The following is a 52,368-nucleotide window of genomic DNA, read 5'->3' as shown; positions in this document are numbered from 1 at the left end:
GGCGGAGGAGGCCCGACTTCGTCCTGTAAAGGACAAGGAGCTCCTCGAGGCATACAAGAGGCCGAAGGGGTTCGAGCTCGGGTTGACTCGGACGGGGCGGGTGTCCTTCGAGTACGGGTTACGAATCGCCACGTCCCGTTTCCACGCTCGCCACCCTGGTCTCGAGGTGGAGGAGAACCCTTTCACTCCCCACCCCGAGGACCAAGGGGTGGACATGCCCGAGGAGGTCCCCTTCGATGACCGTCTGGAGGAGTCTTTGTAATGAAAAAAGGGGTCCCGTATTTTGTCAGTCTGGTCTTTGTGGGTCGGGTCCTGTATTTCGCTTTGCCATTTTTAATAAAAGGAAGGAACTTTCAACTTTGTTGTCCCCACTTTTTTTCCTAGGCGAGAGCTTCTTCCTTCGGGAGGGGGTCCTTCTTCGAAAAAGGGCTTGTTTCAGACGAAAAACTTTTTGAGGTTTCCGACGTTCCAGGTTCTTGGCAAAGGAGAACCGTTCATCGATGCGAGTCGGTAAGTACCCGGTCGGGCTACCTCGACGACCCGATAAGGTCCTTCCCATTTGGGGGCTAGCTTCCCCCTGGTTCGGGATGGGTCGCTGACCTCAACCTTTCGGAGGACCAAATCGCCTAACTTTATCGGTCGAGGTCGTACTCTCTTGTTGTAGACCCTGGCGACGGCTCTCTGGTGAGAGAGGGCTTTTAAGTGCGCGTCGGCGCGTTGCTCCTCGAGCACGTCGAGGTTGGCGCGTAGCCCGTCGTTCGAGGCTTCCTAATCGTAGCTACTCGTCCGAAGGGTGGTGACAGCTACCTCGGGCGGCAGGACAGCTTCGGTCCCGAACGTCAAGCTGTATGGGGATTCTCCGGTCGCGGTCTTGGGAGTGGTGTGGAGCGACCACAGCACACTGGGGAGCTCATCCGTCTAGGCCGATCGGGCTGCTGACACTCTTCTCTTGAGGCCGTCTAAAATGGACCGGTTGGTCACCTCCGCCAGCCCGTTTGTCTGAGGGTGGGCTACCGAACTGAACCTCAGTTGAATGCCATGTCCGGCGTAGAATTCTCGGAACCCTCTGCCGGTGAATTGAGGTCCGTTGTCGGTGATAATGGCCTTGGGCAACCCGAATCGAGTTACCAGGTTCTTCCACACGAACTTCTCCATTTGGCGTTCCGTGATCGTTGCCAGCGGCTCGGCCTCGACCCACTTTGTGAAGTAGTCTACTCCTACAATTATATACTTCCGCTGTCCAGAAGCCGGTGGGAAGGGTCCGAGAAGGTCCAGCCCCCACTGCGTGAACGGCCACGCGCAGTCGATGGGGCTAAGCGGGACTGCGGGTCGTAGGGGCGCGCGGGCGTGTTGCTTGCATGAGCTGCACCGTTGTACGTAGGCTTTCGCGTCTCGGCACATGGTAGGCCAGTAGTAGCATTGGCGGAGTATTTTGTGTGCCAAGGTTCGCCCGCCAATGTGCCTGCCGCAGACTCCCTCATGGGTCTCGGCGAGGACCGTTCGGGCTTCACCAGGCTCCAGGCATCGCAGGAGGGGGTAGGTGAAGGACCGTTTGTAAAGGCGGCCACTCTCCTCAGTGTACCACGCGTGCGTGCGACGAAGGCGCCGAGCCGCGCCTTCGTCGGGGGGAAGGGTTCCATCCCGTTTGAAGCGCAGTAGCTCTTGCACCCAGGTGATCGGCGTGCTGCCCGGGGCCGTAGTCGCTATTTCGATGGCGCGGGCAGGGAGCTCCTCGACCTCCGTCCCTACTTCAGGGGTTGGTCTCGACGCCATCTTGGCCAGCGCGTCGGCTCGCTCGTTTTCCTCCTTCGGAACACTAGACAGCGTAAAGTAATGGAACTTGGCGGCTAGGTCCCTTACCCGGTTTAGGTATTTCGCCATGGTTGCGTCCCTAGCTTCGTATCCACCGTTGAGCTGCTCGGCTACCAGTTGCGAGTCGGTGTGGACGTGTATCGCGGCCACCTGCATCTCGAGGGCCAACCTCAGTCCCGCCAAGAGCGCCTCGTGCTCCGCCCGCCTCGTTGTTGGTGGCTTTAAACCCGAAACGGAAGGAGCGTTCGAACGAGCGTCCGTCGGGGGCGAGGAGAACCAGCCCCGCGCCGGCGCCCTTCGGGTTGGCCGAGCCGTCGACGTGTAGGGTCCAAGCTTCGGGAGACTGCTCGAGATTCACACCTCCCACTTGAGTCAGCTCCGCAATGAAGTCGGCCACTGCTTGGGCCTTGATGACAGTCCTGGGCAGGTATCTTATGTCGTGTTCGCCGAGCTCCACCGCCCATTTGAGGAGCCGTCCTGCAACATCAAATTTGGTCAAGACCTGCCGGAGAGGTTGGTCGGTGATGACTTCCACCGGGTGCGTCTGGAAGTAGGGGCGCAACTTCCGAGCGGAGAGCACTAGGGCAAGCGCGAGTTTTTCTATCGGTGGGTAACGCTCCTCGGGTCCACTCAGGACGTGGCTGACATAGTAGATCGGGAGCTGCTGGCCGGAGCTTTCCTTGACCAGGACGAAGCTGACTGCATGCGGGGAGGCCGCCAAGTAGAGGCCCAGCTTCTCGCCGGGGGAGATGGAGGTGAGCCGAGGGAGGCCGGCCAGGTGCTGCTTCATCTATTTGAGGGCCTCCTCGCATTCTGATGTCCACTGAAAGTTCTTCGGGTTTTTGAGCGCCTTGAAGAATGGGAGGCAGCGGTCGCCTGACCGGGCGAGGAAGCGAGACAGAGCGACCAGTCTGTCGTTAAGCCGCTGCAAGTCTTTAACCGTCCGGGGGGACTGCATATTGATTATTTCCTGGGCCTTTTCCGGGTCGGCGTCGATTCCTCTCTGGTGTACAATGAACCCAAGGAACTTCCCGGAGGTGACGCCGAAGGCGCACTTTGTAGGGTTGAGCCGAATGTCGAACTTGCGTAGCGTGGCGAAGGCCTCGGCCAGGTCGGCTAGATGCATCCCGGCCTCTCGGCTTTTCACAATCATGTCGTCCACGTAGACCTCCATGTTCCTCCCGATCTGGGGGGCGAACATCTTGTTCACCGTTCTCTGGTATGTGGCTCCCGCATTCTTTAGCCCGAACGGCATGACTTTGTAGAAATATACCCCTTGATCGGTGAGGAAGGCCGTGTGCTCTCTGTCTCCGGGCGCCATCCTGATCTGGTTGTACCCCGAGTAGGCGTCCATAAAAGAGAGTCGCGCGTGACCGACCGTTGCGTCGACCAGCTGGTCGATCTTTGGGAGGGGGTAGCAGTCTTTAGGGCATGCATTGTTGAGACTGGTGTAGTCAACGCACATCCTCCAGCTTCCATTGTGTTTTTTCACGAGGACTACATTGGACAACCATCGAGGATATTTGGCTTCTTCTATGAAGCCTGCGGCCAAGAGCTGGTCCACCTCCTCTCGTATGGCGCGTTGTTGGTCTAGGGCCTGGTGCCGGGGCTTCTGTTTTACTGGCCGAGCGTCAGGCGGGATGTTGAGATGATGTTCCGCGACCCCCGGGTCGACACCCGTCATGTCTGATGGGGACCAGGCGAAGACGTCGGCATTTTTTCGTAGGAGGCCGACGAGCTGCTCCTGTTCCCGCTCAGGTAGCTCGGATCCGATCTTGACCGTCTGGTCTGGCCGAGCTTCCCGCAAGGGAAGATCCACCGTGGATCCCCTCGGCTCGGGATGAGGAGCCAACTTTTTCGTTTCCCGCGGGTCTTCCAGGGACGCCTCGGCTCCGCGTCTTTTGCCCAACGTAACGGAGGTGAGGTAGCTTCCCGCGACTTCCCCGACGCCAGTACTGGTTGGGAACTTGATGGTGTGGTAGTAGGTCGAGACGACGGCTCTGACCTTATTGAGGGTCGGCCGACCCAGTATGGCATTGTAGGCAGTGGGAAGGTCGACTACCAGGAAAGTGGTCATCACCGTTTTTGACCTTAGCGGCGTCCCCAGGGTCAAGGGCAAGGTGATAGCCCCCAGGGGTGACACCGAATCTCCCGTGAAACCGGTGAGCGTTGAGCACATCGGGCTTAGATTTTCCCTGGCCAAGCCTAGCTTCTGGAAGGCACCGAAGTAGAGTATGTCAGCCGAGCTCCCCGTGTCGACCATGATCCTCTTCATTTGCGCGTTGGCTACCCTGGCTGATATCACCAAGGCATCGTCGTGGTCGGGCCGCTCGGTGGCTCCGGTTGGGAAAGTAATCTCGGGCTCGGGCTCGTGTCCCGAGTCTTCGACGGGGGCGGCCCGGGCATACGCCTTCCTGCCCGACATGAAACCCCCTCCTGATGCGGGGCCCCCGGCTATCAAATCAATGTGTCGCTCGACGGTACCCTCTGGGCGAGGTGACTGCTCTTTATTCGGCCGGAGGTACTGGCCGAGATGACCTCTGAGGATGAGCTCCTCGATTTGTTTCTTCAACTCGTAGCACTGTTCAGTGTCGTGCCCGTGTTGTCGATGGAATCGGCAATACTTTGAACGGTCTGCGAGCTCCCGCGGGTTCCTCATCGGGTGAGGGTCCTTGAGCAGCCCTTTTCCCTTCTCATGCAGAAATATTTCAGTCCGAGAAGAATTCAAGGCGGGGAGAGGAGGCCTTGGGTCAGGTCTGTCCAACTTTCGCCGGGAGGCGGCGGGTGGCTGCTGTCGGGGTGGTTCTGACTTGGCCTTTTTGTGTTCCTCCCGCTTTCCCACCATCCAGGCCTCCGCGGCTATAAACTGGCCGGCACGCTGGAGCATCTCGGGGACCGCGGCGGGGGGCCGCTCCACGAGAGACCAGAAGAATCTGGTAGGCCGTAGGCCAGTAATGAATACCTGCATCAAGAGAGAGGGGTGAGCATCCGATAATCCGCGGATTTGCGATGTAAACCGGTTTACAAAATGGGAGAGGGGTTCATCCTCCTTTTGGTTGAGCTCCAGGAGCAACGCCATGGACGGCTTTGGTCGGGCGTACGCTAAGAAGTTAAACTCGAAATCTTTGGCGAGCTGGTCGAAGGAGGCGACGGTCCCTGGCTTCAGGCCACTGTACCACATGCGGGCTGACCCCCGCAAGGTTGTGGGGAACGCCCTGCACATCAGGGCGTCAGAAGTCCCGAACAACGCCATCTGGGCACGAAAGGCGGCCACATGGTCCGCCGGGTCGGTGGCACCGTCATACACGTCCAGGGCGGGGAGGCGGAAGTGTGACGGGATCGCCTGATCTTGTATCTCGGGAGTGAACGGAGACCCTTGGTGCCCATCCGCCCCGGATTCTTCCTTCGATTTACGAACTTCTTGTTGTACCTCGTCGAGCCTTTGACTGATGAGGCGTAACTGAGCCCGCAGGGCATTTGTCGAGTCGGCGGTTGGGGCCTCGGGCTCGGGACGACTAGCCATGTCTTCTGCCTCCCGGCTCCCGGGCCGAGTTGCGGGGTTTCGGGGTGAGCCCTGAAGCTCTAGGAGCGGTACGTGGGTTTGGGCAGGGGTCTCTCGTTGCTGCAAAGGTCGCATCGTAGGCGGTGGGGCTCGTTGGGAGACGATGGTCTGTACCACGCTCGTCAAAGCTCGGACCTGGTGGGCGAGGTCATGATAGGCCTCGGGTGATACTTGCGATGGGTCGGCGGGCGCCTCGCCGGGGGGTGACAAGCCTAGATCATTGAACAGTTGCCAGTAGCGTTCCGATACTGCTGTGGGGCGCTCGTCGCGGGTTTCGTTGCGCGGGGGATGCTCCCCTAAGGCGGGGAGCTCAGCATTCGAGGATCCGCCGAGGTGGGTTTGCTGATCGCCTGACATTTGGACGGGCCCTCCTTCTAGCGCCAATCTGTTACGGTAAGTAACTTTTTTAGCCGTGACCTCGGGGTTGACGCGGCTGGTTCGGGGCTCCGGATGACGGGGATCAGACGTGCTGCCCCTTTGGTCCCGGTGGTTGCTGAGGCAGGGGATCTGACTTGGAAAGTTCCGCGGCGATGATTGCGTCCAGTCGCGGTCGAGCACCTGCACACAGGTCGGGTCGGTAGCTCGGCCCGACCCCTCCGACGGTCTAGTCAGTGATCGCGGAGAGGAGTTTCTAGAGAGATCGTTTTTCCTCCTTCTCTTTTCCCCCCCCGGCCTGTTGGGGGCCAGGGGGTATTTGCCGGAGCAGGGTTGTACCTCTGATGGCGCTTGTCGATGTCGTGGACGTTGCGTGGAAGGCCGAGCTGCCGCGGGGTATGGGGGGTGTCAGTCAGCGCCTTCCCCTGCCTTGGCTGGATACGAGGGTCAGCCGAGGAGGTTGCTGGGGTACGGTCGGCGTGGGTGCGTGTCGTGTCGTTGTTAATGCTCGTGCTGGGGCAGTGTGCCGCGACAGAGTGTCCGTTGTGGAGATGATGTATTATGACAAATTTAGGGTGTTATGTCAAATCAGTTTTTACCCCTATCACCATTGATATACTTTTGAAATATTCCATATGCTATTGATATGCTTTGAAATACTTCTTATGACATTGATATGCTACAATTACTCTTTACTCGCTTGTTATAAATAAAACATATTTTGAATAAAATAACATTACAATTCTGCATTCGATGAGTAGATATCTCTAAATAACCATATCCCGCCTTATATTTTGATGTCAGGTTTGTTTTAAAATTGTCTTCTTTCATGATGGATATGTTAGTCGTTTATTAAGTTTTATACGCTCACTCCATTGCTATATAAAATTTTTAGGTTAGCTTGTCACTCACTGAAAAATTGGAATTGAGTTGAGGTTATGGAAAACTACTCAAATTTTGGGTAAATCTTATTAGTCGATATATTATTATTGTTTAAGTATATTTTACATGTAATGAAATATTCTCGATAAATTTTGAATGATGTACCATGTAAAAGCCTCAAAAGACATCTCACATTTAGAATTTTAAAATATTATGTTTAGTTTTACAATAATATATACTTATAATAAATTATTGAAGTTTTAATTATATAAGTTGTTATGCTTATGGATTTAATAGTATGATTAATTTTTTTGTTAAGTTGGCTTGGGTTTTTATAAATTTTTGAGTGATCTGGTGGATGATTATAAATTGTATAAGTTTTATAGTTTTTATAGATTGATTGATGTTTGAATATTTTCTAATGTCCTCAATGTTAATTTGGATCCTATATTAGATTTTTGATGAAATTTAATATTATTGATTTAAGATAGAGTCACATATCTTGAATGTGATAATTCGAACGAGGGTACGATAATAAATTAGATATTTATTTAAAAAAAACTCATAATTAGATTTTATCGGAAGCCATCCCTTCTTCCATAATTTATTTGGGATGCTCCAATTTATTCAAATATATATAAAAAAAGAAAAAAAAACTCCCAAGTCAGTTCATCTTATGTCAAATTAGATTTAATTTTATTAAAAAGAAAAATTAATAAAATAAGTATTTTAATCATATCTTTTTTTTATCATAAAAGTTGAAGTGATTTGAACAAACTCTATGTTATGACACTCAGTAAGTGAATTACATTACACTCGATTGCATAGAATTAGATGACAATGTACCAAAATAAATTATAAAAACATCTTAATATCATCAAAAATATAAAAAAATATTATAATAATTATTTATATCAAAATTTTCTTTGGAACTGAAAGTTGAAGATAAGTTAGATAAAGTTCACAATGATAACCTTGAAGTCAATCGTCTGACATTATGTTGGGAGAGTGACTTCGAACTCAAGATGAAAGCATATCAATTTGTCTTGAGATGTTGAGGAGTGATTGTTAATGATTTTATTGATGGAAATATGGGTGATCGATGAAGATTTAGGTGGTTGATTGAGTGGTTTTAGATTCGATAATGTCACATAAAGATCCTATAAAATATCGAGGTCGAGAATACTCGACTCGAATCCATATTATGATTGTCGAGTTAATGCATTTGTTTGTTGAGTTGACTACCTGTGGAGTTGATAGTCGTTTTGCTTCTTGCAGAGATCAATTTTATCCTCTATCACATGATATTAAACTCGTAAATTAATTACATTAGACTTGATTGCCAAATCAATACTTAGGTTATGGCAATCCATTTATAAGTGTAGCATTATATAACTCACCTTAATCTTTCAACATAATTAACAAATATGATGTACTTGATTGTAGAATTAATACTTTGATCGGGATAATCCATTTATGAGTGTAATATCATAAAGTCTAAATAACCCTCTTTAATCTTTCAACATAGTTACAAATATCAAATATAATGTACACGATAACTCTGTGATTTTTTTTAAAATATTTTTTAAGTCGAATTTGATATATTTTGGTTATGTAATAGTGTGTAATAGAATTCATTTATAAGTATAACATTATTATAAAATACATCAAACTCAGCTTAATTTTTTTGAATATAGGAGTTAAATATGATATAAATAAGGATCCCATTTATTTATTTTTATTATAGATGATTTTACAGATTTTTAAATCAAATATGATATTAGAATGGCTTTTGGTATAATAATAATAATAATATTATTATTATTATTATTAAAATTACTCCTATAAATTTGTTTATGTATTATGATATAAATATAAAAGCGTAACATGGGCCGTTATAATGGATGAACACTACCGTTACGAGCACCGGTCACCAAATTAGAAATTGATCGAACGAGAATCGACCATCGGGTCAAGGCGAAGAAAGACGCATCAACTTTTCCTCTCCTGCGCTCTCTCCGGCGACGACGAGATGGTAGACCTTCTCCTCCTCTCTTCTCTTTCCTGTGCCCAAATCTTTCTTCCTTGGCCTTCGTGTTCGGATTTCTGTGAAACGTTTTCTTCTGACCGAATCGAATCGAATGGGGCCAGATCCGGTTCATACTGCTCCAAAACCGGCAGGGCAAGACGCGGCTGGCCAAGTACTACATCCCCCTCGAGGAATCTGAGAAGCACAAGGTCGAATACGAGGTCCGGGTTGTTTTGCCCCTCTTCCCTCGTCTTCTTGATGCGTTCTTATTTTTATTTTGTGCGGACACTAAACATTTTTGTTGATCGGTAGGTTCATCGGCTGGTAGTCAACAGGGATCCCAAATACACCAATTTTGTCGAGGTAAGCGAGCAAACCTCTAATTAAACCCGCTACATATTTTTCGATGTTATTGGTAAAAGTCGATTATTGGTCGGCATCGTATTTTCTGATCACCTGGATATTGGATCTTGATCGTACCAGACTGAGCAGGTTTGACTTACTTTCAAAACATCTTGATTACTTGATCTTCGTGAACTGGATATTGGATCTTTCGATGGTTGCTTTTTTATTATATTTTAATCTATGTACAATATACCTTGATATTTATTTGGTGCATTGCGAAATATCAAAGTATTAAGTTGTCCATCATAACGAATGTTGAATACCATGTATAGAAGTAATTGTGAAATTTCCATCTTGACCATCCTCTGAAACCAAAGCATTCACAATGTAGCCAACAAGCATCTCTGTAGTGTCTTTTTTTTTTTAATCATTATTGTGACAATTGGGTATTGACATTTTACGCATATTGATAGGGATACTGCAAGCATTTTTTGTAGTGCTACATGATCTTCTACATCCTTTTTTAATGTAGTTTCAGCTTCATTGACACATCTTTTTAAACTCCTAGGTCATATTTGTCTAGCGCTGCTCTTTTGGTTAAACATCCATCTATCTTGACAATTTTCTTACTTTGTTTTTATTCTGCTATATATTTATCTTATATATACTTCTACAATATGTACCTGTTTCTGTTCTATTTAAGTCTCATTATGTTCTCACCTTCTTTAAGGTTAGTAGTAAGATATCACTATCCTTTTTCATTTGTTGCTGTTGACGAATAGATTTACTGAATAAGACAGATTCAGATTTGTGTTCGTGCTTCAGACTGTAGAAATTTTCTTTTGTGTATTTGTCTGATACTAATAGTCTATTACTACTGAATTCAAGCGTATTTCTTCATGCAGTTCCGCACGCACAAAGTTATTTACAGAAGATATGCAGGACTCTTCTTTTCAATGTGTGTTGATATCACTGATAATGAGTTAGCATACTTGGAGTGCATCCATTTATTTGTGGAGATTCTTGATCATTTCTTCAGCAATGTCTGTGAGCTTGATTTGGTATTCAACTTCCATAAGGTCAGGACCCCCTATGAGAATTTCTAGTCTTGACTGCTGTCCTAAACTGTCAGATCTGTTCATTGGGTGCAATCAATATCTTTTGCTCATTATTTGGTTTCAGGCTGTAACTGCTTCCATTGTGATGAATGCATCATCCGACTTTTTTTCTACTGAAGTTTATATCTAAAATTATTGTAGCTTGAATGCGCTTACAAAGTTACAATGTGGTGTCAGTACCTGGTTTCATGATTTTGTTTTTATTCACAGAGCTATATTCTGTTTGATGAATGCACAAAGCTTTTCATTTCCTTCTAGCTCTAAACAGTTAGGTATGAAATTTTTGGTGGGAGAGTGGGAATTCATCGAGGTTTATAATCTAATCAGGATCATCATGTGCCCCTTGGTATAAATTAATCAAGTTTTTGATGCATAAATTTTAAGGTGAGAAGAAAGGGAATATAATATCTTGAGCTCCTTAACTCATGTGAACTTTAATATGATAAATCGTCAATTTAAAATGACAATAGATGTTTGTGATGTTGAGTGCTAAGAATTGAGTGTTATAATCGTCATCATGATTCATGATATCTGTGATAAAAGATCCTTTAGACTTCAAGGGTTCTGGTTTGTATAATTTTTTTCTGTGAAAATAAACTTTATATTATCCTCAAAATGCAAACACTAGAATTGATCTGGTCATCAGAGCACAAAATTCTCCTCAACTCAGCCGGCATAACTTGCCACCATAGTTGAGATGAACCAAAAAGGTTTTGCATGGGAAGCCAACTAATGAGACACTTGTTTGCTTCCCAAAAAACATGAGAAATGCTGCAGTCCTCAAAACATGACATTATGTTCCAAATAGATATAACACAGTTTAGAATACGTCATGGAGGTTCTTTTTCTTTGTTCAATGCTGTAGCTAGAGCCATATCATCCACCTCTACTAAAAGCGTTTTGATGCCTTCTCCTTTTGCAAGGATAAGTCCTTCGAGTACCGTAACTTCTTCATGATATCCCCTGCTTCCTTTGTCAATGTATTTGCTTATTGTGATTACACAAGTACCCTCTCCTGATCTGAAAATGAAGCCAACGCCACCCTGTTATGAATCTGCATAAAAACCACCAGTTACATCTTTTTTCCAGTGCACTAGAACATGACATATTCTAGTGTTTAATCCCCTTCAGGTTCAGTCAAAAGTTTATGATTCATCACCATGCAATAAATCTTTGCCATAATAACAAATGGGCTGGTTCTAGAGTCTTTAAAACACTGATCATTATGGGCATTCCAAATCAGCCATAGGCCGTAAACAATAATGTCTCTAAGTGCCCAAGCACACTCCCTACCAAGAGATTGACCCTCACTTGTCCCAGTCCTGAAAGAAATCAAATTTCAACTCCAACTTTAGCTCTAGTAGATTCGAAACTCTTCTAGCAAATTGACATGAGATGAAGACATGGTTTGTATACTTCTAAGGATGGATAGTTTTGAAGCTAAGTTCTACTGTATAATATAGAATTATTTTCAATTTTTTTGAAAATTTTCCAAATAAGATATTATATCTACCTTTTTTGGGCAAAGAAGCCATAAATTTAAGTACTTGTTCATTTCACGTACTAGCTGACCAGCAGAACAGTACAGTATTAAGTACCTTTTTTTCCATAAAATACTTAGCCTAATTATTTGTTGATACTGTTGGTATGCCTAGCATTAGTTAATTTGAACCAGTACGGTACACTGGTTGCAGTCGTATTGGTACCATAATGATATTTAAATTCATGAAAGAAAACTAGGTATTTATTTCTTGAATTTGTTAAAAAAGATTTGAGGAAAGTAATAGTGGTTGGTCAATAGAATCAATTTTTTTTCTGGCAGTACAGACAAACCTTTACTGATCCAAGTATGAGAATATCCAAAGACAGGTCTATAACAAGCTGGTACATGGACTGGTTTGCTGAATATATTTATTTCTACATAATTCTCACTGTTATGAGATCAGATTCTGAATTCCAGCATTGCATATGATAATGATATGAGACTCAAAAGTAATGTGGGCAATCAGGAACATGGATCATGTTTCTGAGTTTGGTAGAGGGATCCATATTAATATGGAAGGCCTAATCCTCTATATAGTCTCATTTCGGAAAAGAAACATTTTCAATTATTTAGCATTATATCAGTCCATAAGCTTTGAACAAATGAAACTGTAATATCAAGAAGTAAGCTGGAAATAGACAAACTAACCAAAAAGTAGTAAATTGTTCATATGGATGCATTTTGAATTGTGCTTCGGCTGTTCCAGTTCCACAGTTTAATAATAACTGCATTTGAGAGAATTTGTTGTGCTACACAGGAAATTTCACATAATATTTTGCTACTAGTTAAGCATGACTTTGAGAAATCAGAAGTACTTCAGTTGCAATTATGTATGTGTGAGATCCATCATCGTTAAGCTTATGACATGGATCATCTGACGTATAGATACAACATTTCCAGGTATATCTCATATTGGATGAGTTTATTCTGGCTGGGGAGATTCAAGAGACGAGCAAGAGGGTGAGTCTTCATCTGTTAGATTATTATTCATTCTTTTTCGTATTGCCATGTGTTAATTGCCTTGCTTGTACTTTACAATTGTGATTTTAATGCACTGCTATTTCTGTTCGTTCTGGGAGGGGGTAAGAAAAAGCAAGCACTTCCAAAATTAATATGAAATTCATGTAAAAATCTAATGCTGGATCTATTTTATTGCTAGGATTGTATTTATCCATGAACTAATCATGTATAAACTAGTAGACAAGTACCTGTTCTTATATCTTTGTCATATTACTAATCTTCTTGTGTTGGATTTCATTATCTTGTTCGTTCTTCAACACATCTATCATGGAAATCCTTCTTTTTTTGTGCCTGCCTTGTTGATTAAAGGCAAACACTGAAGCTTAAATTTTCTAAAGTTTATTGCTGTATATATTCACTTGCTTGTATTGTAAAATTTCTTTGAGCATTTATCGTTTATTCTCGAGGATGAAGTGTTGGTAGGCATCTGGCTGGGCAGTTGCGCCTGATACACCCAATCATCCAACTAAATTTGCATCTTCTTGTGCACCTTGCAGGCAATTATTGAGAGAATGGGGGAGTTGGAAAAGCAAGAATAAGAATTTGGTTTGTGAAATCGGGGCCCCAAAGCTTCGGTTTTGTACCTTCATTAATTAGTTCATGCCAGAGGACAGTAATTTTTTTGCTAGTTTGTGCTATAAGATACTACATGCCTGTTTATCGTCACCTATTATTGGAGAATAATAGTCCCTTCGTACGGTGGACTATGATATGCCCATGCAGCAAGTACTGTAGTTGTTGCCCCTTTGGATTGATTAGTGTCAAATGTTTGAAGTGTGCCTCTTGAACCCATTTGTATTTTATCAGTCAAAATGTTGCTCCAAATGCTGATGCGTCGTTTCTTTTGCAACTTGTTGACTTATTATTATTGTATCTTCTATCGTTAACTGACCCGTGTAATCATCTCACAGCCAGACGAGGAACAGCACATACGAAGAAGGTCGATTAGCAAACCATTAAATGTAGAATTATTTTTTGACTCAAAATAATAATGATTTTGACTAATAGTTATTTTGCATTTGAAAATTTTAGAGATAGAGTAGTGGTATAGCATCTCGATTGGTTTTATAAAATTCTAATGAGTAGATTTTTATTCGTGACATTTGATATCAAAGTTTGGATCGTGATATTTGATATCAAAATCGAATTGATTTAGTATTTGGCTATGATAAGAGGGTTTAAGACCATTCAATGAAAAAAAATTCATATACTAATTAGCTCATTAGATTTGAATCATAATATTTGATATCAAAACCGATGAAAAAACTTTAGTAAAAAAAATTATCCATGGATGGAATAAAATTAATAAACTAGTTAATCCATCAGTTCCAAGTCGTGACATTAGTCACAAAGATGAAATTATGATTGGACAAAAATAAAACAAAGATAGTCTTACAAAAGAAAGTATTTATACAAATTTGCATTTAATATATCACATACTGAGACATTGTCTCACATTTATGGTCACATTCCAAAAAAACGTAAAAAAGTGAGCCCACCACCACGCCAACGACGTCCGAGTTACAGAGAGAAAAGTAGGGTTAACAACCTTGACTTAACATGCTCTCTTCAGAATGGTAAGCTTTTCTAATCCTTACATACTAAAACATGATGCATACGAAAGAAAGTGCACCAAACATGTCACAAAAGCACTTGTAAACATCGAACTCAAGATTTCTTCAACCTTCTCCGTTCTCTATGAGCTACAACTTCCGAGGATCAGTGACCAGTAGATCGATTTGGCACATTGCGAGATCCCATGCTTGCGGTTTTTAGGAGTCTGCGGAATTCATCCAGGCTGATTTTCCCATCCTTGTCGATGTCAACCTCCTCTAGTAGTGGATCAATGGAGCCCTTCAAACCCGTGTGCTGCAAATATTGAAGTAACTATTTATTAGGCTCTAATTCTTAACCATCTATTTGCACGCTGCAGCGAGAGCTCAAGATCACTCAAGGATAATATAATCTAAGAATGTCAATGTTATTGTGCAAACAAAACAGGTTATAGTTTGTTTCTGAAACAAATAAAGCACGCATTCAGAATCAGAAAATGTTCCAAAGAAATTGTACCATTCGAAGTTCCTCAGGTGTGATATATCCATCTCTGTCCACATCAAACTTATCAAAAGCAGCTTGTGAAAGCGACCGCCACTTTTCAGAGTCGAGCTCCACCAACTGATGCATATGCAAAGCAGCAGCTACAAATTCTTCAAAGTCAATAAGGCCATCTGTATTGCTGTCCATCTGCTCCAGAAGAAAAGTACTGGTTTTAGAACTTCAACTCTGAAGAAAAAGTTGTAGGTATCCTGATATATGTAAACAACTAAAACGTAAGCCTACAAAGTAACCAATAGGATTCTATCAAGAATGCGTGCAAAAGATCAATTCCTGAATGATACTAGGTTCTTTCCGATTTAGAGTGCAGAAGAATGACCCTAAGACTAACTTTCTATGTAATTGACAAGCTAAAATGGCAAGAAACCTTTAGCTTATTTTGAATACCCTCAAAGTCTCATCTTTTGATTGTCACAGGAAAAAGGCCTGATCTTAAAAGGAAGTGCAAAATTACTGCCACCAACAGTTCCAAGCCATCACTCAATTCGATTAGCAAAAGAAATGTTTAGTACTGGATAATGCATACAAAAATGGGAAAATGTTTTACCAAGAAGAAAAAAAAGCAAGAAAAAAGTTCATAAAGATTGTAACCTACCGCTTGGAGAATCTCCAAAACATGAGACTCCTTCGATTTCCAAGGAAGATCTTTAGCAAGCGCCTGCAAGTGATGATCATTGTGAATCATTGTTCTAACTGAAAAAATTATAACATCACTTATGGCATATTCATAACAAAGCCTGAATAATAATTTTATGTAGAATAATTGTTGCCGTTATTTATATTGCAACTGTTATAAAGCCTACAACTGTTATAAACACAATAAACAGAATGCAGACCCACAATATGTCAAAAACTGCAGCATGGTTTTGTATACCTATAGGACTAATATGTACCGATAGGCTTTTTACCAGCCTATAGATCAATACCGACAGGACTAAAATGTACTGATAGGCTTTTTACCAACCTATAGCTCAATACCTACACGACAGAACCAGTGACAGACCATATAGTTCAATATGTCTTTTCTCTCTTTTTTGGTTATCTTTTGGTGATATCAGGCAATACAGGTTGGTGTACCACCCGATATATCGAGTTCGACAACTCATTGAAACCAGTAACAGATCAATATTGGATCAGTACATAAAACCTTGGGTTTGATATGCAATTCAAATATGAAGTTCAATGTCCTCTAGGGCAAACTATCCGGACTGCATGACTGACCAACCTGCATGTATTTTTTGGTTTAGATCACCTTTTTAAAAATGCAGGAATCCAAGTAGGTTGAACCACTCAAAGGATCAAGTGGCAAGTTAAAAGCATCCAAGAGGGAAAAGACGAGAAAAAAAAAAAATACTGCAAAGTTACCCAACTTATATAAAAAAATTGGTCAGTTCACCTGTATGGAAGGCTCACGACAGAGTTGAAATGGGTGCCTGAGAAACTAAACAGAACATTCAGGCCAAACTTAAAGAATATTAGTTCTTTATGCTACCAGAAACTGCAAGATGAGTTAGATGAACAAACCATCCATTTCTAGACCAATGGTGGAACACGGTCCAAACATCATATTATTTGCACTAAACCCGAATGGATGGACATTTTGTTCTACATAAGACTGACTTCATTTTAAAAATAAAATGCTGTCCAGAGGTGTGTTGTCAACATAAGCATTTTCAGTTGTGAATTCTATGAGATGAAAAAAGAAAATTCAAAGACGCTTATTGTACCATTGCCTAAAGAAGTGTAAAACAGATAACTAGAACAACATCGATGAAAAACATTTCATAACAAAAGCATGTATTTGTTAGGTTGCTCAAAGGTGAAATTTCTTGGAAGAAAGCAACCATATTTGCACAATAATATATATAAACTGAAGATATTTAAAACTGAGTGTCAAGACAAACACACATGTCTCATTTCTTCAAGACTGATTGCACCACTTTTATCAACATCAATTGCATCAAACTGGTCTTTGAGATCAGCTAATTCCTCCTCATTGAGGGTCGTTGCTAATGCCTGTAAATGCAATGGCATAGTTTAGATTCCTAACGAGCCATTTACAATGTATGAGAAGGATAAGTTATTCAACATATTTCCTATAGAACGTCAAATTTGTTTACCCTGAGCGCAAATTGCTTAAACCGACTATATTTTACAAACTGTCGCATGTTAGATAACACAGAAATATCCAAAGGGATTTCCAATGCATCACCTCCTTCTCTTACCCATGAATGTGCTGAGAGAAAAAAAAAGGATCCTTTATCAGAAGGAATTCAACAAGTTAGCAGAATGGAAAGTAGAAAGAAAATGTGATTTTAAAAGCAAAACTAATTTCTTATTGATAACAACACAATAACAAGCAGTAATGTACCAACTATTTGGTTTGGCTACAAGGATCTTTTCCACTATTGAGATAATTTCTTATCCATTAACTGATAGTATAGTAAATGAAAATAAAACAACAATAGATCATCTTGTCATATGCTACCACAATCTATAATCAAACGACCTTTGGCACACATTCAAGATGGCCAAACTTGATACTTACACAAAGCCTGAGCAGCAGTTAGTCTTACACGTGGATCCTTTACCAATAACTTCTTAACAAAATCTTTGGCACTGTTGCTTATGCTTGGCCATGGCTTTCGTTGAAAATCTGGCTCAGTTTTTAACACCTGTAGACCAGCATCACATACCATGATATTGCTGCTCGTGAATTGATATAAAAACAGTAAAATAATAATAATAATACTTACACCAGGTTTATCAAATATCAATTATCTCTACAAAAACAACAGGAGTATTTTAAATGGGTTTTATAAGCAATAATTTTATATGGAAAACTGGTATATCATCATCACAGTTTTAACAGACCCATCACTGGAACCAAGCTCCATATAGAAGATCAGGACATAAAAAGGCACATCAAGAAACAAGGCAGTGAACAGAAGATCAGCAACACAGACTAAGAAATAGGAACGATGACCTTTTTACTTTCATTTCATTGAGAAAAGCCAATTGTTAACCAAAAATCTAACAAAATATGACTTTTATCACAGGAAAGATCACAAAACCACAAAGTAAACAACCTCCTTGAATATTCCATTTTCAGTTCTATTCCAAAAGGGACGCTTTCCACAAAGCAAAATGTAGGTTATAACGCCTATGCTCCAAACATCTGACTCAGGCCCAGACGTCCGTTTTAGTACCTCCGGAGCAACATAATATGCACTGCCAACAATATCTTGAAATTTCTTTCCTGCAAGTGACAACGTCAGTTAGAGCTAGTTAATCTTATCACAGTCAAGATTTGCATGAATAAGCAACACCTTAGGTACACCTGGCCTTATAAAGTCTGATAGGCCAAAATCTGTTGCCTTCAGAGGTGAGTCCTCTTTTGTAGATTTGAATAGGAAGTTCTGCAATTATTTAAATAAAAGAAAGGAAGTTCTGTAAACATATGAATGCCTATGATTTTATAACGACTGCATGGAAAAACAAACTTCAGACGTTTACACATTTGGATAGCAATACAACCACAAATATTTGAATTTTACCTCTGGCTTCATGTCTCGGTGAACCAGACCATGTAGATGACACTCAGCTGCAACTTTAAGCATCTGTCGTACTACTACTGCAGCATCTTTCTCAGTATAACGGCTGTTTTTTCTGTAAAGAAAATTTCCCCACATATGCTTGGTTTAGAACTTTAAATGACAATCTTGAAGACAGTAAGCTACTAGATCCAACTGGAAAGAACAACAACAAAGAATCATATTCTAAATTCTCATGAGGATACAAGATACCTATTTGAACTTCAAGAAAAATTTCTATAACATGAACAGATAAAAAGCTTATAGGTCTTACTTGGCCAATATCCGATCAAGCAGTTCACCACCTTCACATAATCTAATAAAGAAAATACATACAAAAGTTATCATGAACTCATTGCATAAAATAGAGAAAAGGTTAAAAAAGCAAACATATTTAGCAAGTAACCATATGCCTAGAAGTTCATAAGCCTCACATCATCTAATCATTAAAAATAAAAGCAAATATCAAAATTCGTCATGATCTCAATTCCAAAAATTTAAAGAAAACAAGAAATCCTAGCGGTTGAGGAAGTACAAAATAATCCAACAATTCTCTTTGTTAGCATTTAGATCTACAACCGAAAATTAAAAACAGAGAATCTCATCATGCTAGTGCCACAAAAACCTCCACTACATCCAAGCCACAAAAACCTACTATCAGTATCCAGTGTTATCAAGTATAATGTCGCAAGGCTTATTGAAAACTAGAAAATTATAACATCTATGACTTAGCAAACATGCTTGCTCATGCCCAATTATCTTTCAATGACATCTAGGTATATCAAGTTTTACAACATCAGTGGAAAACTTCAATGAATTTAATAATTCTGTAATTTATACGTGCGTACTAAGTTATTAACAGATACAATTATCTACTACTGAACTTGCCTCTCCCAAGTTTGGCAACTTGACTCATCAGAGAAATGCAATTACAACCATTTATCTCCCAGTACCATCTTGAATATATCATCATACATCACGCCAGAAAATGATCTTTGTTGCCCTATGTACAAATACTAGTTCAATATAATATGCCGTCTATGAATTATCACTGTTCTCGACAGTCAGCAACATGATAGAGCAGAAATTACTTTGTTCACATCTGATTTCAGAAAATTTAATCTTGCTCACATGCTTCCTAGACTATCTCATTTGATGTTCATGTCCGGAATAACATATGAATTGATTTTATGTATGCTCATCGAGTATGAAATTCACTTTTCTCCATATTCAACAACATAAAAATTATGCTGCTTCTCATCTATTTTTACCATCAAGCCCCTTTATGTCTTTTATATGATTCAGTTTTACAAGTAAAAGGATACATGGAGTGAAATGGTAATCCGAACATACATTCTAGTGTACTTTATAATAAATTGGACAACTCTTCTATGCAACAAAATAACTGAAGATTAACAGATGATAATCAAGGATGCAAGATTAAATGAGAAGGTAAGGAGTTAGATGTTCAGATTACCAGCATAATAATATTGTATATATAATCCATTAATCCACTACATATATTTATTATAGCTAAAGAATCACTTGTCTCTACATTCAGCAACATGGTTAAGCATTACTTTGCTTTACGTACTTTTTAAGAAAGAGAAAATTAAGCACTTTTAAATCTTCATGCAAGTTTACAAATATAACCATCCTTTTAGAGATTCATGTCGAAATAAAAGATTTAAAAGTATTGTATGTACACTATATTAGTAAAATATGAATTTCAGTAGGAAAACTTTAGTAGTGAATAACCAAAAAAGAACATATATTCAAAGAATATATCAAAATTTTCTGGACCAGCTTTACAAAAAAGAGAACACAGCCTGTTTATTACTAGTCTAAGACGAGCAAGAATGAGAATATCCTGATGAAATAGACGTGGCAGCCTCGTGTATGGTTACGTTTGTCATAAAGTGCAAAGTAACTCATTCTCTAAAGATCAAAAAAGCAATGGGATAGACGTATGGATGGTTTCTAAATGTAACTTAGGTCGAAAGATAATTCATAATACAACAAAACAACTTACTCCATGGCTATATATACAAACGAATCATCTTCATAGGCATTGTAGAAATGGACAACATTTTCATGTCCTTTTAGGGCTTTCAGTATCATTACTTCGCGCTTAACATCCTCGACAGCAATGGGAAGGATCATCTGCCAAGAAATTTAGATGTCTGATGTCAATTACTAAGCATAATATTTTTATTTATTTATTTTATCATATTGACTATTGAGTACTCTTTATCAGAAAGTTTGCAGTAAACAATTGCATAACTACCAAGCACTAAAATCTCACATCTAAGGCCTGTGTACTTAATATAAGTGCAGGCATGAGCTTCTATCACACTGTAGCACATACATAGTTTTTCCCCTGTTCAGCTAGTTAAAGTAAGAACACACATCTGTTCATATTTTCAAGTCAAATAGCAAAACATAATCATGTTACACCTTTTCCTTTTAATTTGCAAATATTGAATAGTGGTACCACTAGACACTACATGTGACATTCTGCACACTGCGATGGAGCTGACCAGCACAAGCATGGAATACTAAATCTTTGCCCATGCTGGTTGTGAGCTAGCACGGTGCACCTAGGTGTGTCAGGGCCACCTTCAATAAATACCTGTAAGTCTGTCAAAAGATTAATCTACTGTACAGGCTTATCAGAGAAAAGTTGAAGTTTAACGTGCATATTATATCCATTTCTTGCATTTACTTGTTTTTTTAATTTTAGAAGAGGAAGGCTATCACATCCATTTGGCTTTGCAGCATAGAAACTTTAGCATTTCATCATCACAAGTCCTATGACAGCTGTAATAAAAACCATAGTGGAACAATTTAGTTCATAAATGAGTAACACGGTACTCATTCTCGCTCTGATCATTTCACACTTTGAGCTCCATTTTCTTCCAAGGATACTACAGAGAAGTAAATGCACCAATACAGGAAAGAATCCTGAACAACTGATCATCTGGACCACCGACTAAAAGAATCCAGTCATGTCTTAAGAACTTTGACCTCAATCATTAATGTGGATCCAAAGCCAGGGTGATTTAGGGATATGATACAGATGGTTCCATTAAGTTCACAAATGGTAGAAAAAACAAGATAGATAAAAAGAAACAGGCTTAACTTTTGGGCTATTTTACCGTAAGTTTATATCACTCTAATATTTGTTTATCATCACCAACATTTTCTAAAGCAATAAGAGCACAAAAGATGAAAATCTGTATAGGAGGTGTTCACTAAAAATCCTAGAATCAGCTGTCATATAGATCACGCCTATCCATCGAAACATCCAACGAATGGAACATTGCATAAAACACCTAGCAATCAAGCAAGTCAAGTTTCTCGTCTCGTCTTCTCCAAAACAAAATTCTACATACCTTATTCTTGTCGATCCGCTTCACCGCCACGCGATCCCCATGAGCCTTATCGGTCGCCACGAAGGTGTACCCGAACTGCCCATGTCCAAGAAGCTTCCCGATCGTGTACTTACTCGCGAAATCCCTGTCGTAACCAAAGTTCGTCCTTCTCCCGCACGGCACCAACCCGCCGGCCGCCGCCTTCTCCTTCCCGCCGTCGCGGACCCTCTGCTGCTGCTGCTGCCCCCTGTTCGCTTCCGGCCGGCCCTGCTGCTCCTCCGTGGAGGCAGCGGCGGCGGTGTCGCTATTGGGGTCGGCGCTGGAGATGCAGGCGCCCATCTCCTCCCCTTCCACCTCCTCCTACTCCTCTTTGACCTCCCAATTATCTTAGGGTTGCAGAAATAACCATAAAATCAATTATAATCCAATTGCCGATGGTCTCGAGAAAAATCGATCGGGGGAAAGGGCTTAAGGGTGAGGAAAAGAAGGAAATGGTCTCTGGAAAGAGAGAGAGAGAGCGTCGTTCCCTTTTAGTTATCTTGTTGTTTATATATGAGAAAACTAAATAGAACATAAAGAATATGTTGTAATGTTTTTTCTCTCTTTTAATAAATCAAATATAAATATTTATAAGTGAAAGAACAAATCATATGAATTGTATAAGGTTAGGTGTGGATCCTATTGGCATTCCCATGTGGAAGTGGAGAAGAAAAGCTGAAAGCGACAAAGAGAAAGACTATGGTTATGTCTGCCACGCACTTCATAATGTTACCGATGGCTCGTGGCGTGATCGCCACGTCTTAGTCTCATCCAAGAATATTAGAACTTAAAAGAGCACAGAAATAATAATAATAACAGTAGATAGACGTGGAAGTCATACGACAAAAAAAAACGTGTTTCCTTGTATCATGAGCTGGACCAGTATGCAATACTCGGTAATCTCGAGGAGATATATGGTCACATCGAACCCACCTGTCCTACCTTACTTTATTGGTCAGCATTTCATAAATAATTAATTACGGATAGCTGTAGTTATTAATGTGTTTAGTGAAATATTTGCTAAGTGTCGTTTGATAAAATTATATTTTTTAATTTTTTTATTTTAAAAATAAAATATATTATTTTTAAAAATAAAATTAACAATAATATATTCATTTTTTTAAAAACATTATTATTGTTAATATCAATAATATATTACTGGCAAAAAAAAATCGATCGACGTGTCCAACAGAAACTCAAAAAGAAGTCAACGGTAACACTTTCCGACGCCTAACTCTAACAGAAGTGAAATGAAAAAAGTTAAGTGATTGTAACATAGTTATGAAATTATTCATTAGTGATGGAAATACTATATAGCTATGAAGTGAAGAAAGTTAAGTAATGTCGAATATAATAAAAATAATTATGTATTAAGATAAATTTCACAAAGAATATAAATATAAATATTAGATTTATACAAGAGATTGTAGCGGACTGATTGGGATATTGTGGTGGTCTATTAAAATAAATATCAAAAAAGAATTTTTTGGGCTATTTCATCGAAAATTATTTTTTTTTATAAAAATATTATCTTTTTTATGATCCCTTAAATATTTTTTTTTTCTTCTTTTCTCATCATTATTGGCTTTCCCTGTCTACTCTAGTCGTTGTCTCTATCATTACTCTTTGATGTGTATATCATCTTTTTTTTTCTCCTCTTCATTCTCTTTAGTCATTCATAATATTTTTATCTTCAATGTCTTATAAGCTTATCGTAAAAAAATGATTTATTAATATTTAACAAATGAGAAAATAAATGAAAGAGAGAGAGAAAAAAAAAAGGAAAGAAATAATATTATGAATGATAGTGAAAGATAAACAATAGGGCGAAGGCGATAGAGACGACGGATAGTGATGAGAAGTCAATGACAATGGATTAAGAAAAATAAGAAATACTATTTAAGAAAAAAATATAAATAGGAGACATATTTTATTTTTAAAAATAAAAAGAGATTTTTTTCAAAGAAATAACCCCTTTTTATTTTATTTTCTGAAAATTAATATAAAAAAACCTTTATTCTTGGCCTTTATTCTTACCTTCTCGGTCTAGGAAAGAAGGAAAAAGAAGAGGAGCGAAAGCGAGAGATGGCCGCGGAGCAGGTGAGAGCGTCGCACATACTGATCAAGCATGAGGGTTCGCGGCGCAAGGCCTCGTGGAAGGATCCGGACGGCCGCGTCATCTCCGCCACCACCCGCGACGCCGCCGTCGGCCAGCTCCTCACCCTCCGCGAGGACATCGTCTCCGGCAAGGCCCGATTCCAGGACGTCGCCGCACGCTACTCCGACTGCAGCTCCGCCAAGCGCGGCGGTGATCTCGGTATGTTCGGTTTCTCGCCTTGATTCTTATTTTCTCCCTTTCTTTTTGGTTTGTTCCGCGTCGATCGACCTAGATCGCTCCTGATTCTGTGGCGATCATGACAGGTTCGTTTCGATACATCGACCGATGATTTCTTTTCGTTATTTCGCTCCAATCTAGATCTCCCTGCAGTGTGGGTTTCTTTGATCTTTCTTTTGGCTTATGTAGGTTAGCTTTGATGATGATTATGAGGAGATATCCGATTTGTGCTCCTCGAGTGCTTGTAAAAACGGAAGTCCCTAATCAGGTTCGGTGTCATGGATATCTGGAATTTGGTGCGTATAGGGTAGAACCTTTAATCAATTTAAAGCATTGATGGATGTAGGGTAGAGTCTTTAAGTCAGTTTATACAGTGGATGACACTGAAAATAGTCGTTTGATGATTGGAGATGGACTGAAAGACCAAGGAGACTACTATCGTAGCCTGGTAATCTATTGTAGTACCATTGAGAGTGCATTTTCATCATTGAATTTGATAACTGAACTCGGGCGAACTTGGATATAATTTTACTATTTCCCCTGGTCAAGTACTAGAAGCGGCATAAGGTTTTTATTAGATATGAAATCATGGAGATAGAAGAAAGATGTGGTAATTTGTTTCTTTGTCTAAATTGGTGATCAAAAGCTATAATATAACTTACTATAGCGACAACCAGTAATGATGCTTCTCCACTAATGCACATGTCTGTTTTTAGATTTTTCTTGATCATTTGGTTCATCGAATGATCATAATTGAGTTTAGCTTGATGCCATACATTAGTGTGGTTATAGTATTAGTTTGATATACATGAACCTTCCCCAGACTGTATCAGTGAGAGCCTCTTGGACTGGGTTGCCTTCTAGTATCAGTTTCACTATTAGTTTGATGTACATGAACCCTCCCCAGACTGTATCAGTGAGAGCTTCTTGGACTGGGTTGCCTTCTAATATCAATTTGATGCTTACGCTTGGCGTCTAAACAAGTTAATTCCTAATTATCATAACACTGGGGCCAACATGCATTACATGAGGTAAAATTAAGAAATGAGGGATATGAAAATCTATATTGTAGATCATCGAATAGAGGTCAAAATGGGAAGTGTTGGCAGCAAGGTATGCAATACTATACTGTGCTGGTGTTTCGAGGTTGGCTCGGTACGGTACGGTACCGACGTATCGAGTGGTACATCAGGGCGTATCGAGCAGTACATTAGGACTTACCGAGCAATTTTAAATATTCCTTCCTCTTACTGCAGCACTGTAGCACTACTACAGTATACACTGTAGCACGGTCCGTTTGGTAGCGTGCGGTCCGCGTACCGGTATGTCGTCGGACCAGTATATACTGCCCGTACCAAGCGGTACCATTCGAAATTGCATATCATGGTTGGCAGCAACTGGTTCCTACTGTAGCCATGAGGGAGGAAAGAGGTTTTTTGTGGCGGTGGGGGGGGGGTGGGGTGGGGGGGGGGGTTGGGGAAGAGAGGGTGGTGGGAGGAGAAGTCTTAACCAAAAATCTGATGGGGGTGGTGTGGGGGTGGGGGGTGTGGGGGGGAGAGGGTGGTGGGAGGAGAAGTATTAACCAAAAATCTGATGCTACAATTTTTACCTATATATGGAAAAGAAGATAAATATGGATTTTCTTGGTGTGGATAAAATCGGCAACATAATGCTACTAGGAATGATTAGATGTAGAATTACTTTATAACCATCGTTGATATTCTACAAAATTTAAAGTTCAGTGATGTGAAATATTTGTTCAGTTTACTTTGATGATTGTGTTGGGGGTTTTGCTCTTAGAGTGGGCAATTTGTTGGAGGTGCTGCTATTGCAAGAGTTTTATGCTAATAACATGATCGTCTTTGGTGTGATGATACTTGAGGAAGTAGAAGCTTTTCATGAGATTTTTGGTGAAACTAATATGGGCATTTGGTATGTGATGCAACTGTACCTTAACACTGCTCTGTGAGTTCGCAAAAATTAAGAAGGCCACCTTTTTTCAGTGATTCCTCGGTAGGTAATTGCTAATAGAACGACATCAGATAATAGATGTGACAGTTTCTACATGATAAATTAGCTTCTATACATGAAAAACATATGCAGTTGCTTTCAAAAATAAGTGTAAAGGCCTCAAGCTTTTGCTGCAGTTGAATGTTCTGGTTAGGTGAAACAATCACAAAGTTTTATGGCTTTAAATGGGTATAGTTTCATCAACTTTTTTTAAGCTGACTGTTTGAATATGATTTTAGTAAATTACCAGAAAATATACTGTGTATTAATTGTTTTCTGTCTTGATCTAGTTTTTGTTTTCTTGACCATACCATGATACTTTTGCTTATTCTTCCGCCAGCGAATCCTTTTTTTGCCAAAGAAATGATAGATAATGAGTTGAAATAATGCTGCTGGAAGCAGTAAGAAATGATTTGAGAAATCTTTCAGTAGTTAGCCTCAATTTGGATCAAGTTGAAGTGAGATGCAATGGGCGTGTAGTTGTACCGAGCACTTACGAAGCTGATGATTATATTTTTTCATGATTAGGTGGATGTGTGTTGTCAAAAATGGATCAATTCTAAAGCTCTATTTCTAATTTAGGATACAAAAGTAATGAGAGAATGAATTCGATAATTTGGTTGGGTAGTTAATATTCTTGGCACTTATTTCAGGTGAAAGGCTTAGTTTTCATAGAATATAGTTGGCATACTATAACAGCTCCATAAATATTATTCTAAAAAAAAAGGCTTGCTAGTATTCAACAAGAACTTTGACAACAGGTAATACGATTTTAGCAGTATTTACCGTATATCCATAACCTGAGATTCAACCATCGGATTTCTTTATTGTAACCTAGGTGTTGTATTGTCTGTTCTGTCATGTGCGAGGGTAAGGTTCTATACATAATTCCTGTAATGCACTCCATAACTTTTTTACTTTATGTTTTGAAAACCCATAGTACCTTGGATCAAAGGTCCAGCATTTACTCTTGTTCATCGATGGCTGCTATGATTTTCACAATGTGCACCTTAGCAGAATGTGGCTTTTGCTTGCTGAAATACAAAAAGACATTAAGAAACACATCTCTTATAGCATTATGCTACTTTTCCTTCTGTGTATTGAACACCACATCATTATTCTATGCAATCGAAACAAATTGAAATTTTGGTGCAGTGCTACTTAAATATAATGATTTTGTACTATGCTGCTTTGATCAGTCTAATCAAATTGAGCTGGAAAATTAGTTTTCAATTTGTCTTGTTAGGATTCTAGGATCCCACCGTTCTTGCTTGCAGTATCCGCATGAATGGTGTTGGCTGGAAAAATAGATGATTTGCTCATCTCATCCTTTTGACACCCTATGAATGGTTTTGCCTGTATTGACCTCGTTTATTGTTCAATGTATTTTCAAAATGTTGTAGGTCGTTTCGGGCGTGGACAGATGCAGAAGCCCTTTGAAGAAGCTACCTATGCACTCAAAGTGGGCGAACTTAGTGACGTCGTGGACACCGACAGTGGTGTCCATATCATTCTAAGAACTGGTTAATTGCCAGATTAAAGAAAAGGTATCCATGACTTCAGATCCGATTCCTCATCATAAACACCGACATTATAAATGACATCTATAATAAGTCGCATTGATACCTTTGCTTTCTATGCTTGTGATAATAGGGCTATAACATCATTACAAATCTTTTGGCCCTAAACTCTTTCCATAAGAGTATGTGACTGAGTGTTCTCCTTTGGATCATTACTGGAGTACTTAATGATACTTTGGATTGGATACGTGGATGTTGTTAAGCGTGGTTTATGGTTGGTTTGTATGTGAAATTTGTGGCGCGTGAAATCGGAAGCTAGTTGTTGACATAAACTTTGGCGTTAGAGATGGCTTGAGATAAAACTCGATGTTAGATTGGTTTACATGTACTACTGTCGTTTGTGTGCATGGATTGTGGACAGCGGAGCGCATCGATTCATGATGGTGAGTAGCATTCTCAAATACCAAAATATCTTCTTTGAAGATTAGGTGATGGTCCCTTGGCTCGTCGACCGTGTATGCGGCCTCGCTTCGTGTGTGATATGTTTCTTGACCCATTGTTGTCTCGAGCCAGAATTGCTATTTGGAGTACCACAAACCCAAGCGAACTTTGTGAGCCGGTCCCAAAGCGCTTACAACCAACCTCTTCCGGAGGAGACTGGAAAGCTCTAGTTCGTCCTTTTTTTAATCCGGCAACAACACCATGGCCTCGTCTATGGTATTTCCCACGCCTCTCACCTCCCCTCTTATCCTTCCCGCCCTCCCTCCCCCAAGCCCAAACTCCACCTCTCCAGTACATCCTCCTCCTCTGTCCGCCCCATCATGGGTCGATACTCTCCGCTCCCACGCCCGCGCCGGCTGCTTCCGCGCCACCCTCGCCACCTACGTCGACATGACCTCCGCCGGCGTCCCCCCTGACCACTTCGCCTTCCCCGCCGCCCTAAAGGCTGCCGCCGGCGTTCCTGACCCCGCCGCCGGCTGCCAGCTTCATGCAGCCGTCATCAAGCACGGCTACCACTCCTCCCCCGTTACCGTCGCCAATACCCTCGTCACCATGTACGCTCGGTGCGGTGACCTCCGCAGCGCCCTACAGGTGTTCGATGGAATCCCCGACCGAGACCAGGTGTCGTGGAACTCCGTGATCACTGCACTTTGCATGTTCGAGCTGTGGGAGCTCGCGCTTGGATCCTTCCGGTCCATGCAGGAGCAATCCGTACCGCCAAGCTCGTTCACCCTCGTCAGCGTCGCCCTCGCCTGCTCCAATCTCGACCGGGCCGACGGGATAAGGCTCGGGAAGGAACTTCACGGGTACGAGTTGCGCAACGGGTCCTATTGCAGCGAAAAGAGATTCGCCTTCAATGCGCTGGTAGCGATGTACGCGAAGCTGGGAGGGGTGGATGACTCAGTTGCCCTGTTCGAGCGGTTCCAGGATCGCGACATAGTTACTTGGAATACCATGATTAGCGCTCTCACGCAGAATGATCGGTTCTCAGCGGCGATTTCTGTGCTGCACCAAATGGTTGTCGCCGGAATTAAGCCCGATGGTGTCACATTATCGAGCGTTCTGCCCGCTTGCTCGCACATGGACTTGTTAGACTCTGGCAGGGAGATCCATGCATATGCCTTTAGGAATGCTGACCTGTTCATGAACACGTTCGTGGCCAGTGCTTTGGTCGACCTGTACTGTAACCTCGGCCTGGTGGAGAAGGGCCGTGCGGTGTTCGACAGAATCTCTGAGCGAAGGCTTGGACTTTGGAACGCCATGATTTCTGGCTATGCGCAGAATGGGCTGGACGATGATTCGTTGAAGCTCTTCATCGAGATGGAGGTGGTCGCAGGGTTAAGTCCGAACGAGACCACGATGGCAAGCGTCCTTCCTGCTTGCGTACGTTCTGAAGCTTTCCGCAGGAAAGAAGATATGCACGGCTACGTGTTGAAGAGGGGGATGGAAGGGGATAAATTTGTGCAGAATGCGCTGATGGATATGTACTCGAGGGTGGGGGAGATCGACATCTCTTGTAAGATCTTTGCTGGAATGGAGGACAGAGATGTGGTCTCTTGGAACACCATGATCTCCGGCTACATTGTTTGCGGGTGTTATTCTGAAGCATTCAATCTGGTCAATGAGATGCAGAGAAATGGGGATTCGACTGCAGTCGAAGTCGTCAAACCAAATAATATCACTCTCATGACTGTTCTTCCTGCTTGCGGGTCTCTCGCCGCACTTGGAAAGGGGAAGGAGATCCACGGCTACGCCATTCGGCACGCACTGGATTCAGATGTCGCGGTGGGGAGCGCATTGGTGGACATGTACGCGAAATGTGGTTGCTTAGGCGTGGCAAGAGCGGTGTTCGACAGAATGCCGAAACGCAACGTGGTCACCTGGAATGTGCTGATCATGGCGTACGGGATGCATGGGCAGGGCGAGGAGGCAATGGAGCTTTTCGAGCTAATGTTAGCTAAAGGCGAAGTGAAGCCGACTGGGGTTACATTCATCGCAGCTCTGGCAGCGTGTAGCCACTCAGGGATGGTGAGTCGAGGCATGGAGCTGTTCCACGGGATGAAGGAGGACTGCGGAGTCGAGCCAGACGCAGACCATTACGCTTGCGTTGTGGACCTGCTCGGTCGAGCTGGGAAACTGGACGAAGCATACCATCTCATCACCACCATGGACGCAGCGTCGGACAAGGCAGCGGCGTGGAGCAGCCTATTAGGTGCTTGTCGAATTCACAGGCACACCCAACTCGGAGAAATCGCGGCCAAACATCTTTTTGAGCTGGAGCCTGATGAGTCAAGCCACTACGTGCTCCTCTCCAACATATATGCTGCGTCCGGGCAATGGGGCAGGTCGATGGAGGTCCGGAAGAACATGAAGTCGATGGGCGTTCGGAAAGAGCCAGGTTGCAGCTGGATCGAGGTGGGAGACGACGTCCACCGCTTCACGGTCGGGGATTCGGCGCATCCACAAAGCACGCAGATCCACTCGTTCCTCGAAACTTTATGGACTAGGATGAAGAAGGAGGGCTACGTTCCTGATACGTCCTGTGTGCTCCATGACGTCGAGGAAAAGGAGAAGGAGGTGCTTCTGCGTGGGCACAGCGAGAAGCTGGCCATAGCATTTGGCATACTGAACACTCCCCCCGGCTCGACCATCAGAGTCGCCAAGAACCTCCGAGTGTGCAACGACTGCCATGAGGCGACCAAGTTCATTGCAAGATTGGTTGGCAGGCAGATCATTCTTAGGGACATGAGGAGGTTTCATCATTTTAGAGATGGATCGTGTTCTTGTGGAGATTATTGGTAGCATTTGTTGCTGCAAGGAGAATGCTGCAAACTTTTCTAAAACATCAGGAGGTGGTGATCTGTAACTTATAGCAAGCATCTTCTCCCATCGAAGACACGTAAATAGCATGTATTATTGAAACTTAAGTATGATACCAGCCTGCGATGGATACAGATTACAATCTGCTCGTTTTTAGAGGGAAATCTAGTTTGACCTGTCACAACTAGAGGTCGATTATTACAAACAAAATTTGTCAAAGATAATCCAATTGCTGGTCCGGCATGGTCTCAGCACAAAAAAAGAAAAACACGAACCAGAACGCAGAGCAGGGATGTGCTAACAAGACGTTTATGACAGCTAGGATCCAAGGACACTCATCAAAGCAATCACAGCAGGCCACATTCTTCTCCTCAGTGGTGACCTTTAGCATCAGCCTTCTTTTTAGACTTTGCTTTAGCCTACAGAGAAGTAGAAAACAATGTTAGCTATGCATCGAGCACAAAAGAACAACCGGCATTAGCTTGTCTTCATGATGATAAACAAAAAGGAAAAGATCAAAAACATTTATCATGATCATGATCAGCACATACAATGGGATGGACAATGTTTAAGTAGAGCTATGGATGTTTTGGTTAGATGAGGTGACTCGATTAGTATTAGTGATGCGAAAGGAGAAAGAGGAAAAACTAGTCAGGCTCTACTAAAACAATAAAATCATATTTGAATGCTTGTGATTTTAGTACTGTGAAGAGCTCAGGATGGATGCATAGAGCTGCACCCAAATGCTGTTGATGTCATTGTTGATAATTAGCAACACATCATTCATTCATTACTACCAAGGATTAATTTCAGGAAAATGGACATTTTCATGATCCTTCCTGATCAAACAAAGAAAAATAAAGAAGACACTGTTGCACACTTTAAATGCCATCTTTTCCCAGTTACCCACATTCCCCTAAATAGAGCTTTAGGATATCATCACTTGCTCAAATCACTTCAGACACAAAGACATGAGCCATATGCAATGGACATGTAGATAGGCCTAGGTAGGCTAGTCAACCACAGATGTTACACAATAAGCACAATTAATCAGGGTAAAGTGCTCCATATAAGTTTGCTCATCAGGCATCAAACCAGACAAGACACAAGAAACAATTGAAAGGCAGATATAGAGAAGAAAATTCAAAGAATGGAAGATATAAACATAATCTATCACAATTCAATGATTTACTATTACAAATAAGCAGAGTTCGCGATTCCTCTGTAGCACTCAACCAGCCATGCTAATCCATTACAAGTTTAATCTTAAACCCTAAACCTGATTGGATACTCCAAGTGCGTGTAAATGAAAAAATATATATCATGGTTTAAGAATCAGCAGGTCATCAATTAACAAAGCAATGGCACAAACAACTTTTGATACTTAAACCGTCAGAATTAGCACTATGACAAATGACATGTAGATGAACATGGAACTCGAATATCACTGTAATCCGATATTTGCATCAGGACTTTACGAAAGACATCATCGATTATAATTTCTAGATTCAAGCTAAATCAGGCCCGCCCATGAAAAACCCATCCTGGACCCTAAATCGAGAGAGAAGAAGAATCGGAGATGACAGTGTGCACATGCAGAAAAGCGGATCGGCCGGATAAAACAACATAACCCAAGGAAGCGTAAGGATCTGATACCACAAACAATCAATGATCAGCACCAGATGTAGTCACGACAACAGCGCATGGAAATGAGAGATAAATGCACAACCAAAAGAGGCAAATATCGTAACAAAGAGAGAGAACTATAGGACAAATACCCGGAGATAGGAAAGCTTGATGCTTCCGTAGACAGTCCCGAAGGTAAAAGCCGAGGCGCGAGCCACCTATCAAAATCCGAACAAGCGATAAGAGGAATCGAAAATCCATCGATAGATATAGAGAGAGAAGGGAGGACGTACGAAGGCGAGGGTGCTGACGCCGGAGTAAGGGCCTGGAATCGCCATAACGAGCTCAGAGAGAGCCGGGGTGCCAAAGAGGGAAGACTGAGGGAGAGGAAGAGATCGAGATCGGCCGAAAGCCCTAAATGAATAGCTCGGTGCGAGGCGGTTCTTTTTCTGTTGTGGCTCAACCAGACCATGTTCTGTTGCGCTTCTTGCATTAAAAGTCGCGACACCATTCGTCTCCTCCATATCTGAAGTTACATATTTACCCCTGTTCTTCGAATTATTTGTGAGGACATTTTTGACCTTGTCTTTTAGAAATCCTTGGTTAATTAGAAGGATTTAGATCTTTATAATGAAATTTTCTTAGGTCTTAATACTAATTATCTCATTTCTTACGATCTATAGATTTCATTAAGTAATAATTAAAGTGAGGCATGTGAAGAATTCGATCATAACATATCGTTTATTTCAATGGCTTTTATAACGGAACTATCATTAAATATATTGTTGTAATAGGGATTCGGTCAATGAATCCATTATAACGCTTGATATATGTACATGAAAAGCGACTGTAACGGTCCGCTATCTCGTTATCTTTTACAACGGTCCTTGGTGGTCGGCTCGCCTCGTAAAGAGAGGGCAACGGTCATCTCTCTCTCTCTCTCTCTCAATTCAAAATCTGTGTTTGCTCTGCGAATCGATGGGCGACCTGAAGAACTCGTCGTCGCCTGGTTCTGATCGACGCCAATGGCAGCGAATCTTTGGAGCTCTAGTGGAGATGGTGCGGACGCAGCAGTCTCAGATTGAAACCCTCGCCAACGATCGCAAGTTCCTCGAGCGGTACATCCAAATCCAGCACGATCGGTGGGCGTCCAAAGCGGGATTTCTTGAAGCCCATATCTCCCAGGTACGGCGGATTCCGTTTCCTAATCTTGGAATCTGGCGAGCCACCTCCTTGTCTTCTTGGACGGTGTTTGAAAATCCTTTTAGGGTTTCTTTGAAGTTGGCTTATTTTCCTTCTTTGATGGGTAGATGAAGGAGGAGGAAAAGAAGGGCCGGAGAGTGCAGGCGACGAAGCTCGATCTGATGCTCGGGATGAAGCAGAGAGAGGCTCTGCGCTACAAGAAGCAGTTTGGTCAGATTTCCTTCTTCCGGAAATCTTTATTGCTCATAAATTGATTTATCGGATTTACTTCTTCCGGAAATTTTTCCTGCCTCCCTCATTTGGGTTCTTGGCTTGGTTCACCTTGTGTCTTTTTAATCGTGGTGAACTTCTGTTGGCTACTTTCGGTTGTCGGTGCCGAGTGTGAACTCCCTAATGATGACGATGCCATTATGTTTCTTTGTGGATAGATCATTCGATGGCTTAATTTTTGTTTGAAAGAGGGAAAAGTAATGAAGAAAAACACTAACTCTCTGGTTTCTTGAAGTGTACCATAAATTTCATTGAAGTGTGTTTCTTGAAGTGTGCCATAATGAAGAAAAATTATGAAAACTTTTGTTTAGTGGTAAATTCTGATATATCGCATGATCCATGTAACAGATCAAGCTGAGAATGATTTGGAGGACTTTCATGCTTATGTGGAGGCTTTAATTGCAGAAATTGCAGAGCTCAAGGTGCTCCCTGTTTCCTCTCTTCATGTATGTTATATAAAATCATCTTTGCCTCGTTTAGGATGGTCCTTTGTCGTAACAACCCACGGACCTATTTATAGGAAAAACTGAAAAATCGTGAAGCTGGTGGAGTAAAGAGCGGTGCTGGATATTCGAAGTCAGCAGAAAATTCCGAGGGGCAGAAGAACTCTGCAGTTGACTTAGAAGGAGAGATTCGGAAGCTGAAGCACTCTTACAAAAATCTTAGCTTGAAAAAGGAGGCTGAGATCTCTGCCCTGTTAGCAGAAAAGAATTTTGTATGGAACCAGTTGAATAAAATGGAGAGTGACTACATCGTTCTCCTCAAGACCAAGCAAATAGAAATTACGAAAGCTGCTGAGGACATGCAGAAGCTCCACTCCAACCTGGAAAATTTGCAGTCATCCATCATTGAAAAAGGTGAAATTATCACCAGATTGGAAGCTGAACGGACAAGGCTTGAGTTGGATTTGAGAAGGTACACCGATGAAGCAGAAAAAGCTAGTAATGAAAAAGAGAAGCTCCATCTTATTGTGGAAAATTTGCATTTATTGATCAAGGAGAAGGATGAGACAATTGAAGCTTTAAAAAGTAATCTAGCTATGGTTGAGCAGAATGTCACTGGGTGCTGTAACAGGACGTCCAGATTTTTCATAGAGAAGGGTTCACAAAGGAAACCAAGAGCTGCTGTAGCTACACCACAAGGGACTCGATCAAAAAGGGGTTCAGGGAAAAGCAGCTCACTATGTTCAGAAGTTAACAAAATGAAAAAACAGCGAAGTGCTTACGAAGCCTCTCCTGGATCACATGCCTCCGTCTCCACTAAAGTGAGTTTATTGAAAAGTCTTAGTTATTTCAAGATTGTAGTATCTTCCATGTTTGTATTTTCATGTCATTAGTTCATTGTTATCTCATCTTTTTTCTTATGTATGTCTATATATGCTGTTTTTGTAACTTTGTTCTGTAATGTCGTAATTTGCAGGTCATGTTCTTTACATGGTCTTTTATTCCTCTAGGAACTAAGATATCTACTTCCAAATTCCAATTGTATAATACGGAATTGCTTGATTGGTACTAAATATATAGGTGTAGCATTCTTAGTTAATAAATTCTGCCTATAATTTCATATGCCTTTGTAGGTGACTTGTTCCTAATGCTTCATCTCGGCATTTCATCACTTTCACTATATCTTGGTGCTACTCATTGCATTAGCCTCTGGTGTAAAATCAACATACTAGTCTTTTCAACTGCTAGAGTTTGATGGACCTTTTCCTTTTTCTTTTCTTTGAAATTTTTTTTCTCAAACTTCATAAGTCATGACAAAGTTGACAAAGACCAGTTTGAATAATGAATAGCTAGTTTGTAAATGTTCTGAACTTTGATTAAAATATCTGGCAATCATTGGTTGTTAATATTCACTGTTTATAAGACATGATAATTGTTAATTTTGAGTTTGTATAGGCTTTACCATTTTTTATTACAATCAATTTTTGGCTACAAGTTCATTGATAGAGAAAACAAATCACTTGATGAAAGGTGTTGGGTTTTTGTGGACTGTTGAAGGTTCAACACTAGGGATTTTTGTCACCTTCTAAGAAAGGAACACTTTGATTGATGAATGGTCAAGTATTAATCTTCTTACGGTGCACTAGATGGCCAAAAAAGTGATACCATGTCTGGCTGGTACTTCGTCTTATCAGTGTCATGATACTTTGGATCTGGTAAAGGCACAAGGTGATACTGGGAAGAATTTAAAGTGGACATGATGCCATATTAACTGCCAATGTTCCTTTACAGTACTATCATTAATGGCTAACCAGATGGTGCACCTGTGAGTTGGAAATTCCATGCAGTGCTTTGCATCTTAAGCCATTCTGTCTTTCTTCAAAATGAGAATTTTGCTTCCTATTCTGTTTGCATATATTAGTGGCCTCCACCTAGCTGACAGTCTTCAAGTCTTACATACTCTGTTCAAACTGAAGTACGATTTTGTTAGATGTATCATTTTCTTGTTTGAGTGCCTAGAACTATGTGAAGTTTGTCTGGGAGATCTCAAAACTAATAATAGAGATCTTTTTGTTCTGTCATATTATAAAACTATTTAGTGTGCATGTTCAGATCTCAAAACATTCAGTTTTATACATGTTCAGACTTTAGAAGTGACCACTAGTCTGAAGCTATTTGGGCTCTTATTAGTGGCCTCCATCTAGCTTGAAGTCCTCAAGTCTTACTACGATAACTCTGTTAAGAGTATCAAACTGAAGTATGGTTTTGTTGGATGGACCATTTTCATGTTAGAGTGCCTAGAATTATGTCGAGTTTGTTTGGGAGAGCTCCGAACCAAGAATAGAGATCTTTTTGTTCTGTTGTGCTATTAAACTATTTATTGTCTGTGTAGCAGTATTCAGCTCTTCCTACATGTTAAAACTATAGAAGCGCCCACTAGTCTGATGCTATTTGGGTTGTACTTGTTTTGATGCTATTGTCTGTGTAGCAGTATTCAGCTTTTCCTACTTGTTGAAACTACAGCTTTTCCTAAAATTGCCTTTCAATCATTATTACTGGGTTCATGTGCTAATTCATGTTCATTTCATTCCACTGTTATGTCTTAGAGAGAACCTATATTTACCATTTATATTTTTCTTTCTGTGTATGCATTCAGCTAACAAAAGGTTCATAATGTAAATTAAGTCGCAAGTATTCTTATCTAACCACATATTCCTCTCTTTAGTACGACACTCTGTATTGGTTCCAGTCATATTTTTCTTGCATGCAGTTCATTTTTTTTTTTAAACCTTCATGATTTAATTTCTTTCAATAAATTGCTTTATCTTTGGATGCATTATGCTCTCATCTAATTGTCTAACCCGACGATATCTTAATTATCATCAGCGGCTTCAAAGGTGTTCCAGAGAGAAATGGAAAAAGAGTATGTCAGCAGGAAGCCCAAGACTGTTTTCTTCCAGTTTCAAGGTTCCAAAACTGAAGAGCACATCTCCTAGAATCTCATAAGTTGACAATTCTAATTATGTAAATTTCTTGTAAGTTTATTTGTATTGTGGCAAGTTAACTTTATATCCAAGTGTCATGTTTGTTTTAGTATTTAAATATACAGTTCCTTCTGTCCTTTTTGTAAAACAATGTCTAATTGTTTGAAACATTTCCGTAATTACTTTAGCATCAACGGCCGGCTACAAGCAAAAATGGTTGCCAAACAAGTTAAAGAGGGTTTTTACAAATTCTGTCGGGCATGTAATAGTAAACACATGTTAAAACATTGGCTGATTAGATTAAACCAGTGAGGCATAGTAATTGCCAAGTTCATTTTGACCATCAGAGCTAGTATCAATTCTAATGTAGGAGATATGTTGCTTTCTGATGACTTCAGCTTAATAAAGGTTTGTTCATACATATCAGCAGGTTTGGTGTTATATGAATAATGGGTTTTTGAATAATTAATTATGTTTTGACCTTTAGATGTAGAAAATGTGGTCTTATCATAATTATGAAATGTAATTGACATTTCATAAAGTGGCACTGGAGGCCTTCCCATCAACTTGGAACAAGAATTTGAGTCTAGATTAGGTCAGCTTTGCATGATATTACTGCGTTGGCATTTGTGACCTTGTCTTACTGCTGATCACTGTTCTTGTGATGATCAAGTTATATAGTAGAACTGTGGAAGTTAATCTCCATTCTTTTTTGTCTATAGGAAATTGAGGAATTTTACTTCATTAATCTTTCAAGAAATTTGTTCTGCTGCAGTAATGTTATACAGGGACACGCTGCTGACAGTGGTAGCATTGAGAATTGACGACAGAACATGTCATTGATGTGTCATCTTCTTTTTTTTTTTCTTGATGATACATACAAATGAATAAAGAAAATTATGCAAATCAATAAAAAGAATGTTAACGAAAAAATAATAAATAAAATAAAATTTATACCAGAGAGCAAGGTGGAATGAGAAGAAAGAGTTTAACAAGAGATTTTAGGATTTCTAAACCTGTGGGTTGAATTAATATTTCTAAATTAAAATTGATTCCACCTACTGATTAATAGAACTTTCAAACTAAAATCATTTATAGTCTTCAAAGTAGAATTATTTATGAATCGGTTTAGATCAAACTAGTTTAGTTCAAGTTTGATTTGGGTTTTGTTTTTCGATTCAATTTAAACATCCTTACCACCACTTGAGGATTGCACGCAATCCATATCCTTCTTACACCTTAATTGATACCCCTTTTCTCTTCCATGAGTTTTTGTCTAAAAGGATTTAAAATGATTAGATGGTTCCAATTTATTATGGACTTAGTTGATTTTGCCTAAGTCGTACAATACCATTGCATGTTAATCCAAAAAAGGTTAATCTCCTCGAAATTTTTATGGTCTCTTAAGAACATATAAAAGAGAAGACGGGTTAGAGAAAGCGTTTTAACTCTAGATCCACAAGCAATCATTTCAGTAAACACTTGATAAACACTGTAAACTATAAATATATACTTTACAAGTTCTGAACAGTCACGCGACAAAGGGTCTAAGGTGGTCCATCATGACCATAAGTATCCACATGATACTGTTACGAAACAAGACAACGAACTAGCCTTAGACACTACCCAAAAGTTTATCCAGCCATGTGCTATTCAGGTAGCTCCTGACTATTGTGTTAGTTGACACTTCGCACCACTTTGTGAAGCTAGAAAACCTCAAAATGGTTGTTTTGATAGTTTATTTCTGAGCAATTTTGCCTCTATGTGATGACCGCACGTAACTTGCTTTTATAAGTCTGAAACAATCACAAAAATCAATTAAAATGAAGCTATTAAACCTACTGTAAGCCTTCTATATGATGTGCAGAGTATGAACAAAATCAAAAGATACAAACATATGCGAGCTTTATATCAAATGCCCTATTTACTATTGAATCTCGGATTTTGATGATGAAATCAATTGGTGAATTAATGATCTAATTCATGTGTTGAGAGAAGTGACGCAAGACTAACTACAATTGTGAGAAAAGCAAAACGATTAAAGAAGAATTGAAGTTGGCCGAAGTTAATCCGGATGAATCGGGAGATACACCGAAGGATTGGATGATGTAGTGAAAGCTCGCCAAAAGTTCACCGAGAGTTCGCCGAAAGCTTGCTAGAAGTTCACCGAAAGCTCGTCGGAAGATCATCGGGAGTTTGCCGGAAGTTCACCGACGAGAGTTCGGTTGAACGATTGATATGCCGAATAACTTAGATTACTTGTATCATAATTATTTTAGCCTTAATTATCATATTTAGGACTTTAATTTGAGTTAGTTTTGGGAGAAATCCTACTAACTCAATTAGGGGCCAATTGAACCTTTAATAGTGCTAAATTGAGCTAGTTGTGTTTGGATCAATACGGCACTAAGAGGGGGGGGGGGGGGGGGGGGGGAGGGGGTGAATTAGTGTTTACGTAAAAATTACGTCGATTTAAAAACTTGTTCAATATAGAAAAACTATTTTGATAAAGCCCGTATTGGAAAGTGTTTAAGGTTGACTTAGAGTAAATGTAAAGTGAAGTAAGTAGCTAAGTAAGCAGCAAAGAAAAAGAGCACACCAGATTTATAGTGGTTCGATCATCGTGACCTACATCCACTCTCAATTCCTCCTCCGTTGAGGTCACCGACATCCACTATCGATCTTCCTTCAATGGGAGAAGACCAATTACCCTCTTATAACACTTTTTCCTTTTCACATGTTTAGGAGATAACATTTACATGTCACTCTTTTACAAGTAGTCTCTCACACACCTCCCTTAAGACTAACTTTAAGCATTGGAGGAGGGAACTCAAAGTTTTTGTAGAATTTACTCAGTTTTTTCCTCAAGAATTTTTGCTCCTTTCTTAATGCCCAAGTGGGATATTTATAGGCCCCAAATTGTTTCAAAAATGGAGCCAAAAATTTGAATTTTCGGGTCTTCTGGGTGCAGGCGGTGGTCGGTACCACCAAGTGTAGCCTGACACTAGGCGGTACCACCGCCTAACATATTGTTACTGGGTGGTACCACTGCTTGAAAGCCTTGGAGATTAGGTATTTTGAGTTTTCCAACTCATAGGCAGTTCCACCACTTGTTCTAGAGGTGCCACCAATTGACCCAACTTTTGGGTCACTAAATGGGCCTACCAATGAGCCCAAATCAGTCTCAATTATGGCGCAATTGGCTGCAAATTGAGTTAGCATAATTACACCGAAAGCTAACTCAATTAGCCTCATAAACTACTTCAATCATAAATAAATGATTACAAAGCATGAATCCTTTATTTGACATGTCATTGGTTTATCCGGCGCTTCGTCCGATCCTTCGACGTATTGCCCAATTGACATGTTGACTCCCGTAACTTCCGATCTCCTTGGTGCAATGTCTGATCCTTCGGCCCGATGCTCGAATTAATGGCATGAAGCTTTCTGCTAACACGTCGACCGATCCTCCAGCCCGACGTCCAATTTTCTAACATGTTCACTCCGGCTCAACGTCCAATTCCTTCTACTTTACTAAATTTATCTTTCCTTGATCGAAGCTAGTCCTGAGTCACTCAAAACACAAATTAGATCATAAACTCATCAATTGATTTCATCATCAAAATTTGAGATTCAACAAACTCCCCATTTTTTATGATGAGAACCAATTCATGACGGAGTTTAAACTAAACTTCCCCTATCAATATGTCATATTGATAGAAATTTTGAATTTAGAAAATCGTGACTATTTAATCATTACATGCATCATGAATATTGAAATAGCTAATTAATCACATCATTGTATGCATATTAAAATCATGAGTATTGCATATATCATTTTAAATCATAATGTATATTTTCAAAATCATCATTACATGCATGATTCCAAATCATCATCATATCTTCTCCCCCTTTGTCATCAACAAAAAGGAGAAGTGCATCTTGCAAGTTTTTGTGATATGCATGCTAGAAAATTTACCCAGTTTTTCATCACTTTAGAATATGCAATTCTTTGCTTCTTGAGATAGGCAAGATAGCACTTTTGCTTCTCCTAATATTACAAGCTAGCAATTCTAACAAGTTTTACATCATGCAAGCTAGCAAATTTTACATCATTTTAGAACATGTAAGCTAACAGGCAAGTGTTACTTCTCTTTGAAGTATAAAGGCTAGCAAGTTTTTGAGAATGTCAAGTTAAGCAAAATTTTTGCTTCTCTTTATGTACAAGCTCGCAACTTTTGCTTTTCTTTGCTTTGCGCAAGTTAGTAATTTTTGCTTTATTTACAATTAGTAAGATTTTCTCCCCCTTTGTTATTGTCAAAATAGAAGGGAAGAATACAATAGTACCTGTTATGGTAAATAACTTTCGGGCCGCGACTTTGGGGCTGACGCGGCTGGTTCTGGGCTCCAAATGCCTGGAATTAGAGGTGTCCCCCTTTATCGGGCTTGAGGTGGCGGATGCGGAGGATCTTGCTCGAGGAGTCCGCCTGGGCGAGCCGGGTTGACGGAGGCTGGGTACCTGCACACAGGTCGGGTCGGTGGCTCGGCCCGACCCCTCCGACGATCAAGTCAGCGGAAGGGAATGTTCTCTTGGTTGAGAGAGAGAGAGTCTTTTTTTCTCCTCCTTCTTCTGTGTGGACCCGGGGGGGGTATTTATAAGGGGGGTTGATGTTACCTGATGGGCCATCCTGCCAGAACAGGACCGTACCTCTGACGACGTCTGTTGCCGCTGTGGGCGTTGCGTGGAGAGCCGAGCTGCCGCAGGGTATGGGGGTGTCAGCTGGCGCCTCTGCCTGCCTCGGCCGGCTGCGAAGGGTCAGCCGAGGGGGTTGTTCGGGTACGGTGGGTATGGGCGTGCGTCGCGTCGTCGTTAATGCTATTTCCGTGGCAGAGCGCCGTACCGGGCGTCCGACGTGGGGGGGGGGTGTATTACGTCAAATTTGGGGTGTTACGTCAAAGTCAATTCTTTACCCTTATCATATGCCCCCCCCGAAAGGAGCTATGCATTAGCTTTGTGCGTAAGGAGTTCGATGCATGGCTCCTTGCTTCAACGTGCTGCTCAGGTGGGTCTGAGAGGGGTCAGTCTAGGGGTCATTAAGGCCGAAGAGTATCAGGAGGTACTGCACAGGCGGTGCGATCGCGCTAGGGTGACTGAGGAGATGCGAAGTTGAGGACCGAGGAACACAACGAGGGCGGGGTGACCGTGCCGGTGGGACTCGGGGTGGCGCAGAGCCGGAGGGCCGAGGAGCACAATGCAGGCGGGGTGACCGCGCTGGTGTGACTCGGGGTGGCGCAGAGCCGGAGAGCCGAGGAGCACAACGCAGGCGGGGTGACCGCGCTGGTGTGACTCGGGGTGGCGCAGAGCCGGAGAGCCGAGGAGCACAACGCAGGCGGGGTGACCGCGCTGGTGTGACTCGGGGTGGCGCAGAGCCGGAGAGCCGAGGAGCACAACGCAGGTGGGGTGACCGCGCTGGTGTGACTCGGGGTGGCTTGACCGAGGCGCTCTGTGTAGGTGGGCGGCGACCGAGGTGATGGCCTCGGGCGTAACGTGACCGAAGCGATACTTGACTTTCGGTTATCGTTCGGCCATTTTGACCGCTGAGCGGGCATGGACAGCCGGACGTCCTTTTGCCTGGGGAAGGTCAAAGGGCCATGCCTTTTGGGCGTCGTCGGTTTTCGAGGTTGATGTGATTGGGGGCTCCATACTTCGCACCGTGCGGCAATTAAGAGCCTCCCCGGCCGAAGTTATGGCGATGCGACTTTTGCATCTTCGCAGCGCGGCTCAGGAGGGGAAAGGTCGTCGTTTCGGCGGGAAATAGGCTATAAGTAGTGCCCCGTCCGTCCCTTTCACCTCTTGGTACCTGCTTTTGTTTCAATCCCTTCCTTGGGTGTCCTAGCCCGGTACTTCTTCAGCCGCCCTTCCTTCCCAAAAGCTTCGGTAAGGATGGCTTCCCCTCCTTCGTCCTCTCCTTCTCCGCCTCCTCTTTCTGCTACTGCCGGTGAAGAGGTGGCGTTGGCAAGCTCCCGCTCGTCGTCCGAGGAAAGGGCCACCAAGGCCCTCGAATCGCTTATGTGGCCGCATGACCTCGACTCCACCGTGAGCGAGTCGTCGCTCGGCCTTCTCCGGGACCGTTACAGTGTCCTGACGGAGTTCACGCTTATTGCCCCTGAGCCGGGGCAGCGGGCGTATGACCCTATACCCAAGGGCTTTGCCCTAACAGTAGATGCCCTTGAGGCTGGGTTGCGCCTTCCGTTCCACCCCGTCATTACTGCCTGCGTCGCATGGTGGCGCATTTCTCCTTCTCAGATGGCGCCGAATTCTTGGCGCTATCTGGTGGCGTTCCTCGGGGAATGCTACTACGCCCAGATTACTCCGAGTCGGTCCCTTTTCCTCTCCTGTTTCCGTCTATCCAGAGGGTCGGGGGGCTATTATTTGTCCGCCCGACCGGGTTTTCGTGTCAGTGGGGCTCCTTCCAGCAACAAGGGGTGGAAGGAGCGTTACTTCTACGTCTGCCATCCGAAGAGTTGGAGTTTCGGGCTCCGATGGGCGGCGCGCGCAGTCGATAATACTGCCCCGGCCTTAGACGAGGGGGAGCTCCGGGCCCTTCGAAGATTGAAGGAGATCCTCCCTTCTTCCAGGGTCATCCGAAAGATGACCGAGGCGTGGTTGGTCGAGGCGGGCTTGAGCCCCGTACCTCGAGGTATGCCCTGAGGAGGTGGTAGTGGGTCTTCCAGTTTTGCTTTTCTTTTTTAGGATACTGACCGCGGTCGTGGTGTTTGTGCAGAGATGGTGAATCTTGCTGTGGTGCGCGGAGGACGTCTTTCGTCTGCCGTATCTCCGCGGTGCCAGGTCGGCCCGAGCATCGGCACTAGGGAGGCGCCAGTAGACCTCGAGGATGTCCGTCCTCGAAAGAAGGCGAAGGTTTCAGCGCCGAAGAAACCGAATCCCCCAAGGGCTCAGGAGGGCGCAGAGGCGGCGGAGTCGGGCTCGCACGATAGGCGGGGAGGGCGAGGTCGGGGCGAGGAAGGCTCGAGCAGCATGGTTGCAGGGAAGGCGCCTCGAGAGCCCTCGATCCGGGACTTGTGTCGCCTTCCCGCGGGGCCGCCGAATGACTTCTACCATGCGCGCCTGATGGGCGAGCTTTCTGAGGGCCAACCCTCTGACCGGTTGGTAGCCCACTGGGGGGGGGCTGACCCGCGGGACCCGGGTGTGGGCTGACGGGGAGACCGCGGCCGCGTTCGTCCGAGGGGGGCTGCACCCTGATCTGGCCCGCGAGATGTATACTCTGCCGTCCGACGTCCTGCTCGGGAAGTCGGTGAAGTCGCTGTTGTGGGTAAGTGTCCCGCTGCTGGCTTCCTACTTGTGGCGCTCCGGGGGATCGTTCTGACTTTCTTCTTGCAGGGCCAGCACTACGCGATGGCACTGGCAGACCGCGTTCGCAATGCGGGTCGGGCCCTAGGAATTTTGTGCGAGCGCAATGCCGAGTTGCGTAAGCAGCTCGAGGAGGTTCGGGCCGGGGCGGCTCCGGAGGCGGTTGCAGCGGCCGAGCAGCGCTCCTCAAAGCTCGAAGCGGAGGCGACGCGTCTCCGGGCTGAGGTGGTGATGGCCGACGAGCGTGTGTCGTCGTTGGAGGCCGAGGTCCTTCGCTTAAGGTCCGAGGCGAAGGCGGCCGAGGAAGAGCAAAGCGATCTCCGGGGACTCTTGGAGGGAGCTCAGTCCGAGGCTCGTCTGGCCCGAGGTGAGGCAGCCGTCCTGACCCAGCGGCTGGAGGACGCACTGGCTGACATGAAGGGGGCTTCCGACGCCCTGGTGGCCGAGCGGGAGCGGCGGCCGGAGAAGGAGAAGGAAATAATCGAGGCCTATAAACAGTCCCCGGGCTTCCAGCTCGGGCTGGCTCGGTCGGGGTAGGTTACCTATGAGTACGGGTACCGGATCGCCCTTGGCCGGTTCCAGACGAGCCATCCCGGGCTGGAAGTGGAGACGGATCCGTTTGTCTCGCATCCTGAGGATTTGGATGTGGACATGCCGGAGGAAGTTCCCTTTGATGATGGCATGGGAGGATCAGACGGTTAAGAGGCCCGGAGGTCAGCTCAGCCGAGCAGTTTCTGTCCTTTGTACTTTTTGTGACCTTCGGGTCTGGCTGCGGTTGTAACACCTTACCTTATAAAGAAAACTTCGTTCCAATACGTCTTTCTGCTTTGATAGTTGAGTCTTGTAATCCCATGCTTCGTGGATAAAAGCGTCTTTTAAGCTCCGGAAATTGAATTGTACAAATTCGACTTGGGAGCCGGGGCATTGGCCTCAGACGAAGAACTTCTTAAGGTTCTGGACGTTCCATGTCCTCGGCATAGAGGAACCGTCCATCGTGGTGAGTCGATAAGTACCTGGTTGAACCACGCCGGTAACCCGGTAAGGTCCCTCCCACTTGGGAGCCAGCTTCACCCTCGCCCGAGTTGGGTCGTTGACTTCGGCTCTTCGTAGGACTAGATCGCCTAACCTGACTGGCCTGGGTCGCACCCTTCTGTTGTAGACCCTTGCGACGGGTCTCTGGTAAGAGAGGGCTTTCAGGTGTGCGTCAGTACGTCGCTCCTCGAGTACGTCGAGGTTGGCGCGAAGTCCCTGGTTCGAGGCCTCCTGGTCATAGTTCCTCGTTCGAAGCGTGGCGACAGTCATCTCGGGCGATAGGACGGCCTCAGTTCCGAAAGCCAAGCTATAGGGGGATTCTCCGGTCGCGGCCTTGGGGGTGGTGCGCAGCGACCATAGCACGCTAGGGAGCTCGTCCGCCCAGGTCGATCGGGCCGCGGATACTCTTTTTCTGAGGCCATCCAGGATGGATCGGTTGGTCACCTCGGCCAACCCGTTCGTCTGAGGATGGGCTACCGAACTGAACCTCAGCTGAATGCCATGACCGGCGCAGAACTCCTGGAACCTCGTGCCGGCGAACTGTGGTCCGTTGTCGGTGACGATGGCTCTGGGCAACCCGAACCGGGTCACAAGGTTTTTCCAGACAAATTTCTCCATTTGGTGTTCCGTCGTCGTAGCCAGCGGCTCGGCCTCGACCCACTTCGTGAAGTAATCTACTCCCACGATTATATACTTCCGCTGTCCCGAGGCCGGTGGAAAGGGGCCGAGGAGGTCCAGTCCCCACTGGGCGAATGGCCATGCGCAGTCGATGGGACTGAGGGGGACCGCAGGTTGTCGGGGCGCGCAGGCGTGTTGCTGGCACGAGCTGCACCGCTGCATGTAAGCTTTTGCGTCTCGACACATGGTTGGCCAGTAGTAGCCTTGGCGAAGTATCTTGTGCGCCAGGGTCCGCCCGCCAATGTGTTCGCCGCAGATCCCCTCGTGAGTTTCAGCCAGGACGGTCTGGGCTTCGTCAGGCTCCAAACACCTCAGGAGGGGGTAGGTGAAGGATCGTCTGTACAGCTGGCCACTTTCCTCGGTGTACCAAGCGTGTGTGCGGCGCAGACGCCGAGCTGCGACTTCGTCGAGGGGGAGGGCTCCATCTCGCTTGAAGCGCAGCAGCTCTTGCACCCACGTGGTCGGCGTACTGCCTGGGGCCGTGGTAGCTACCTCAATGGCGCGAGCGGGAAGCTCCTCTATCTCTGACCACGCTTCGGGGGTTCGTCTCGACGCCAGCTTAGCGAGCGCGTCGGCCCGTGCGTTCTCCTCCCTCGGAATGTTAGACAATGTAAAGTACGGGAATTTCGTGGTTAGATCCTTTACCCGCGCCAGATATTTGGCCATGGTTGCGTCACGAGCCTCGTATCCTCCGCTGAGCTGTTCGGCCACGAGTTGCGAGTCAGTGAGGACGTGTATTGCGGCCACCTGCATCTCGAGGGCCAGCCTCAATCCAGCTAGGAGGGCTTCGTACTCCGCCTCATTGTTGGTGGCTTTAAACCCGAAGCGGAGGGAGCGCTCGAATGAGCGTCCGTCGGGGGCGAGAAGGACCAGCCCAGCTCCGACGCCCCCGGAGTTGGCCGAGCCGTCCACGTGTAGGGTCCAAGCCTCGGGAGTTCGCTCGAGGTCTTTGCCCACCCGAGCTAGCTCCACGATGAAGTCGGCTACCGCCTGGGCCTTGATGGCGGTCCTGGCTACGTAGCTGATGTCGTGCTCACCGAGCTCCACCGCCCATCGGAGAAGCCGACCTGCAACATCGAACTTTGTTAAGATCTGCCGGAGAGGTTGGTCGGTGACGACTTCCACCGAGTGTGCCTGGAAGTAGGGGCGCAACTTCCGGGCTGAGAGCACTAGGGCGAGTGCGAGTTTTTCTATCGGCGGGTAACGCTCCTCGGGTCCACTCAGGACGTGGCTGACGTAGTAGATCGGGAGCTGTGCGCCGGAGATTTCCTTGACGAGGACGGAGCTAACCGCGTACGGGGAGGCCGCCAGATAGAGCCCCAGCTTTTCGCCGGGGAAGACAGAGGCGAGTCGAGGGAGGGTGGCCAAGTGTTGCTTCATCTGTTTCAAAGCCTCCTCGCATTCCGACGTCCATTGGAAGTTTTTCGGGTCTTTGAGCGCCTTGAAGAAAGGGAGGCAGCGATCGCCCGATCGGGCGAGGAAGCGAGACAGGGCGACGAGTCTGCCGTTGAGTCGCTGCAGGTCTTTAACTGTCCGGGGGGACTGCATATCGATTATTGCCTGTACTTTCTCCAGGTTGGCGTCGATTCCTCTCTGGTGTATAATGAACCCCAGGAATTTCCCGGAGGTGACGCCGAAAGTGCACTTCGTGGGGTTGAGCCGCATGCCGAACTTGCGTAGCGTGTCGAAGGCCTCGGCTAGGTCGGCAAGGTGTGTCCCGGCCTCTCTGCTTTTCACAATCATGTCGTCCACGTAGACTTCCATGTTCCTCCCGATTTGGGGGGCAAACATCTTGTTTACTGTCCTCTGATATGTAGCTCCAGCATTTTTCAACCCGAACGGCATGACCCTGTAAAAGTATATCCCTTGATCGGTGAGGAAAGCCGTGTGTTCCCTGTCTTCTGGCGCCATTCTGATCTGATTGTATCCTGAATAGGCGTCCATGAAAGAGAGACGCGCGTGCCCTGCTGTTGCGTCAACCAGCTGGTCGATCCTCGGGAGGGGGTAGCAGTCTTTAGGACACGCACTGTTGAGACTAGTGTAGTCAACACACATCCTCCAGCTTCCATTGTGTTTTTTCACGAGAACTACATTGGACAGCCACTGAGGATACTTGGCCTCTTCTATGAAGCCTGCCGCCAAGAGTCGGCCCACCTCCTCTTGTATGGCACGTTGCCGGTCAGGTGCGTGGCGACGGGGTTTTTGCTTTACCGGTCGGGCGTCAGGTGGGATGTTGAGATGATGCTCCGCGACCTTGGGGTCGACTCCCTTCATGTCCGATGGGGACCAGGCGAAGATGTCGGCATTCTCCCGTAGAAGGCCGACGAGCTGTTCCAGTTCTCGCTCGGGTAGCTCTGAGCCGACCTTGACCGTTTGATCCGGCCGTGCTTCCCGTAAGGGGATGTCAGCAGTGGATCCCCTCGGCCCAGGGTGAGGGGCCGGCCTCTTTGCCTCCCGGGGATCTTCTAGAGGCGATTCTCCCCTGGCCCTTTTGCCCAATGAGACGGAGGTAAGGTAGCAGCGCCTGGACTCTTGGGGGCTTCCGGTGACTTCCCCGACCCCCTCCCGAGTCGGGAACTTGACGGTCCGGTAGTAGGTCGAGACGACGGCTCTGACCTTGTTGGCCGGCCAAGTATGGCATTATAAGCGGTGGGAAGGTCGACTACCAGAAAGGTGGTCATGACCGTCTTTGATTTCGGCGGGGTTCCCAGAGTCAGAGGGAGGGTAATGGCTCCCAGAGGCGATATCGAATCTCCCGTGAAGCCGGTGAGTGCCGAACACATAGTGCTTAAATTTTCCCTGGCTAGGGCCAGCTTCTGGAAGGCGCCAAAGTAGAGTATGTCGGCCGAGCTCCCCGTGTCGACCATGATTCTTTTTACTTGCGCGTTGGCTACCCTGGCCGATATTACCAGGGCGTCGTCGTGGTGGGGTCGCTCAGCGGCTCCGGTTGGGAAGGTGATCTCGGGCTCAGGCTCACGTCCCGAGGCTTCGTCGGGGGCGGCCCGGGCGTAGGCCTTCCTGCCCGACATAGAACTTCCTCCGGATGCGGGGCCCCCGGCTATGACATCGATGTGTCGCTCAACAGGGCCCTCCGGACGAGGAGACTGCTCTTTGCTCGGCCGGAGGTACTGGCCGAGATGGCCTCTGAGGATGAGCTCCTCGATTTGTCTTTTCAGCTCGTAACACTGCTCCGTGTCATGCCCGTGCTGTCGATGAAATCGGCAGTACTTTGAGCGATCTGCGAGCTCTCGCGGGTTATTCATGGGGTGGGGGTCCCTGAGCAGCCCCTTTCCCTTTTCGTGTAGGAATATCTCCGTCCGGGAAGAGTTCAGGGCGGGAAGTGGGGGCCTGGGGTCAGGCCTGTCCAGCTTTCGCCGGGAGGTGGTGGGTTGCTGCTGTCGGGGCGGCTCCGACTTGACCTTTCTGTGTTCTTCTTGCTTTCCCATCATCCAGGTTTCTGCGGCAATGAACTGGCTGGCCCGTTGGAGCATCTCAAGGACCGCGACGGGGGGTCTCTCCACAAGCGACCAGAAGAACCTGGATGGCCGCAGACCAGTCATAAAGGCCTGCATCAAGAGAGAGGGGTGAGCATCCGGTAATCCATGGATTTGCGTCGTAAACCGGTTCACAAAGTGAGAAAGGGGCTCGTCCTCCTTCTGGTTGAGCCCTAGGAGCAACGCCATGGATGGCTTCGGTCGGGCGTACGCTAGGAAGTTAAGCTCAAAATCCTTGGCGAGCTGGTCGAAGGAGGCGACGGTTCCTGACTTCAGGCCGCTGTACCATGCGCGGGCTGGTCCTCGCAAGGTCGTCGGGAACGCCCGGCACATCAGGGCGTCTGAAGTCCCGAACAGCGCCATCTGGGCCCGAAAAGCGGCCACGTGGTCCGCTGGGTCGGTTGCGCCATCATACGCGTCCAGGGAAGGGAGGCGGAAGTGTGGCGGGATCGCCTGATCCTGTATCTCGGGGGTGAACGGAGATCCTTGGTGTCCGTCCGCCCCGAGTTCTTCTTTCGACTTACGAACCTCCTGCTGTACCTCGTCCAGCCTTTGACTGACGAGGCGCAGTTGGGCCCGTAGGGCGTTCATCGAATCAGCAGTCGGGGCCTCCGGCTCGGGGCGGCTCGCCGTGTCCTCGGCTTCCCTGCCTCCCGGTCGAGTTGTGGGGTTTCGAGGCGAGCCCGGAAGCTCTGGGAGCGGTGCGTGGGTCCGGGCGAGGGTTTCCTGTTGCTGCGAGGGCCTCGTCGTATACGGAGGGGTTTGTTGGGAGACAATGGTCTGCACCATGCTTGTTAGAGTTCGAACCTGGTGGGCGAGGTCATGAAAGGCCTCAGGCGACACTTGCGAGGAGTCGGCGGGCGCGCCGCCAGGGGGAGACAAGCCCGGGTCGTTGAATAGCCGCCAATAGCGTTCTGACACCGCTGCGGGACGTTCATCGAGGGTTTCGTCACGCCGTTCCCCTAAGGCGGGGAGCTCCGCATTTGAGGATCCGCCGGGGTAAATTTGATGATCGCTTGACATTTGGATCGGCCCTCCTTCTAGCGCCAATCTGTTATGGTAAATAACTTTCGGGCCGCGACTTTGGGGCTGACGCGGCTGGTTCTGGGCTCCAAATGCCTGGAATTAGAGGTGTCCCCCTTTATCGGGCTTGAGGTGGCGGATACGGAGGATCTTGCTCGAGGAGTCCGCCTGGGCGAGCCGGGTTGACGGAGGCTGGGTACCTGCACACAGGTCGGGTCGGTGGCTCGGCCCGACCCCTCCGACGATCAAGTCAGCGGAAGGGAATGTTCTCTTGGTTGAGAGAGAGAGAGAGAGAGTCTTTTTTTCTCCTTCTTCTGTGTGGACCCGGGGGGGGGGGTATTTATAAGGGGGGTTGATGTTACCTGATGGGCCATCCTGCCAGAACAGGACCGTACCTCTAACGACGTCTGTTGCCGCTGTGGGCGTTGCGTGGAGAGCCGAGCTGCCGCAGGGTATGGGGGTGTCAGCTGGCGCCTCTGCCTGCCTCGGCCGGCTGCGAAGGGTCAGCCGAGGGGGTTGTTCGGGTACGGTGGGTATGGGCGTGCGTCGCGTCGTCGTTAATGCTATTTCCGTGGCAGAGCGCCGTACCGGGCGTCCGACGTGGGGGGGGTGTATTACGTCAAATTTGGGGTGTTACGTCAAAGTCAATTCTTTACCCTTATCAGTACCGTTTATCTCTTTTTACATCAATGATTCAATCATATCATGAGATATACAAATCATAAATACATGAGAATTGTACATAATAAAATTTGAGTCATAAACATTAAAAAGTCTAGAGATATATCATTGGTTTATTTGGATAATTTTTTCCTTGGTAAATACCAGGAAGAATAGTAGGAGAACAATTAATGAAAAATCTTGATTCATATAACATAAATTTCAATTCATAAGTATTAAGTGAAAGAATCAAAATTTGTTTAGACAAGTCTCTTCTTTAGTGAAAGGAAAAATCTTGATTTATAGAAAACTTTCAAGTTGTAATCAAAAGAATAATCATTATTCATTTGGTTGAATATTATCTTGAAATAGTGAATCATACGAGAATCAAGAAAAATGTTTCATATAAAATACATCTCAAGTCGTAAATATTGATAAATGATTTGATTGGATATATAATCTCATTATTAAAGCGAATCATACGAAAGGAAATCCGAAGTCATCATCAAAATCACTTTTCGAAAAATTCAAGGAAAGCAATGTAGATAGATTTCTATAAGATTAAAAATAACTCAAGTTCTTTCGGTTCC

General features: G+C 44.4%; 6 protein-coding genes across 6 annotated transcripts; 4 read left to right on the top strand and 2 right to left on the bottom strand.

The window, feature by feature from the left end:
- Positions 1–8,526: 8,526 nt before the first annotated feature.
- On the top strand, positions 8,527–13,536 carry LOC103995001 (AP-2 complex subunit sigma). Its single transcript, XM_009415486.3, has 6 exons — positions 8,527–8,666; positions 8,783–8,881; positions 8,973–9,023; positions 9,911–10,084; positions 12,567–12,626; positions 13,184–13,536. Exons 1-6 carry the CDS (start codon positions 8,664–8,666, stop codon positions 13,223–13,225), a joined length of 429 nt encoding a protein of 142 aa, XP_009413761.1. The 5' UTR covers positions 8,527–8,663; the 3' UTR covers positions 13,226–13,536.
- A 542-nt stretch (positions 13,537–14,078) lies between these two features.
- Positions 14,079–22,289, bottom strand: LOC135646056 (calcium-dependent protein kinase 18-like). Its single transcript, XM_065165167.1, has 12 exons — positions 21,790–22,289; positions 20,427–20,557; positions 18,669–18,710; positions 18,359–18,470; positions 18,142–18,220; positions 17,891–18,060; positions 17,350–17,476; positions 16,922–17,037; positions 16,710–16,817; positions 15,397–15,459; positions 14,757–14,930; positions 14,079–14,555 (listed from the first exon to the last, which is right to left on the bottom strand). The coding sequence occupies exons 1-12, from the start codon at positions 22,105–22,107 to the stop codon at positions 14,406–14,408; spliced, it is 1,590 nt and encodes a 529-aa protein (XP_065021239.1). The 5' UTR covers positions 22,108–22,289; the 3' UTR covers positions 14,079–14,405.
- A 1,553-nt stretch (positions 22,290–23,842) lies between these two features.
- On the top strand, positions 23,843–27,919 carry LOC135646057 (peptidyl-prolyl cis-trans isomerase Pin1-like). Its single transcript, XM_065165168.1, has 2 exons — positions 23,843–24,124; positions 27,556–27,919. The coding sequence occupies exons 1-2, from the start codon at positions 23,893–23,895 to the stop codon at positions 27,678–27,680; spliced, it is 357 nt and encodes a 118-aa protein (XP_065021240.1). The 5' UTR covers positions 23,843–23,892; the 3' UTR covers positions 27,681–27,919.
- Positions 27,920–28,260: 341 nt separating this feature from the next.
- Positions 28,261–31,137, top strand: LOC135646055 (pentatricopeptide repeat-containing protein At3g57430, chloroplastic-like). The gene has a single exon (XM_065165166.1). It carries the CDS (start codon positions 28,375–28,377, stop codon positions 30,973–30,975), a length of 2,601 nt encoding a protein of 866 aa, XP_065021238.1. The 5' UTR covers positions 28,261–28,374; the 3' UTR covers positions 30,976–31,137.
- Positions 31,138–33,520: 2,383 nt separating this feature from the next.
- On the top strand, positions 33,521–37,713 carry LOC135644338 (uncharacterized). Its single transcript, XM_065161821.1, has 5 exons — positions 33,521–33,804; positions 33,930–34,032; positions 34,441–34,514; positions 34,613–35,356; positions 37,422–37,713. The coding sequence occupies exons 1-5, from the start codon at positions 33,598–33,600 to the stop codon at positions 37,539–37,541; spliced, it is 1,248 nt and encodes a 415-aa protein (XP_065017893.1). The 5' UTR covers positions 33,521–33,597; the 3' UTR covers positions 37,542–37,713.
- An 8,108-nt stretch (positions 37,714–45,821) lies between these two features.
- LOC135644140 (uncharacterized) lies at positions 45,822–51,118 on the bottom strand. The gene is made up of 2 exons (XM_065161600.1): positions 49,268–51,118; positions 45,822–49,217 (listed from the first exon to the last, which is right to left on the bottom strand). The coding sequence occupies exons 1-2, from the start codon at positions 51,116–51,118 to the stop codon at positions 45,822–45,824; spliced, it is 5,247 nt and encodes a 1,748-aa protein (XP_065017672.1).
- Between the last annotated feature and the right edge of the window lie 1,250 nt (positions 51,119–52,368).

Source organism: Musa acuminata, chromosome BXJ3-8 (assembly GCF_036884655.1).
Source record: "Musa acuminata AAA Group cultivar baxijiao chromosome BXJ3-8, Cavendish_Baxijiao_AAA, whole genome shotgun sequence".
Classification (NCBI taxonomy): Eukaryota; Viridiplantae; Streptophyta; class Magnoliopsida; order Zingiberales; family Musaceae; genus Musa; species Musa acuminata.
Note: the sequence above shows the minus strand (reverse complement) of the source record. Positions and strands in the feature narration are given on the sequence as shown.

What these genes read in the sequence shown, in the direction of transcription:
- LOC135644140 (XM_065161600.1), bottom strand. Translation starts at nt 51,118, where the DNA reads ATGTCAAGCGATCATCAAATTTACCCCGGCGGATCCTCAAATGCGGAG. An exon ending in CGGTCATGACCACCTTTCTG is followed by an intron (nt 49,218 to 49,267) that starts GTAGTCGACCTT and finishes CCGGCCAACAAG; the next exon opens with GTCAGAGCCGTCGTCTCGAC.
- LOC103995001 (XM_009415486.3), top strand. An exon ending in AATACACCAATTTTGTCGAG is followed by an intron (nt 9,024 to 9,910) that starts GTAAGCGAGCAA and finishes TTCTTCATGCAG; the next exon opens with TTCCGCACGCACAAAGTTAT. An exon ending in TTCAAGAGACGAGCAAGAGG is followed by an intron (nt 12,627 to 13,183) that starts GTGAGTCTTCAT and finishes TGCACCTTGCAG; the next exon opens with GCAATTATTGAGAGAATGGG.
- LOC135644338 (XM_065161821.1), top strand. Translation starts at nt 33,598, where the DNA reads ATGGGCGACCTGAAGAACTCGTCGTCGCCTGGTTCTGATCGACGCCAA. An exon ending in TTGAAGCCCATATCTCCCAG is followed by an intron (nt 33,805 to 33,929) that starts GTACGGCGGATT and finishes TTTGATGGGTAG; the next exon opens with ATGAAGGAGGAGGAAAAGAA. An exon ending in CAGAAATTGCAGAGCTCAAG is followed by an intron (nt 34,515 to 34,612) that starts GTGCTCCCTGTT and finishes ACCTATTTATAG; the next exon opens with GAAAAACTGAAAAATCGTGA.
- LOC135646057 (XM_065165168.1), top strand. Translation starts at nt 23,893, where the DNA reads ATGGCCGCGGAGCAGGTGAGAGCGTCGCACATACTGATCAAGCATGAG. An exon ending in CAAGCGCGGCGGTGATCTCG is followed by an intron (nt 24,125 to 27,555) that starts GTATGTTCGGTT and finishes AAAATGTTGTAG; the next exon opens with GTCGTTTCGGGCGTGGACAG.
- LOC135646056 (XM_065165167.1), bottom strand. Translation starts at nt 22,107, where the DNA reads ATGGGCGCCTGCATCTCCAGCGCCGACCCCAATAGCGACACCGCCGCC. An exon ending in ATCAGACTTTATAAGGCCAG is followed by an intron (nt 18,061 to 18,141) that starts GTGTACCTAAGG and finishes TGTCACTTGCAG; the next exon opens with GAAAGAAATTTCAAGATATT. An exon ending in AACTGCTGCTCAGGCTTTGT is followed by an intron (nt 17,038 to 17,349) that starts GTAAGTATCAAG and finishes TTTTTCTCTCAG; the next exon opens with CACATTCATGGGTAAGAGAA.
- LOC135646055 (XM_065165166.1), top strand. Translation starts at nt 28,375, where the DNA reads ATGGCCTCGTCTATGGTATTTCCCACGCCTCTCACCTCCCCTCTTATC.